This window comes from Ambystoma mexicanum, chromosome 12, assembly GCF_040938575.1.
Source record: "Ambystoma mexicanum isolate Mex_15411 chromosome 12, UKY_AmexF1_1, whole genome shotgun sequence".
NCBI classification, from domain to species: domain Eukaryota; kingdom Metazoa; phylum Chordata; class Amphibia; order Caudata; family Ambystomatidae; genus Ambystoma; species Ambystoma mexicanum.
Genome location: NC_090936.1, coordinates 533,595,342 through 533,667,430, shown reverse-complemented (window position 1 = coordinate 533,667,430; position 72,089 = coordinate 533,595,342). Strand labels below are relative to the sequence as shown.

General features: G+C 43.0%; 1 protein-coding gene across 1 annotated transcript; it reads right to left on the bottom strand.

Annotated features, from left to right (window-relative positions):
- Window positions 1-19,297: 19,297 nt before the first annotated feature.
- On the bottom strand, window positions 19,298-56,888 carry LOC138514540 (olfactory receptor 5G29-like). Its single transcript, XM_069630005.1, has 2 exons — window positions 55,982-56,888; window positions 19,298-19,446 (listed from the first exon to the last, which is right to left on the bottom strand). Exons 1-2 carry the CDS (start codon window positions 56,886-56,888, stop codon window positions 19,298-19,300), a joined length of 1,056 nt encoding a protein of 351 aa, XP_069486106.1.
- Window positions 56,889-72,089: the final 15,201 nt, after the last annotated feature.

Below are 72,089 nucleotides of genomic sequence, written 5' to 3'. Positions count from 1 at the left end.
ACTCCAAATTATGAAAAGGCCTTTGTGTTGTATGTGCATGAACGTGGTGGATGTGCTTTGGCTGTGTTAACACAGGAGCATGGAGGGAAGAATAGGCCGTGCGGCTATTTCTCATCCGCCCTTGATCCTGTTGCATGCGCTTTGCCGAGATGTTTGAGATGTTTGAGAGCTGTTGCTGCTGCTGCTGCGTCTGTAAAACAGAGTGAGGGAATGGTCCTGGGTCATGCGTTAACCCTAATGGTACCTCACTCTGTAGATATTTTATTGAATAGAACTCAAACGCAACACCTCACTTCCGCACGATTAACAAGATATGAATTGATCTTGTTTGCACCCCACATTCAAATTCAGAGGTGTTGTGTATTAAATCCGGCTGAACTTTTACCTGTCCCGCAAGATACTGTTGATGGTGACGAAACGTCACACGATTGCCTTTATGCAACAGAACAAGAGACTAAAGGTAGAATTATTTTGAAAGACACGCCTTTGAATAGCCCCCAAGGAGAGCTATTTTGTGATGGCTCTTGTTTCAAACTTCCGAATGGTGCATCCACGGCTGCTTATGCCGTCACTACTTTAAGCACGATTGTGGAAACCAAAAGAATTATGCCGCAGAAATTATAGCGTTAACACGAGCTTGTGAAATTTCTGAAGGGCTTTGGGGTGGTTCACAACTTCGGTAGACTTTGGAAAGAATGAGGTTTCTTGACCTCACATGGCACGAAAATCCAGCATGGCACTTTAATAGTGTGATTACTTTCAGCACTCACACTCCCTGTTCAGTTAGCTATTATAAAATGTGCAGCACATCAAAAGGTTACAGATAATATAGGAAAAGGGAATGCTTTTGCTGATCAGATAGCTAAACAAACTGCCACTGATTTGAGTTCAGAAATGTATGCTGTAAGAGACACTGTAAATATTTGCAACTTTGGTGAAAGTATCAATTCTGTAAAAGACATTCAAGCAGATGCTACTATAGAGGAAACCAAGAAATAGGTTGAGGGAGCAGGAAGATTGGATGATGATGGGTGTTGGGTGGACAATGTTGAAGGAAAATGGTTACTCCCTGACGCCTACATTACAATGATGGTTATTATGGCTCCTGGTCCGACACATGTCTGCGCGCGTAAATTGACTAAAATGCTACACAGTGTATGGGACAAGGATAAGATTTTCAAAATTGCGGAGCGTTTTGTCCAAGGGTGCATGGTCTGCTTGCAGCACAATGTAGGAAAAGGTACCTCGACTCCTAGAGGAAGTTTTGCTCCACCTTCTGTTCCGTTTGAGGTTATTCACTTTGGTTTTATTGAAATGGAACGTTGCAACAATCTTAAATATGTGTTGGTTGTCATTTGTGCCTTTAGTAAGTGGGTTGAGGCCTTCCCTCTTAGAGATGCAACGGCCAAAACCACGGCAAAAACTCTGTTGAAAGAGTTTTTTCCTAGGTTCGGGCTGCCGAGAGTCATCTGGTCGGATAATGGGCCACACTTTATCGCTGCTGTAATCCTACAAATATGCAAAGGATTACAGATTGATAAGTGGTTCCATTTGACCAGACATGCCCAAAGTGTCGGATTAGTGGAAAGGCATAACGGCATTATAAAGAACAAGCTCGCTAAGATGTGTGCTGGCACCAAGTTAAAATGGCCGGACGCCTTACCAATCGTGTTGCTGTCAATGAGAACAACCCCTCAAACTAAGACTGGGCTCTCTCCCTTTGAGGTGGTGATGGGGAGGCCTGCTAATATTTGGGGTATGCCAAAAAGTAGCTTGTTGCGGGATATAGAGAATGTGCTTCTTTCAGATTACTGTAACCAGTTGACTAAAAATCTGTTTTCAATTTATCACCAGGTGCGAGAGGCATTACCTGTACGTTACGGGGGTCCTGGTCACAGTCTACGACCGGGGGACTGGATCCTCATGAAAGTTTCGAGAGGTCGTCTTGCCTTGCACCTCGGTGGAGGGGTCCCTACCAGGTCCTGCTAGTCACCCAGACTGATGTGCGGGTAGCGGGTCGTAAGAACTGGATCCACGCGACGCACACCAAACGGATCCCGCAGCCCATGCCATATGATACAGAAGACACAGAATCCCTTTCCACTGCTGTAACCAACGTGCCCGAAACAGCAGCAACCGACACGAGAGTATCGGAGACCGTTTCAGAGTTCGCAAGGCCAGACAAAATGGCCATCTTGTCTCCGCACTCTCCAACAGTGGTACTTCCGGATCAATCATTTTTTGATCCAATTTCCATTCACTCGCCACCTCCAGTGGGAATTGATGACATTTTATTATCCGATCCTTCGGCACCGGAAATTGTGAAATATAATTGACGTCCAAGAAAACAGACGTACGGCACGGTTTGACTGTGCGATTGAGGAAATCATTTGAGGGCTTGCCGTTTGGCCCGATTGTACGAAAGGATTCTGTTGGCTAAGGGTTGTGGGAAAGACATTATGGAGACGCGCGACCGGAGTCGCCAGCAAACAAACAATTGGTGTTTTTTCGATTGAAGACTACGATGCCTGCACCCGCTACCGCTCGTACCGAACTTTTAGATAAATATGTGACTAGCAGAGACAATGATCAAGCATGTAATGGGACCCCCAGAGTGTATTGTTGCCTTTTTGTAATAATAACTGGGTTTTTAGTAACTATTGGTTTTGGGTTATGGTATATGGAGGAAGCATATCCGCTAGAGGACTTTTTATCTGTTGAAAATGTATCTGTTTTCCCCACTTCTTCCGTGCAATTGCATACCTTATCGCCTAGAGATTCTTCGTATAGACGGAACTATCAGAATAATACCCTTTTGTTAATAATGAATGCCACTCATGCAATTTTAAATAGGACCAATTGCTGGATCTGCTCACATCTACCGCAACATGGGGATAAGGGGCTAGGTTGGTATATTCATCCTTTACCTTTGACAACTGCTTGTTATGCGTCTCTTAGAGCACTAATCTTTGGCCGATATAATGACAGCATCTCAGGGAACTTTGATGGTACAAATTTGAATAGTTTTGAAAAACATGTTTTGATGCCCCTGAGATGCTTGCTTTTTGCAAATAGGAGTAGCCAAACGTTGCTTCTGTTAGGCCCTCTGATAGATTGTCTCGTCCTTTTCAGTCTTTGATCTCTTTCAAAATGGCTCCTATAGGCAATAAGGATGCCACGCCTCCATCTTATTCTGTTAACCATAGCCCCGATTCAGTATCCTTCTGCATACAGACGAATGGAACACGGTCAATGGGTAATTTTAGAAAATGCGCCAACGTTGTGAATTTGACTAGTGAGAACAGACCTCTGTACGTAGGTGAACCTGTCTATTTTGTTTGCTATAATGTGGCATTTCCATGGTTGCCCAGGGATTGGCAGGGATCCTGTTATTTAGGGATTCTATTACATGGGGTATTTATTGCCAGTACTGCAGAAATCTCGAAGACTCGCCCACGACGGGGCGTGAAAGGAGATACTCCAGTGCAAACTCTAGGAGACATCATGAAATCCTTTGTGCCATTTTTTGGGCAAATTACGAATTCAGAAGATATCAGGGGACTAGCGAGAGTATTGGAGAGAACCATCAACCGGACAACTGACATATCCTATAGTATGACGTTAGAACAGAAAGCGATAAGATTAGTGGCTCTTCAGAACCGGATGGCATTAGATGTCATTCTGGCTGAGCGTGGAGGAGTATGTAAGTTAGTGGGGTCCGCTTGCTGCATTTACGTACCAGACTCCTCTCCAACGATCTTTAGGGCTATCCAAAATCTACATGTTCTTAGTTCAGAAGTGCATGTTCCTGAGGGAAATTGGGAACTTAGTACATGGTTTTGGGACCTCCTACGGTCGTGGGGATGGAAGTTGTTTTCGGCCCTGCTGATTATCTTGGGAAGTTTTCTGTTCCTTTGTTGTTGTATACAGTGTCTCCCTGGTATATGTTCAGTATTAGGGGGGTGTTGCGCGCAAGCAACAAGTGTATTAGGGCATAAAATATATGCCCCAGATAAGGTTTCCTAGGAGCATGTGTTGAAAGAAACTCTAGTGTCTGATCTAATGGCAATAGATATGTCTGACAATGATTCGGGGTGTGTAGACGTTGAAATGTGGAGTTAGTCACAAAGTGATTGAAGGTAGTTTAGCACTTGGCATAGGCCAAAAGGAGGGTTTGTTAGAACTGATATAATATTGTTTCGTCCTCATTGTATACGCTGGCCTATGCCCAGTCGCTTTGCGAGGAAATCCGTATTGCAAGGTTGTGACCTTAAGTGAATCAAGCCTCCATTTTAGGTTAAAGCCGCCATTTTAGTTTATCGTACAAAGTCACCCTCTGGCCTAAAATGGCCGTCTTGTGTTCTCTTGTTCTTGCTTTAACCTCTTCAACCTCTGTAGGAGAGTTAATGTCCAACCTGCCTTCAGGCTACATGTTAGGGTCATGTAGACCTTGTCCTTTGTTGACCTCGGGATCAGGGGATTACTTGAATCAGCGATGTTAACCTACAAGTATACAAGAACAATAACGCTATCTAAATACGACATGTGAAACATCTGTTTGACCTGTATTAAAGCAATGTGTAAAGAGTGTAAAGTTAAACCTAGAGATAATAGTGTTTGTTAGTGAATGTATTAAAAAGTAAACCGCATGCATGAGATATGTAAATTAGGAACGAACCTGGCACGACCCTAGCCCAGTACATGATTAACTTGTAAGAGGCTGGACATCGCTGTAACAAAACTGTATAAATACGCTGATGTCCAGCTAGAAAATCCTGTTCACTGCTCACTTTGAACCCTGCTGGTGGTCTCTGTGATGTACTGACGGCCAAATAGCTATTTGTGTACTTTGTTTTGTAAACTGTACAGAATTGCAATAAAGATTCTGGGAATCTTTACAAGCCTGTGTCGGTGTATTTCTCTTTGCATGGTGTAAAAGCCTTAATATTGTATTTTCTGATTCCACAAGACAACAAGCACACTGGCTGCCTGTAAGCCAGCGTATTTTGTTCAAAACTCTCTCCATCACGCATAAATGCAGAGACATTACCGCATCTCCTTACCTATCTCATCGAGTCATCCTGCCTCCATTTGCAAGACCCACTAGAACTCCATATTCTAACCGACTGCCTGTCCCTAGAATTAAACGTGCGAGAGGAGGGGGCGCCAGCTTCCCATTCATTGCCGCTAGACATTGGAAATCACTGCCTCACTCCATCAGAAGTGACCCTCCCATCTCGCTTTCCGAAAGGCCATCAAAACCAGATTGTTTGTATAAATGGTACACACTACCGATAGGCCTCACCCTCAGCCACCCTATCTAAGACTACCACATCACTCAGACTAGGATCTCCCTAACCTAACAACTGTACTATGTAAGACTGCAGCTCAAAGGTAACCCTGCTACCTGCCTACAGATTCAAAGAATGCAACCTGCCCACATTTAGTAATGAGATAACCTCTCACACTTATACATTTAATGTAAGGCTACTGTAACTAAGCCACTCACCTGAGAAATGTATTGAAGACATTTTGTTGCTGGCTAATTGTAACCCAACCACCCACGGATGTGTTGCAACTAAGACGGAATCTTGTAATAGTGCCTCAATGCCCCTGGGCTGTGTGAGCGCTTTATAAATGCAAATAAATAAATAAATGCATTGTGGCTATATGGCATGGCATCACTTCTGCTGTGGCTCACTTCCCCCTAGGTCATATCTGTTATTGGAGTGCTTGGGATATTTTAATAAATGTACTATTTTAATGAACATATATATAGCTGGCATATATTTTCTTATTGCAAACACATTGTTATGTCACCTTACTCTCATAAGTTATTACAACAGACTACTGATGTTACAGTGACCCAGCACATATGCACCAATTGAAAGACCTATCTGTTGTGAACTTAGTTCGAGAGATGAGGCTCGGTGGGCAATGTGTGTTAGTGAAGAAAGGGGATATGTTGTATCGGACAGGTGATGGGTAAGAAATTTAGTAAAGGAAACATGCAGAAGTGAAAAGGAATAGAAAGAGGTAAATACTAGGGGACAATGAGGAAACAACAGAAGAGAAAGAAAAGGGTCGAAGAAACAAATAAATATATAAAGGTAATGAAAGAAATTTAGAAAACAGGATAGTAGGACAAGCACAATGCACAAGAAAGTAGGAAGAATAGAAGTAAAATAGAATCATACGGTAAAATAAAAGAGCAAAGAAACAAAGCAATTGTGGATATATAAGTAATTGTGCAAAGAGGTGATTGAAACGCTTATATGGTGAAACAATGCAAAAGGGAAATAAAGCATGTAAATCAACGAATGACCCATCAGTCATTTTTACTGTAGCTGCTTATCTTTATAAAGCTTAGCATCGTAGACATTATTTTCAAAATATTAGGATTGTATGGTTTGATTGATCCTACATGACACTATAACATGTTTTGTGTTATGTATTGTTGGTTCATTCATGTGCTTATGCTTGTAAGACATCACAAATACAAGCTACTATCAATCAAAAAGGAAAATGGCAGCAGGCATCTGGAGTTGGAGAGGGACTGGGGCGCATGTACGCACTGGTTTTATAGACATGTATTCCCAGTCATGTCAGCTCTGTGACTGTGTAGATGAGCCTGGCCTGTGACTATGTGACTCTGTGCATGTGTATGGTTTGAGAAATGTTCGCTGAACTGCAACATCTTTGCTGTATTACACACAGTATCCATATATTTCGCTAAAAACTACTATCAACAGAACTAAGAAGCAGCGAATAATGGCAAGATGAAAAACCAGCAACCAATGACCCAACCTCTTCATACTCTCGTCGTCTGCAATGCCATGACTATGTTTGTGAGTATGACTGTTTTTACAATAATATTTTATAATATTTTAAAATAACTATCTGGTGAATAACAAAGCAATAGCCCCAAAACGCCCAACCAAATATCCTCAAACAATGAAAATATAAAGAATCCTTATTATGTATGATGCTGATATATATAATGATGACACTGCAAAGATACATTGGACCTGCAGTGTTGTCCTTCTCTTTCCAGTTCTTGTGGCATCCTTGCCTCACACAAAGGCTACACACTTTTCAAAGAAGAGTACACAAGCAAGGTGGTTTGTTTTCAGCTAAACACCCTCAAACCTGTGAACTGTGCTAGGGAGAGCAACTGCCTTGATTCCACGAGCTTACTGACTCGCTAACAGTTTGTCAAAATGTCATTAATCGAAACACTTAGGGCCCGATTCATGGAATTATTTGCATGCTTCAAAGTGACTTTGCACTGAGGACACAAACCCTGGTTCATGGAACTGTGCAAAGTGTATTTTTGCAGTACAAAGTCAATGCAAGGGGTCATTTTTGCAGTACAAAATGACTTTCGACAGACTTTGCACTGCAAAAATACACTTCGCACAGTTCCATGAATCAGGGTTTGTGTCGCAGTGCAAAGTCACTTTAGTCACTTTTCAGCAGTGCAAAGTCACTTTTCAGCAGTGCAAAGCCACTTTGAACCATGCAACAAAATTCAATGAATCAGGCCCTTCGCACGTCCATGCCTGTAATGGGAAGTTGAGAGATGGCTTCTTGCAAATCAAGCCAAGGCCCATTTTCAACCTAAAAAACAAACAACTGCTCCTTCTGGTGATGCGCAGAAACGATCTGTAGCCCTTCTAACAATTAAAAGGGAAATAAATCACTTTTGTAGCCTCTCCATTGTGTTACTTTGCAAAGACATTGGACTGCAAGGCATAACTGACACCCGGAAGAGCTAATCAAGACACTTGAATTTTCGCTTTTTTCTGTTTACTGCAAATAAATGAAAGGATGAAAGGAAACACAATGATTTTCGTCTATATTTATGTGTAAAAAGCATGTAAAATGGAAAATTGGGAGCCCTAATCATGGCAAATCACAGCTATTCCCTCATATCATAGCAGACTCAATGGCCAGCTAACAGAGGTCCTTTACCTAATCTGACAAAGACAATAAAAAGTTAAATATAATCCTGGAATAAGGAAACTCTATTGCACCTCAAAGCAGCTGAGGAGTCAAACATCCTATAACCAATTGAGTGTCTTGGGGAATGTGGTCCTCCTGTATATCTAACCCTAAAGAGTTCAAGCAAAAATGGCGACAGCCTTTGCACACCTCATCTATCCAAACAGGATTTTCCTGGATCCTCTTCAGAACATTTCCATGTACTCTATATTGTCAGAACATATCCAGTAGGCTCTTTCTCTGCCTCGACCCATGGTGGGCAACTGCACCGGGGGTCTTATTGTTCCGTCCTATGCTGTCATCCTCTGCATGCCATTTATGTCCTTCTACAAAGCACATCTGCCATGCATGCTACAGGCACTGTGCTTTCACGGATAAGTTGAGCAAATACCAACCAATATATAGCCTGTGATTGGGGCAAAAACATGCTGATGGAAATCCTATAGTTTACTAAAATCCATCTTCTTGGGTCAGAGTACTACACACTCTAACTCTCTTCTGAATCTAATTCGCAGCATGAAGATTTACTTCCACTTCCAAACATTTCTTAAAATCTGGCTCTTCCCACCACCTTGAATTTAAGGGATGAATAGCTCAGAGCCAATGCTGGTAGTCACAATTGACACTAAGGACAGTAGCTCCAAATCTACAGCTAAACCCCTGCCATAATGCACACTGGATCTAAACGTGCATTTCCTCCAACCCACAATCCCCAATAGCTCTGCAACTCGGGGCATGGAATCAGTGTGATAACACATGTCGATACAGAACGACATTCATGGTAACTAGAAAACACAGAGGGACATCACTACTAGCATTGTACCTGCATGAATTGAATATACATAACACATGCCCACATATGACACAGTGGAAGAAAGTGCGGCAGCACCACCTGACCATGCCTCTAGATCACGCACATGAATACTAACCTAATGCTCCTACCGAGGATATGCTCCACCACCACCCGCTTTCACGGTTCACCTTCTTGCATGAACTATTCTTTATGACTTGAATACATTTTGCCTGCTCTATATAAGGAATTTAATGCATACAGTCATTTCCTTGACCACCGTTTGTAACTGGACATTTATTTTGACCTGTTTGGGTACTTTGACTGAATTATATATATGCATAATGGAGCAAATGGGGTTGGGAATAGTGTGAGGCATGTAGGTATGGGGGAACTGTCACCATTAAAAAAGGGAAAAAAGGGCCAAACTACCCACAACAGGTCAAACTAAATGCACACTCAAAAACTGTGGTCGAAGACACCGCATAGAACCTGAACTGACACAACCTGCCGCCGCATATTTTTGAAAATATGTGTCAACAAGAATGCAGTGCCATGATCAAGCACAACTCTAGTGCTCACACACCACATCTGACATTCAACACAGATATAGGACATACCACACCTACACAAACGTCGGTCACACACCCAGACCATGGTCTACCATAAATCATGACCATGCAGTCATTCCCACCAACAAGCCCATTGGTCAGAGTAATATCAGGTATGTGCGATAAAAAGTTCAATTTACATAACCTTTTTTATGTTCAATATATGGCTCCTGAAAAAGATCACAAGAATGTATTCATGTTTTTAATACACTGAAATCCAAGACAAGTCAAACTCACATGTGGCATACAGGATATCGCAAAATGCACTGGTCTCTTTTCTGTCTGTGGTATTGCAGCTCCGGGACATAGGCACACTATTTTGATGTAAGTTAAGTGTGGATATTACTGTTTTATGATGGTTGGAAAATACCCTTTGGGATATGATTTCCCGAGGCACGTTGAGAGATCAGGTGGAGAAATAAGCAATGGGTGTCTAATGAGGGAATAGACATTTAGAAAGGGTGCCTTTGTGGATTACAGACAGTTCATTTTCTTGTTCCAAGATTTACACTATCTTCTTGTCTTTCAATAATGAATGTAAATATGATGGAGACTTTAAAATTCATCAACATGTGTGTGATATGCAAACCGCCACCCATGAAAACATTTCTTCACAAGTAGTGACTCGTGCCAGAAAAATCAAAATAAAATCAAGTGGGAACTTTCTTTATATTTCAATACATAACACGTGATCTTCATAAACCACAGTAACTCACCATGAAATGGCGTTGTTTTGGGAAACTTTCAATACTTGCCACTAATCATGGGCAAACCTGTTCACCTATAATCCAAAACACCCACATATTTGACATGTTTTGTGAATCAAGCTATTTCAAACATTATCAATGGATCAGGCAAAATGCTTTGGATTGAGTGTGATTAAATATTATAAATAGAGAATTAATAGTTTGACTTGGGATCAGTCTTGTTAAGCAGATGCAGATGTAGGAGAGAGCTAATGCATCTTAAGACAAGGGAGACATGTTATGGGATTAACAATGTAAAAATGGAAATGGGTACAAACCCTATAGAGTGCGCTATGATCACTAACTTAGTTGGAAATGGCTGGCTGCGTCACCAATTCTAAGTTAGGTCCACCCATAAGGACCTAAAGAAAATGCATAACATGAAATTAAGAATTGGCATGTTGTGCACTGCCTTTCAACTTTGATTGGTCTATTGAACTTGTAAACTAATATATCTAAAAATTGAAATAAGGGCAAAATTGCATCAGTAGTAGGTTTATTTGGCCAAACTGTCAGCCGACACGTATTTCGACCAGAGTTGTTTTCAAGGCAGATTGTCCAAGCTATGTGTTATTGGCCGAATACGGAATTGTGGGGACTTGTAATTAGAGAGGATGTATTCGTTTACAAACAGTTTTAAATGTTTCTACTAAATCGGTTTTCACCAACGGCAGTTTCAATTTAAGGCGCGCCTGGACAAATATTGAATACAATATTTCAGTTGTAGGATATGTGGTGATCCTTAACTCGGTTCAATTGGTAGGAAAGTAAGCATCATATTGCCTGATTTTAACTGAAAAGGTAGTCATGGGTTAAATCCCACTGTTTGTAGAGGAATACATCCTCTCTAATTAAAAGTCCACACAAGTCCACACACAAGTCCACACAAGTCTGTATTCGGCCAATACCACATATATGCAGAGGTAATGAATTACAACCAGAAATGTACCACACAACCAGTTCCAAAAGAACACGAAATTGAGAGTTGAAACCAGTCTTTTACAAGGCAGAGCGTGTGCAGTCAAGTGCCTTGAAAATAAATGCTCATTGTTCATAATAAGCACGCACAGGAATAGGATAGTGTAATGTTACATTTCTCTTATTGATCTGCAAGAAGAAATCATGAGCAGGAATTCAGCTTAAAGTTTGCCAAAAACCAGGGGGCGTGAGTTGAACTAGAAGGAGATGAATGGGTGCTAGAAGGTACTGGAATGTGCTTGAATGATCCGACACGTTGACAAGGAAGTGCCAGACATTGTCTGCACTCAAGCCACCCCCTTCGAAGTGCCAGGAACGTTCACACCAAAATATGTGACGTATGAAGAACAGGTAAACCAGCAGAGAGTCGCAGTGGGGCTCTGCCCAGTGCCTATCGGAAGAACAGCACCTTTTGAAGTACCGACACCCAAGCAAACCTGGACAGTAAGGTACCCACTGAGAAATCCATATCCACAGACACGACAAAGAAGCGGTTGTCAGAATGGAATACCGGAAGAAACCAAGAAGATACTAAAAGAAGACGACTGATGATGTCATGATAAATCAGACGGCCGCACATATAGAGCATATAAGGACCTAAGAATGTTGACAAAAGGATGAAATGCCATGGTAAGTGACATCATGGGCCTAAGGTGAAACAGTTGATTTCAAGATGAAGAATCCTATGCCAGATGCACGATGAAGACATTAAGTCAGTTTATATGTGTACATACGCAAGAAACCGCAAGAACCAAAGAAATAATGGAGATTGCTATGCTTAGTAGAAGTATAAAGTAGATTGGGCAGGCCCAAACTATACATATATCTACCTCAAAAGCACTTTATAGATGAGTGAAAAATCCACTACGCACATGAGCAGAATTGAATAGAGGTTACTAAAAGTTTCAAGAGGGAAAGGTCGCAGCAACAAATCAAGAAGTAAATACGGAGAGAAACCCTGCTGAAGGTAACCCTGCAAAGAGGCTCAGATCGTAGGATGCTGGAATAGGCTGGCGGTGGCTACAACTAGAGATAAGAATAACAAGAGTCTCCTGTTCAGCAGGGTCGAGATAAGCGCAGATGGTATACGACTGACAGAATTAAATCAAATACACAGAACTGCATGAAGAAGAGGCCGATTTCACGGTGTCCTAGTCACGTGGCAAGGTGGCAGAAAGGGATGAGACTTTCACACCTACGCATGGAGCCTCGTCGTACCCATCCTCCTTAAACTTTCTCGGACCAAGAGGCAGACTCAAGGCCAAACGACAAAACAATAATGGACACACAGCCACTGAGGTGATGTATGGGTGTACCATAAATTGAAAGAAAGATGGGGTGCAGGCTTACTCCCTGCACCTGGCCAATTATTCTGCATCTGCTAAGCGCAAGTGGAAAGAATGTGTGGGATCCATGCCAACCCAATCATAGTGGACCATGTAAGCTAGGGTCCTATAGATAGTAGAGCCAATGGGATGTCGTACTTTTAGTGATGTCTACAGTAGCCAGTTCGAAGGAAGGGCTTAGTTGCCCCACCTGACATTATTACCCAATCCCCTCTCCCTGTTACCATATACAGATATAGTACTTATGTTAAAGTTACCTTCCTATAACCAATCAAGTTGCATGTTAGGTTTTTAAGATTACACGTCAATGATGATGAGTTTTTGGTAGGAAGGTTGTGGTTTTTTTAAAATTAATTGGAGTTTAAGTGAGAAGAAAGATCGAGCGGTTGCTGATGTTCATTGAACTGCCCGTTTTTGTACTTGTCATTAAACAGACTCCCTTTGCCAAACTATGGAGTTGTCATTATTATTTGATGCGAGAGTACGAATCTGCGTCCCCATCTATCTCAAGGGTGCTACCGCTCATCTTAAAGGGCTGTTTGGAGACCCCCAGTCTTATGGGCCGGCTGGGGTCCATCCAGTTCACTGTGATAAAGTTGGAAGTGACTTCATGAAAGGGGAAGGGTGATAACAACTGACATCACCAAATAGGAGGGAATAGATGTTCAGAATCCATATGCAATATACTAGAAAGTGCTGGATTGTGGGGAGGAGATATAGTTGGCTGTGAGAGGCTAGGAGGGACTTTTTGCTGGGTTTTTGACTGAGTTTGTGGATTGTCTTTGGCTGGCTGAAGCTTGAAACCTGGGCTGGGCTTTCAAAAAACTCTGACTTCTAGCAAGACCTGGTGTTTTTGTCTGCCGAATTTCAAAAGAAATCTGATGCTTCACAGGAAAAAAGAGTCCCAATGGCCTTGAAGGGGGTTGAGCGATGAACTTATGCCACTTCTGTTTGCTGGTTTTGTTCTGTTGGCCGCGAGGACCTGGAGGAGGATGTTTCCCAAGAGTCCGACGAGATGAAGATGTCTTGAAGATGTTAGCCTTCCGTGCGACCTGTGGAGCTGGTAAGGATGGCGATGAATCATGCCTTGGATGATGTTGAACCCGATGAGTGCTGCTGAGCAGGTAAGGATGGCGATGATTCTTGCATTGGGTAAGTTCAGAGCTAATGGATGCTGCAGAGCAGGTTAGGATGGCAATGGTTCTTGCCTTGGATAAGTACAGAGCCGATGGATGCTGAAGAGCAGGTAAGGATGGCGATGGTTCTTGCCTTGGTTAAGTTCAGAGCCAATGGATGATGCAGAGCAGTTAAGGGCAGGATCAGATGAGCGTCACGCTGCAAGGCAGAATAACGCGAAGCGCGTGCCCTTGGTCGGGCGTGGTTTAAATAGCAAGGCAGTATCCCAGGTGTCTTTGGGGCAGACCCCACCCTGAAGGCTAGACCGCAGAATGCAGTTCTCCAGTATTCCGCATGGGGGCGGCCATGCTTGTCCTCTGTTCATAGAAACCCTGTCCCAGCAAGCGTCTCCTATGCCAACAACGCCAGGACTGGCTCCAAGGCATCCGAGGGGATCCGAATAAGGTCCTTAGGGCCCCGTGAGCTGTCGGTGAGGATAAGGTCGTGACAGCACTCCCCTCTAAGGTCTCCCTCAAGGTGGTTCTCTGGCTGGGTCCTGGCTTGGAGGGAAACATCCGATGGAAACGCTGGAGCAAGCGAGGGGCATGAACATACTCACTAGGTTCCCACGTCCTATCCTGAGGTCCATATCCCTTCCAATCTACTAGGTAGCAGAGTCTCGATCTCACCCACTTGGAGTCCAGAATGTCCTTTACCTCATACTCCGGTTCCCCCTGAATGACAACTGGTTCAGGGGGAGCAGTTACACGGGTCCCTGGCCTAAATGGTTTCAGGAGCGATCCATGGAACACTGGGTGTATCCTCATATAGTCGGGTAGAGTCAGTTTCACAGCTGCTGGATTAATGATGGCCTCCACCGGGTATGGTCCCAAGAACCGGGGACGAAATGTTCGTGTTCCTTTGATTGGTACATGCTTGGAAGCAAGCCACACTAAATTTCCCACTTGATAAGTAGGGGCTTCGGAGCGACGTTGATCCGTGCATCTTTTCTGGCGTGCCTTAGCTTGTTGTAGGTGCTGCTGAGCTTTCGCAAAGGCTTGAGTGATGGTGGTGTGTAGAGTCTCGACTGCAGGCATTTCCAGGGTTGTAGGGATGTCTAGTTCGGAAGTGCGCGGATGTCATCCATAGATCGTGAAGAATGGCGTTTGCCCTGTGCTGCTATTATGTAGAGAATTATTATATGCGTACTCGGCGATCCATGGAAGTCCTTCCAGTCCCTTTCACCTTGGTGCAGCATGCAGCGTAAGTATTGTTCGAGAGTTTGATTTGTTCTCTCCGTTTGGCCGTTGGTCTGTGGGTGACGGCTAGTGGACAACCGGATGTCTATCTGGGCCAAAGAGCAGCACTTCCTCCAGAAGCTAGTCACAAACCGGGACCCCCAACCTGATATTAGGACTGACGGGGATCCGTGTAGGTGTACTATGTGTTGCAGGAAGACTTTGGCGAGGCCAGAAGCAGTCGGAAGACCCTTGAAGGGGAAGAAATGGGCCATCTTAGAAAATAAGTCCGCAATCACCAGGATGGTATTGAAGCCCTGACATGGAGGGAGGTCGGTGATAAAATCGAGTGGCAACGTGTGCCATGGGGCTGGGGGAATGTCCAATGGCTGGAGGAGCCCGGGAGGGCTCTGCTTGCTAGACTTGTTTTTGGCGCAGACACCACACGAAGACACAAACTCAGTTACATCCTTGCGCCAAGTCGGCCACCAGTAGTTCCGTTGTATCTTTGCTAAGGTTTTGGCGATTCCTGGATGGACCTCTATGAGGGAGCCATGGTACTCAGGGATGAACTGTCCTTGTAATTCCTTCACGGGAACGAATAGCCGATTTCGGTAGGACGGCAGTTGGTTCTTGACGCTATGGTGCTCACCCCTGGAGGCCCACTATTGTAGCTGCTCCTGGGTGAAGACTTGTTGAGTTTCGTGTAGTAGTTCGCTCTGGGTCATGGTGGTAGTAATACCTAATACCCTATTCTCCGGTATGATGGCCACCGGGTCTGGCGGCGTGTGTGCCATGTCATCTGTACCCATGCGGGAGAGAGCGTCTGCCTTGCCGTTTTTGACCCCGGGTCGGTACGTGATCACAAAGTCATATTCAGCGAAGAAAAGGGCCAAGCGTAGCTGCTGAGATGATTGGGCCTTCGCGCCTTTCAGGTACTGGAGGTTCCTGTGGTCAGTAATTACAGTGACGGTGTGCCTGGCCCCCAGCAGATAGTGTCGCCAGACCTTTAAGGCTGCCTTAATGGCCAATAACTCCTTATCGGTGATGGCGTAGTTGAGCTCTGCAGGCGTGAACTTCCGTGACTAAAAGGCTGCTGGGTGCAATTGGCCTGTGAAAGGGTCTTTTTGGGACAAAACCGCTCCCATGGCCAGGCTGGATGCATCAGTTTCCACAACGTAGGGAAGGTCTGGACGCAGATGTCGCAAAATGGGGGAGGGGGTGAACCTGGTGTTAAGTTCTTGAAAGGCCTTTTCCACTTCTTCGGTCCAGTTAAAGGTCTTGTTGCATTTTCTGAGCAACGAAGTAATTGGGTGCACAATTTGGCAGAAACCCGGGATGAAGCGGCGGTAGAAATGTGCAAACCCCAACATGCTTTGGACTCCATTAATCGAAGTGGGGGCTGGCCAATTGAGGACTGCATCCACTTTATGAGCGTCCATTCGTATGCCTTGGGGGGAAAGGACAAAACCGAGGAATTCCAACTCGGTAACATGGAACAAGCATTTCTTGAGTTTCACGTACAGATGGTGTTTGCGAAGTTTAGCCAGGACCGCCCGCACATGCTTAATGTGTTCTTGTTCAGACGTTGAGTACACCAGAATGTCGTTAATGTATATAAGAGCACAGACGTTGATAAATTCTCAGAGGACGTCGTTCATAAAGTACTGGAACGCAGCAGGGGCGTTGCATAGGCCGAACGGCATTACTTGATACTCAAACAGGCCGTATTTGGTACGCAAGGCCCTCTTCCAGTCGTCCCCTTCTTTGATGCGCACCAGGTGGTACGCCCCTCTCAGGTCCAGTTTGGTGTAGATTTTGGCCTCCTTGACCTGGTCCAGTAATTCCGGAATCAAGGGTAGTGGATAGCGTTTTTTGATGGTCACCTGGTTTAAAGCACGATAGTCTATGCACGTTCTTAAGTCACCTTCTTTTTGGAACAAAGAATAACGGCGCCGCGGCCGATGACTTGGACGGACGGATGAACCCATTGGCCAGGTACTGCTTCAGGTACGCCTTCAGGTGCTGATTTTCGGGCTCTGTGAGCACGTAAATGCCTCCACATGGAATCTGGGCTCCAGGTAGCAGGTCGATTTGACAGTCGTAAGGTCTGTGGGGAGGCAACTTGTTTGCCTGCTCCTTCTGAAAAACATCTTGGAAATCTTGGTAATGAACTGGCAGGGTTGCTGCCCCTCCAAGGGCATGGGCTGATCCCTCCCACACTGGGGAACTTGCGAGCTTTGTTTTCCGCCCTTTCGGGTACCAAGTATGCGTACAGCTGTGGGCAAAAACCAGTTTGCGCGTTCGCCAGTTGATTTGAGGGTTATGGGCAACCAGCGATGGCATTCCCAGGATCAGCCGGAATTGGGGAGCTTTGATCAGGTCAAATACTATAGTTTTGCCATGTCCATCTTCGCACAGGAGGGTAAGTTCAGTGGTGCACTCTGACACAGGACCCGTAGCGATTTCGGTACCATCAACTGTGGTTACGGTTTCTGCAGTTGGCTTGGAGCACAGGACTAGGCCCATCTTTGCTGCAAGGTCTTGATCGATATAGTTCCCCACCGCTCCTCTTTCGAGGTAGGCTTCCCACGAATGCATATTCAACGACTGTTGGTGTGGAATTAAAATCACTGGTAGCGCAAAATGGGAGGCCTGAAGCTGGATTTCTTTGCTCAACAATTGGATCCCTACAATTGCCGGGCTTGGTCGTTTCCTGATTCTTCTTCGGCGTTTTCCTTGTCCGTGGCACCGACGGTTCGTCTGGGGATTTTGACTGGGCATTCCTTTAAGAAATGGCCTGCTTTCCCACAATACAGGCACAACTGCATCCCTCTCCTTTTGTCTCGTTCGGCTTTGGTTAACGGGGGCCTGACCCCTCCTATCTGCATGGGTTTAATGATTCCGTCGGAGCCCCGCGGAGCATGATCCTTGGGGTGTACGAATAGGGGGCGCAAGTCCAATTTTCCCCGGTCACTCTTCCTATCTTGTAGTCGACGATCCAACTGGACTACCAAACCAATGAACTCGGCACAATCCCGGGGTGGGTCCACCACTTGGGCTAAGAAGTCCTTTAACTCCCCACGAAGACCCCGGTGGAATAATGTAGTCCATTTATCCTCAGGCCAATTTGCCTCAACCACCAGTCGATTGAACATCGCTATGTAGGTCAGCAGATCCTGGTTCCCTTGACGAAGAGACAGAGTTCGTTATCTAGGGCCTGCCCATGGTGGCGTCGGGCAAAATGTGTTTCCAGCTCCTGCTGAAATCCATCAAAGTCTTGAACCAGAGGGTCATTTTGGCTGATAAATGGGACTGACCAGTCAGCGCAACTCCCGCTAAGGTAGGATAACACAAAGACCACACGTGCCTGATCTGTAGGGAAGGCCCCAGGCCTGCACAGAAAGTGGAGGAGACATTGGTTCATGAAGGTGGCGTATCGCCGGGGATCTCCCGCAAACCATTCCGGAGGAGCCAGTGGCACAGCCCCAGGGAGGTTAATCTGAACCGGATTGCTTGTGGTAGCCGGGGTGGACTGGCGAACTCCAGGCAATGGGGCTTGTCCTGCTTGTGACTGAAGAAGTTGCCTCCCGAGATCCTCCGTCCTCTCCTTGGCAACAATCAACTCCATTCGTAATGCGTTGGTTTCCTTCCGCGCAGAATGAACCTCTGCGTGCAACTGCCCCAACAACTGGGCTAACTGGTCGGTTTCCGAAGTTTCCATGGTAGACGCCCAGGTGGATGATTTAGTTAGGGCTTTGCGTTCTGTAACGCTCACCTTGTTGGTCCACCGGGGCACCTCTCGAATAGCTGGCATGCTCTCAAGAACCCTTTGCCTGTCCTGGGACCTGGATAGTCAAAGGACGACTCTGGAAGACAGGAGGGGAAGATAAGCTTCGGTCCTTTCTTTGCAACCCACCTCCCGGGATCCCCTTGCAGATCCCCTGGGAATGTCTCTCACCTGGTTCTCTATAAAGGTGCGCTCTCCGTCCTGCCGCGCTGGGCAGGGGCACGTCGAAGGGTGGCATCGTTCCGCCGAGTTTCTTCACTGATGAGGGCCGGAGTTCAGACCGGCTGCAACTCCTTCTTTCAGGTAAGTCTTTCTGTCGAAAGAAATGTCTTTTAAATGCAAGCAAGTCCGTAGTTGAATTTGCAATATTGTCTTTCTTGTTGCAGGTGGCGAGTGCTGTGGTAGAAGTCGAAGGCCTGTTAAGACAGGTAAGAAGAACGCCAAGTGGCCCTGGGAGCGTCCTAGCAAATGGCTAACCAGTGATTTTGGTTTTGTTCTGTTGGCCGCGAGGACCTGGAGGAGGATGTTTCCCAAGATGAAGATGTCTTGAAGATGTTAGCCTTCCGGGCGACCTGTGGAGCTGGTAAGGATGGTGATGAATCGTGCTTCGGATGATGTTGAACCCGATGAGTGCTGCTGAGCAGGTAAGGATGGCGATGGTTCTTGCCTTGGGTAAGTTCAGAGCCGATGGATGCGGCAGAGCAGGTAAGGATGGCGATGGTTCTTGCCTTCGATAAGTTCAGAACTGATGGATGCTGCAGAGCAGGTAAGGATGGTGATGGTTCTTGCCTTGGATAAGTTCAGAGCCGATGGATGCTGCAGAGCAGCTAAGGGCAGGATCAGATGAGCGTCACGCTGCAAGGCAGAATAACGCGAAGCGCGTGCCCTTGGTCGGGCGTGGTTTAAATAGCAAGGCAGTATCCCAGGTGTCTTTGGGGCAGGCCCCACCCTGAAGGCTAGACCGAGGAATGCAGTTCTCCAGTATTCCGCATGGGGGCAGCCATGCTTGTCCTCTGTTCATAGAAAACCCATCCCAGCAAGCGTCTCCTATGCCAACAACGCCAGGACTGGCTCCAAGGCATCCAAGGGGATCGAATAAGGTCCTTAGGGCCCTGTGAGCCATCGGTGGGGATAAGGTTGTGACAGAAAGCTGGGCTGGCTCGTTCGATGTGCTGCTCTAAGCACAATCGAGAGACTGTAAGCTGACAATATCTTTGAGTAGCTGGGAGTGCGGCAGAGTTCAGAGTAGTGCAGTGTCCTGGCATTCTTTCAGCTGAGAGGAGGGGCTGCTGCAGAGTGGAGCCCAAGTTGCAAACATACCAGATGGGCTGGGCTTGTCAGAGTCACAAGTGAAGTAGAGTGAGTTTTAATACGGACAAAAATAGCTGGGACTCTCTTGCAGGGTAATCTGGCAAGGTGTCAAAATGACCCAAAAGGCATAACTCCCTTTATTTCTAAGGTATCCAGGGATAAAGGCAATTGAATTAACCAGAATTTTTTTTGGGTGGTTGTTCTGCTATGCAGGAGAGTCCATAATATCTGATCCCATACTAACCCAACCTTAGCTAAGAGCAGGGGGGTAAATGGAAATTGAAGCTATATCTATATTGCATTTGCTTTCATAACCAAAGTGTCAGCTAGGGTGACTTGGGTTAAAGGGAAATCCCTTATGTTTGAAGTGTTGCAATGATTCACAAAGAACAGTATATATTCGTTTTCCATCAAATGCAAAGTGTATTTCCTGTTCTTTCGCATATGTTCATTGCAAATGTATCACTAATGTTTCTATGCGTATCACTATATCAAATGAGATAGTTTGATTGTTTATATGTTTTCTCTGATAAATGAATATAAAGGTCCCTGAGGGCATAATTGTGAACGCATGTCGTGGTGTTCCTTGTCACTGTTTTTTATTGTTCAGCCAGTCCAATTTTAGTGTTATAAGAACATGGTGTGTGCCTGGCACAGCAAACATCCTGCTGGTGTATAGGCAAAGAGCCTGTAATATAGCAAAACTGTGGCAATAGAAAGGCGTCAGGAATTTATCTAGCAGGTTGTAACTGAATTTTCTCCAGGTTTAAGGCATCACTAAATCACAATTATGCCATAAAAGTATAATATTTATCTCAAGCAATCTTCCACTTTAAGTTCACAACTGGCGCAATTATGGCATGCATAATTATCACGCATTGCTAGTCCCCCAATATCCTTGTGGATTCCTGTGGACTTCAAGAATAGGGACTAACTTCGCTTTACTCCCACACACAGTCTGGCAGTAATTCTAGTTGTGTGAGTGGAAGAAATGAAAAGCAAGTTGGGTGGCAATTCTAAAGAAATTATTGACAAACAGGTAATGAGGCTCAATTTTTATTATTCCATTGATGACAGAAATGTCATAATGTAAGGGGCCCATTCCTCGCTGGCAGTGCTTGGTATACTGTGGATGGAAGTGTAGAGGAGGAGCCAAGTACCCCCCCTCAACCACTTGTCTATATTGCCTATATGTTGGGAGTATGAAAACCGCACAGTACCTTTAAGAATACCAATACCCAAGAGAATCCTAGAAGCAAGATTCCCATTGAGGAAACCATATCTGCAGACGAGGAAGTATGATAGTCATTTAAATGAGATTCCTAAAGAAACAGCAAATAAATGATAAAAACGAATGGTGACGTCACACTGAGTCGAGTTGACATACATAGAGGATGCAGAGATATAAGAGAATAAAGATATTCTATAAGGCATCAAGAAAGTATCGAGGATAAGTGACATCTTGGGATCAAGGTGAAGAAGCTTATGCCAAAGAAACAATGAAGATATCAAGTCTTTTTACACGTGTACAGATGCAAGAAATGCAAGCAGACAAAGTAATCATGAAGCTAGCTTTACAGTGAATAGATTGCGGCAAGCACCAATATATACCTATATGTAAGATGATCAAGTGGAGAATGGATGTTTCTACTATGCATTAATGCAGTGCAGTGTGTCACAGTTAAAAAGCAGCTTGAATTAACAAAGTGAATCTCGGAAAGGCTAGGTTGGATGAGTCAAAAAAAGCAAAGGTCTTCTCAAACCAGAGCAAACTGACATTGGATACAAATCGTGTGAAAGAACAGAACTCCTGTTCAGAAGGCATGAGTCAGAGGTCTATTAGAAAATAGTATTTTAAATGCACGAAAGTCTCAATTTCATGGTCTACAGTCACGTGGAAGGATGAAGTTGGATGAACGAGATGGTCACACCTTCGCATGAGGGCAGAGCGTGCCTTCACTCTCTGAATTTCTCAGAGCTAAGAACACTCTCAAGGACAAGCTTCAAAGCCTAATTGACAGTAGACCAGTGAGGTGATGATGGATTAATATGCTAATTGGTGGGAAGCTATGGTTAAGGAGAGCTCACCAGCACCTGGACGGCTAGCCTGCATGCTGCTAGACATAGATGGAAAAGTACTGACGGAGGTTAGAAGCCAACCAATTCTAGAGGACTGCGTAATTAAGGGTCCTATAGTTTGTGTAACCAATGGGACACCGTACATATTGTGATGTTCATAGTGGTCATTTTTAGGGATGGGCTTAGTTGCCCCACCTGATGTTAAGCAACCAATCACCTTCACTCATTATCCCATACTAATATAGAACATATACTTACATGATTCAATGAGAGCCTATCACCCATACTCATAGGTTTTTTTAGTTTGCCACATAGGGTGATGTTAGTGATACACAGGTTAACATCACTGATGATGAGATTTTAGTATATAGCTCAGTTTTTTATGCAATGCTTTGAGTAACAGGATCAAGCGAGTTTGTTGATGTTCGTTGTACTACCTGTTTTAGACAATTGATATTTAAACAGTTATCCTTTTGCCAAACTACCTGAGTCGTTTTGATTATTGATGTATGAATAAAATCTGCATCCCCATCCATCTTCAGGGTATTGCTACTCATTTTAAAGGGCTGGGTTATCCAGTTCCGAAACTACATATATTTACAGTAGGAATAGGTGTATATAATTATGTGGATTTCTGCTATTAGAGCATCATATGACAGTGTCACAAATTGCACATTGCAACTATGAGCTATCACAGACCAACGCCTGGTTGATTCATTTGATTCCAGTCTGGAATAGCTCCTTTAAGTGCAACCAAAGTGCAAACCAAGTGCTTTCTCAGCTCAACTTTTCCCTCCCTTTTCAATTGAACACAGTATGGCAACTAAACTCATTGCAAATCTGGAGAGCCAAACCACCAATATATGGTTACTGTCCCTCCAAATATGAGCATAGTCACTGCACCTGCTCTTTTCCCACCATCTTGTCTAATGCCCAGTTGGTCACCTACTAGAAAGTAGAGTCGTTATAGAGCATGTGCCCCTCCAACGTATGGTATTCAGCTCCCCTGACTGATGGTCACCTGGGGATACAGACAGGTTATACCAACATGATGCACCCTTCAGTCCTTACATGTCTGGCTAAATAGCTGCACACTTTCAGGGCTACCACAAACAATAATAATAATAAAGCATTAGTGATTTTTGGTGGGGTTACTGTCAGACCAAGGCCCTGTTGCTGGATGGGGCCACTACTACGGTATGAAGAAAGAGTTAAGGTGTGCTTGGGCAGGCATACCTTGTTAGGGGTCTGAGGGATGATTGGGCCAGCATGTCCCACTACTAGCAGGTGTACACTCTTATGAATATGAAGATATCGCCAAATTGAATTCACTACCACTGCAGAGTGCCTTGAAAGAGCACTGTTCTCAAGAAATAATGCTACTATTTGGGCTGGACAGACCTGGATTTTATTTCATGTGTCTGTGCAATTCCATAGCTCTAATGGAACAACACTAGCCCCACTTTGTTGGTGTCTTGCATAAGTTTCATATCACATTGCCTTCCTGCCCCTAACAGTCTTCCATTCAAGCAAACTAAATAAATGCTAGGCCTGTAATGAGCTGGGCAGTGCCTGGACTCTGAGATGGAATGTCCAATTCCTAACTAAACTTGACACAAGTTGTTTTCACCAGCCTTGCTCTCTCTGCAACAGCAGGCACATGTGGAGAGGGCTTAATCTCTCCCTTTTCCTTAGACATCTGCTGAGGACCACCCTTGTTTCTTCTACAGTTTCCTCTTTTGTCTCCTCCAGAACTACCTACCACACCCTGTTCCACATTACCACAATCTCATCCCCAATTCAAAAATTGACTAAGGCAATACCCAGAAATTACTCGAGTGTATCCATAACAATACCCTCCTCCATTATTAAGCCACCTGTTTCCACTGAGTCCTTCCCAGACATATTGCATGTGGCCCTGCCTTTAATACCTCCCCTCTGCCGTCCTGCGAAGTGGCAAACCCTCCATTGTCATCCCTGCTTCCTTTGCTCTATGTAGGCTGCATCCCAAGGAATCTCCGACATCAGGTAATACTTGCTGTGGTTCTTCTACCCTTGTGGCAGTGGAAGAACCTGCTTTGTCAGCCCTACTGCTTCTCCTCTTTTTGAGATGCCCCGTGACAGGCAATAACTGTTGTGGGTCTGGCATCTACCCCCTCAAGAATAACATGCACACAATGTTCCTCAAATACCAGGCAACTGACATTCTCATTCCCCTCTTCCTTCTCCACCTCTTCCTCCAAAATCAAAGCCCAGTCCTGCTCCATCATTTAAATTACAAGTACAAAAAAAGACTAACACTAGACAAACACAACAAAGACAAGTGACTGATTATAGCACACAAACGGATTCTAATGGGATTCTGGGACACAGAAAGAAAGGTGACTAAATCTCGGGAAGGATTCTCCGGTTTTCACACAAATGAGAAGGCTCACAAATAAGAAGGAACACAAAATGTAACTGTTTTTGAGACACATTTTTTATTTAATTTTCTATTTTGTTGCGTTAACAGCAATCTGAGAATAAACAATAGGGAGAAGTGTCAAACGGGCTAGTAGAACACACACAAAGCCAAATATGAGTAGGAATACAAACGTGAAATTGATCTTTTTGCCTTTTTAACCTTTTAGGGGCGACACAAATGGAACACGTAAAAGGGGAATGAACAGGGCAGACTGTTGTTGGTGTTTTATGTTTTCATTTGTATGAAGAAAAGCAAGGGTAAAATGGTGTGATGACAAAAGGGGTGCCAATAAACATGCAAACAGATACACGGTGGCAAATATTGAAAACAAATGTTAAATCTCATAATCTAGCAAACAATATCATCAAACATCTCCAACGTCCACCAAAATGCCTTCTAAGCAGACGTTGTGGCATTGCCCCATTTTCCCATGCACTAACAGCCAAACAAAACCTACAAAAAGAATGTGAAAGCGAGCTTGTTCTTTTAAAGGGTCCCTAAACCGCTGTAAGCACTTCCAATAATACTTTGAGGTTCTTTGATTCTGATTGGCCAGTGAACCCCACATGACCCCCAGGATGGGTATGGGCACCATTATTGGCTATCAATGAGTCTGATGGGATCCAATCGAAGACTGGATACAGAGGATAGGACTCAAATTAAGCAATGAGCCACTCTGAGTTGAGGCTCGCCCAGCCTTACTGTGCACTTTGTGTGGTTATACTTGTGTACAAGGGAAACTAATCTGTTAGTCTCAACTCTGGTCATGAAGTGAGTACTATATTTGTGTAAGAATCACCGTGCCCCATTATAAAGCTGCTCCATATAGCCCACCCTCCCTATTGAATGGCATTTGCCTCAATTCAAAAACATGGTCCAGGAGGGGGGTTTCCGCGCTCTTTTGCAGCAAGTCTCAATGTTCCCTTTAGACTCCTGATTTTAAAATCACTTGAACACGGCAGGGCATGAGTGAAGTCTGGCGCAGTTGGCATTGCTAAAGGCAATGTGCAAAATGTCATTGGGCTTGGTCTAGTAGTTTCCAGTATTCTTGATCTGGCTCTTTTCCTGAGAAAGGTGATTGCACTCCATTGTGCAATAAGACAGTTCATACTGCACATTGTTTGGTGCATGTTTGGTGCATGGTGCCAGTTTCCATTCATACGTGTTAGTTAGAACAAGTTATGTCAGGTTTAAGTACATTGAAGCAGCCATAAGGTGGCAAGTACAGGTAGTGTCATCGAGGTTTGTAAATTTGGCCAATATTTTGTGGCCGCCTCGACACCAAGACCCTTTATATTGTCTAATGGCCTCTGGCTGATTTATTTATTTATTCCTATCACTAATAGACAACATCTTGCTTACCTTTATTTCAAAATTCTGTTGTTGCACAATTATGCCCATGGAATGAGGGTTTACGGGCACGTCTACTCTTGTGTTTTTGTACCTTTATGAAACCTGATATGACTTATTCTTCTTCCATAGGATTTGCCTTCTGATGTGTGACGTCAACAAAACAAAGTGGGTTGCCCGGGTTAAGATCTTGCTGGAGCCCAGGGAAGACTTCAAGGACATCCTTTTTACAGTTTAGACTACTCTTGCCCTCAAAAGGTTTAACTAAATGGCATTCAAGAGGAATTTAATTACTCAAGGCTTTTACGTCTTTCATTCACGCCACAAGTGTTGTGGAGGAGTGGTGCTGTGTGGGGTAAGGCTTTATTTGTAGAGATCTGAACCTTCCTTCCACAGATTCAAAAACATGGCCAAAGCCTGGCTAACAGCCCAAGACCCATCATCTACAAGCCAACCCCCCCCCATGCGCTAGCCACTTGCCTCAACTCTTGTACATAGGTTATGACTTTCTGCTCACCCTGTAACTGCATTATGTATATATTAAACTGCTATTTAAACTGTAATTGTATTGCTCCGTCTACCTTATCATGTTGTAACTAAAATATGCGTCCAGATGCCCTAGGGCCTGGTGCGCTATATCAATAAAATAAATACAAATACAAATACAAATACACATTGCTTGCATTAGGCAAATACTTTATGTTGTCACAGATGGCACAGAACCCACTCCGAGTTCCACAGACGGTTTCATGATTTTTCACTGATTTATTTGTGGGACTCAGGGCTGTCACTCTCTGTTTCTTCTCCCATGGGATGCCCTCTCTAGCCCATATGTCTGTAACTCTGGGTTACTACTACCAAACGGTAACTCCTAATGTGCTAGCAATGGGTTCCCTAAATGCAGGCTCAATGACTCATTCAGGGACTTCCTAATTTTTCCTACTCTCTCCATGGGTTCATTTTCTAATGAAAAGTGGGAACAGTACCTGCAGTTGCTGTGTAGAAATCGTCTGTGCCACTTACACCTAATCTTACTTTCCCCTTCTACTCTGCATGTCCCTTCTCCTCTAAATCCTCCCACTGGTCTGCTTTCCCGCTGATGCTTCACTTCTCTTTTCTCCTGCCTCTACCTTTTGATGTCATTTCTCCCCTTACTCCTTCTCCTTCCCACTATCACTATCACCTACTACTCCACCCATGATACTACTACTATTGCTACTCCTACCACCATTATTCTCCTCCAAACCACTACTACTCTACTCCAACCACTACTACTCTACTCTAACCACTACTACTCTCTTCCCACTACTACTCCCCTCCCACCACTACTACTCTGCTTCAACTATTTCTGCTCTCCTCCAACCATTACGGCTCTCCTACCACCTCTACTGCCTCTTGCTCCTACTACCCTTCACCCAACACAACTACTCTCCTCCCACCATACTACTTAAACACCCAGTGGCGCGTTCTCATGGTCTCACCTTACTATACCCTCACTACATGCTTGTCCCACATTGCGGAACCACTAACACTCTTAAACCAATTCTTCACCTTCTCCAACAATATCTTCCATTATCCACCATGCCTTCATCCCTCCTGCTGGTCTCTTGGCCATCATCCACCTCCACTGATGACCTCACCCAGTAAACCCAAAACTTCCTGTTTCCTCTCTTCCCTTAAATAACACTCCCTCTTATGAATTGGTTCTCTTTACCAAGCCAATCTGATTTGCTCTCCCTGCCCTGGCATGTGTATGTGCAGAGGGAATATTTCAAGAGGGGCTTAAGTCCTGGCCACTGGTTCCATGGGCACTTGCTGCATGATTGCAGCATATAGAGTCTGTGGTAATTGCTCATACTATTGGTGAGCATGTCCCCAATGCTGGGTTCCATGTGATATTTTCGCTGCAAAAATATCGCGATGCAAAAATATCGCCATTTTTTTGCAGCGAAAATAACACATGGACCCTACGGGGACACCCCCGCAACCCCTGCATCATTTTTTTATGTGCGGGGGACACCCCCGCAACCCCCGCACCTAATATTTTCGCCACCAAAAATATCACCTATGGCCGTTCCCGACAACCATATGTACGACGATATTTTTGCTGGCGAAAATATTACCTGATACCCAATGCTGTTGGTAGGTTTATTTTTTTGTCCCTGGTGGTTTAGTAGACGTACGCAGGAGCCCCCGCTGGTGTGTCCAACCGGAACCTTGATTTCTCTGTGATTGATGCATACGCTCATAGCTTCCTGGGCACAGGAGAAAATAGGGCTGGCTTTACTTAGTTTGTCCTTAGTACTAATGTTGGCTCTGAGTCATCTTCACCCCTCTCCCCACAGGAACAAGAATGTACCCTTCTTCCTGACAAGGTCAAGTGTTTGCCTTTGTCACATGGGTCTACCCTTTCTTCTGATCCATCCTTTTCTAGGTCCTGCCCCTGTGGTCTATCTGCCTTTGAGCAACAAAAGAGGATATGCAAATTTGCTTGCTTGGTGCCTGCTCTATGTTCCACTGAGAATGAATACGGCTGCAGTGCTAAGAGCCATCTTAAAAATCATTGGTTGGTGTCCTTGTTCCTAGCCATCCATAATAAGGGGGCATGGCCCGTGACTAGCCTGAACGTTTTTCCTGTTAAGTAATAACAGAGGCTTTACACATCCCACTTGTTCACCAGGGCGTACAGCTCCATTATCAGGTAGTTCATTTCACTGGGTTGTAGTTTCCGACTGATGTACGTTATAGGTTTATCCTCTCCATTTTCTTTCTGAGATAAAATGGCTGCTAACCCTAAACTGAGTTTACCCTAAGATAGTGGATGCATCTGTTGCAGGATAGTCTCCTTCTTGAAATTTGGCTGATGACAACGGTAAGGCGAGAGTCCCCGGTATCTTTTGTTTTTTGTACCACATTGTTTATTTTCCTTTCAGGCACGGATTACGTTTCATATCATGGCGCATGACTGGCCACCACTCACTCTGCACTCATGCACATTTTTTGCGTTCTTTAATATTTTAACTGTTTTTCTTTCAGTTTATTTTGCTTTCCTTGTAATCAGTGCTCTCAGCGGTCTTAGGGGGTGGCTGGCCTCTTAAAAAGGGCTCAGAGGCTTGCACTCCGACTGCTGTCCTATTTTTATTTCTCTCTCCCATACACTGCTGCATGGCAGTCGGTCTTCCCTGTTTACTGGCTGAAAAAGGGGAGTGGACACCTTGGAGTTCTTAGTTACATTCTTACAGGATCTCAGTTGATACACACAGTAAGGCGAGAGCCCCCTGTGTCTTTTGTTTTTTGTACCACATGGTTTATTTTTCTTTCAAGCACGCATTTCATTCCCTGCCATGGCTCATGACTGGGCACCACTCATTCGGCACTCACGCTAATTTTTAGCATTCTTAAATATTTGAACTGTTTTTCTTTCAGTTTATTTATCTTTCCTTGTAATCGGTGCTCTCACTGGTCCCAGAGGGTGCTTGGCCTCTTAAAAGGGCTCAGAGACTCGCGCTCAGACTGTTGTCCTATTTCTATTTCTCACTCCCATACACTGCTTCTAGGCAGTCTGTCTTCCCTGTTTACTGGCTGCACAAGAGGAGTGGCCTAGTTAATAGTTATGTGTGTATTTAATGCACAGCCTCACCAACAGCGCAGTGGTCATGCGCAGCAGGAGCGATACCGCTGTGCAGAAGTTGCGCCTAAGGTAAGAGCGTTTGGACCCGTCCGGGCTGATAATGGGTTCAGAAGGCTGTGCTTGGCGCCGCTAGTCCAATATTCGTTTTCTCCCATTTTAGCGCTAGCTCCTTCTATCACAGCATTTCCTCTGAATTTTAATGTACATGACCGGGCTAATGCACTCTCATGTACTAGCACGAGTCCTGTATGGAAAGCTTATTTGCTTAATTCTCGTTCTCTTGTAGCCCATGTTGATTATGTGCACGTTTTTTTTGAGTGACTGTTGTCCTGATATACTTTTAATCACTGAAACTTGGCTTTGTGATACATCTGCTCCTGTGCTCTCCCATTTGCTTCTGGCGGTCTACAAAATTATCCATCAGGACAGAGTGGCTCCTCATCCGGGTGGAGGGATTGTGGTTATTTTTAAAGACTCTCTGAATGTCTCTCTTATCCCTTTAGCCCATGACTTAGCCATGGAAGCTTTTCTGGTGCCAGTATCTGCCTCCTATTCTGTCAATTATTTGCTAGTTTGGCAACCCCCGGGCTCCTTTACTAGATTTCTGGACCTTTTTGTGGAACTGGTTGCTTCTTTCCAGGTGAAATCCTGCAATCTGGTATTGTTACGTGTTAGGCAGAACCTGTGCAGTTCCCTTAGGGAGTACTGCAAAAAGTTTAAGACTACAGGAGTTAGCAGTAAACCCAATTGGTAGCAGTCTGCACCACCCAGATTTACCTGGTAGCTGTGGCTGAGCAGTCAGACTTCTCTCAAGACGAGTTAGGCAGTATATGGAGTATACAAGATAGGGCAATTTACACAGTACGACAAGCAGACACGGATCAGAGCTTGGGTGTAAAGATATATAATTATTTATTTAAAAACACATCTATGAAAAACACACTGGCACTAATATGGGAAACAACTTCAATCACAGTTACTATAAGTATATATCAATCCCATAACAATATTTCGACAAGTCTAGGTTCAAAGACACCACTTATTTGCAGACAGAGGTGAGTGCTTAAGTACTCTAGTATTTGTTAGAGAGGGAGAGAAAAAGGCAGGGTATGAAACCAACTCAGTACCAATACTTTTACGAAGCAAATGCAAGGCAAGCAAGGCAGGGTCTACTGTAGATCACAAAGTTCGGAGGCCAGGCCCACTCGGAGAGAGGCAAGGCGGTATGTCCCAAAAGTATCACAGTGGAAATGTACTTCAAGTCTTTGTAGCAAAATGTCACAGAAAGGTTGGACCAGTTTTAGAACAAAAGTTAAGAAGGTCTGGAGGCGGCCCAGTGGAAAGGTAAGGATTTAAGACACCTCACGCTAACCGTCACAAGGGAAGCCAGGCGGACACAGTACCTTGAGAGTGAAGAGACAGCTCTGGCGGGGGCAGTTGTTCCTGGTGGTGGATGCAAGTCGGGGCTTTGCCAGAAGAAGAGATGATCTCGTCGTAGAGGAAAGTTGGAGATTGTTGCACCACCAGGGAAGAGACCAGCCGCGGAGTGCTCAGTCACAAGGCACCACCTTTTGGTCGCGGTACAGTGGTTAGTGGCTATCCGGTTGCCGGGGTGCTCAGCACGAGCAATTCAACCACTAGACGTCCTGGAAGCGAAGAAAAGGCAAGGGACTGGTTGTTCCCACCAGTCAAAGGGAAGAAGACTCTCCAGCAGGGAGATCTCCTCTGTCGTTGGGAAGTGGTGAGTCGGTTCAGCAGGGCTCCACCGGAGGTGTCGTCGTTGCAGGTCGGCTCAGCTTTACCCTCGTCGGATTCTTAGGTCCTGTGGCGACTTCTGAAGGTCCAGTCCCAAAAGCCCTGCTTTTATGCAGAAAACCCCCATTCATTCAGCCTAGCTGTCAATCAAACATGCTAAGTGGTGAGCGGGGCGGCTCACCACTTGGGCCAATCACACCAGAGTGCGACTTGAGTTGGCAAGGCAACTCAGTCCAGGGTGCCTAAACCCCCTCCCACACGCCCTGTGGTACCCAGACAGAATGGCACCACTCTGGAGGGCTTCTGTGCAGAAGCCGGCCAAAAGTGGAACAAAGGGCTCAACCTTTGGTTTGGAGTTACAGAGGCGAACACATACGCCATTTTAAAAACCGAGTTCTGGCAGAAAATACCAACCGGTGAATTTATTTTAATTAAATAAACCGGCGGTATGTTAGAGACTAATGTGAAAAAAGTATTGGCCTCGAACAATGGGAAAATCCCATAGGAATATATTTGCGGTCGAATATAAAAAGTAGTATCCACTGCCACCAGCCAAAACTCGACGAGGGGGGACGGGACAGTGCCCCCTCGAATAACAGACCCAGGGGTAATCAAATTACCCCTACCAGTACGTCCACAATAGGATGGTCTGTACTGGTTCTGTTAGTAAATTTAGGTCTAGTAAAGCCAATGGTGACTTTACATGCCCTGGGAGACAGTAGTCAGTCCCAGGGTATGGAGTCTATGGTGGGGGTCACCTAGGACACCCCAGTGTTACGGCACAGAGGGTGCTGTGTAACACACATAGCAAAACACATGAGACCCTACAGAGTAAAAGACCCCATAGAACACATTAACATTCAAAGAAATACCACAAATCATGTCCAAGAGTGGGAGAAAAAGAGTCTCACTCTTGGCAGGATGAAAAAAACAAACTCCAGAAATCCAGCAAAGCTGCTGGGGGACTCACTAGGTTAGGAAATTCAGCCTAAACAGAGTATTCTCCCTAACATTAGGGGATTTGAATATTAGATTTAACCCCCCTCTTTCCCCGGTGTTGTATCATTTCTTTGAAGCAATTGCTAATTTAGGTCTTACCCAATGTGTCCAGGAGCCCATCCACCAGCAAGGGGGCATCCTGAACTTAATTTTCTCTGCGGACCCTTGCTTCTCAGTTTTACCTGTAAGCCAGGTTTTGTGGTCTGACCACTGTCTAGTCTGCCCACTGTCTGGTCCCCTTTTTAGTTCCTTGTCCACCTCTGGCGACTGTATCCTGCTTAGCATTCGCCCTGAGGAGAAACTGGCGAGGGTGGACGTGGCACACATGATGTCATTGGTTAAGGCAAAGTGCCCCATAGGTTCATCTTTTAAACAAACCAAGTGGCACCACTTAAACATACCCAGGTGGGTCGTCGCCCCTCTCAGCCGTGGCTTTCTGAAGAACCTAAGAACGCTCCTTTGGTGCTAAAGCAAGCTTAACGCAAGTGGCGTTCATTTTATACTGCTAGTGCAAAAACAATCTTTGGAACACGGTCTTGGAATGATCACACAGTGATTCAGACAGCAAAGTGGAATTCGTTTACACTCAAGGTTGAAACTGCTTTAAATCGTTCTACGGAGCTATTTGCAGTAGTCACAACATCTTCCTCTACTGCACGGTTTATGCTGGTAGCAGCCCTGTCTCAGCTACTCTGTGACGCGTTAGCAAACTCTTGTCACAATAAGATCGTGGACATAAGCCATCACATCCACCTGGGTCAATCGACCATCACTTCGGCTTCAGGTAAACTGGACCACAGGGCAGCCACTAGCTGGTCAGCTTTTCCAGTGTTGTCGGATGAAGGTGTGTCTGCGGCCATATGCAAGTTGTAATCTGCGGCCCCTTCCAATCCTGTCCCACTGAGTGTCCTTAAGGACATTCTGCCGGGTATGATCTTCTGGGTTACGCAAGATGTAAATCTATCCTGTCAGTCAGGATGTATTCCGCAGCGAGAGCTTAAACAGGCCATTGTGGTTCCTCTTCTGCATGCTTCTGTTCTTATGAACCTCTGACCTATTTCTCTGCTTTCTTTTTGCATGAAACTTTTAGAGTCTCTGGTAGCTCCACCTTTTTCTTCCTTTTTGCAATCTCTGTCTTTGCTTGACCCCTTTCAGTCTGGTTTCCATCCCTGGAGAGGGACCAAGATTGTCCTGGCATCTGTGGTGGATGATTTGGCCAGGCTGGTTGATGGGGGAGAAGTGGGATACCGTGATATTGCTTGCTTTGTCAGCGGCCTTCGACACTGTCGACCACTCTATACTTCTGTCCCGCCTGTCCTCTGCCGGCATTTCAGATCCTGTCATGGCTTGCTTTACCTCCCTTTTGACTGAGAGGAGCCAATCAATGTCTTTACCTCCTTTTCTTCCTTCTCCTCGCCTGCTCTCTTGTGGGGTTATTTAACATCTATGTTCAGCCCCTGGTTGACCTCATCCACTCCCACGGCTGCAGGTGTTATTCTTAAGTGGACGACACTCAGATCCTGGTCTGTTTGGATCTCGACCAGGGTGAGGTGTCGTCCCATCTGTGTGAGTGCCTGGAGGCCTTGAGGGGCTGGTTGTGTGACAATTTGTGGTGGGCGCTTCTTCGGATCTGGACTCTTGGTCCTCTTCTTTCTGACCAGCCTCACTGGGGGATTTCCTATTCCAATGACGGTAATGAGAAATCTTGGTGTCTATCTCTCTTCTTCTCTTTCTATAGCCCCTCATGTGAGCACAGTATGTAAGACAGGTCACTTCTTGCCGAAGGTTCTACGCAAGGTTTTGCCTTTCCTGACTGCTCACCTACATTCAGCAGTAGTTGCCTCACTTGTCATCAGCAGCTTAGAGTATTGCAATGCTCTGTACTTAGCCCAGCCCATCGGTCTGATTCATCACCCCCAGGTATTGCAGAACCTTGCGGCACAGTTGGCTACTGCCACCCGCTATGTTTCTCGCATTAGCCCAGTTTTGAGATTCCTTCACTGGCTTCTAGTGAAAAAGAGGATAGTTTTCAAATCTCTGTGCCTGGTCCATCGAGCCTACTACCAGGAGGAGCTGCTTTTTTGCAGGAGACATTTCTGCCTTATACGCCAGGTAGAGTGCTCTGTTCCAGTAATGAGTTTCTGTTCGTGGTCCCTAGATTTCATCTCCACAGGGTGGAGGGGCAGGCTTTCTCAGTGGCTGCAAGCAAGCTTTGGAATGACTTACCAGCTTGTATGAGGCATACTAGGAATCACTTACAGTTCTGCTGTCAGTTTAAAACCTTGCTATACTAAGATCGCATTGGCTATTGTTTTTATGTGTGTCTTTTCACACCAAAATGTCTTTTGGGTGGACGTGTCTGCTATAAATGCATGTAACATAACATGACATAACAGAACAGGATTCTTACACAGGGCCTCCTTCAGTTGCTCACAGGCCGTTTTTTGGTTGTTTGCCCGAGACTATGATATTTGGCAGGTCCTTTTTTAACCTATTCGTTAGTGGTCTGGTGAGTCCAAAAAACCGGTTATGAACTGTCATTGGGAACACGCATTAGACCTAAGAAGGCTTGAATGTCTTTCTTCATGACAGGTCGGTTCACCTGCTGGAATTATTCCACCTTGACAACCTGTGGCAGTACCTTGCTATTTCCCACTTGGAATCCCTGGCACCTTCTCATCCATAAGCTGGGATGAGAAGGTGAGTTTTTCAGGGTTGGGTGCATACAGCTGTTAGATGGTGGAGGTGATACTTCCAGCTGGAGCAATAGATAACAATATAATCCAAATAGGTCACAGCAAAATTCCCTGCAAGGTGCCAGGACATGATCCATTAATCTTTAGAAAGTGGCTGGTGCCCCATGTAGCACACATCGTAGCACTAGGAATTTGGAGTGCATAAAGCTGTCTTGGGCTTGGCGCCCTCATCAAGTGGTACCTGCCAATAGCCTTTGGTAAGGTCTAGTGCAGAAATATGCCTGGCCGGGCCTAGCCCCTCCAGCTGGTTCTTCAATCATTGGCACTGAATATGCATCAAGCTGGAAGATTTTGTTTAGTAATGGAAAGTTGATGCAGACCCTCCAGCTTTGGTTGGGCTTTGGTACCAGCACTACAGGGGAAGAGAAACTGCTATGTGATTTCTCTATTATCCCCAGGTCAAGAATCTTCTTTATTTCTTCCTTTATGATCTTCTTCCTGACCATGAAGATCTGGTAAGACTATAGGCTGATGACTTTTCCTGGTGGTGTGATAACCCCCTGCACTTACATCAGCTTCAGGGAAAAGACACTTGTGAACCTCTTTATCCCCTGTGCTGAGCACTGCATTAATAGCAACCTCTTAGTAACCTTGAATGTTGAGCCTAGTATTAATGGCAACCTCTTGGTTGTGGTCTCTGGCAGGTTTTATTGGTGTATAACACCAGGAGTTGGGGGTTGGCATTGTCCTTACAAGCTTTGAGCTTATTGATGTGGTGCAGCTGGGAGGGATTTCTTTGGTCACCTTTCTGTACCTTCTATGTTAGGGGAGAAGTTCTCAGTGACCACATAGAGTCCATGCCACCGTGCCAGGAGCTTGTTTTGCGTAGTTGGTAAGATTTTATTTGAGTTGACTTGATTTGAGGAATTTATATCACAGCCAATGCGGACCAAACCAAATCATATAATGGTGCAGATGGCATAAAAGAACCGATAGAAGTTGCATGACTAAATTGAATACTACCCTCAGAACTAAACAGGATTCATAATAGGCACAGAAATAAACTTAGTATATAAACAGAAATGTTTTTAAGGTCTTGTGAAACTGATAACGTGAATTAAGAGTCCAAATCTCTCTAGGATTGCTATTCCAAAGCATTGGACCAAAAACTGAAAATCTTCTGTCCCCCCTTGATACAAAAGTAGACAGAAGGACAGTCACCCTTGAGGTATTCCGTCAAAAATGTGGACGGCCTCTGGAAATCAGGTTGTGTAGTCATAATAACTAGAATGTATTTGTTCCATGATTTTGAGGGTTCAAGTATTCCGAATACATTGATGTGGAACAGTACTTCAATGATAGCAGGGGTTACATAAGGGCCCTGGGTACAGCATCCAGTGAAGTCTTGTGAAAGATGGGACAGCACGCACAGAATTCTTTCTCCTCAGCGTTCACTCCCGGCCAGTAGAATTGTGCTAAAGGTATCTTCTGAGTCTTCTCCAGGTCCAAGTGTCCAGCAGTCAGGTTGGAGTGTGCAAGTATCACCACTGCCATTCTGAATTGGGCCTACACAAGTAACTGTTGATAATTTATGCCATCCCCTTAGGGATTACCACTGATTTATTACAGCAACCCTCCTCTCTCAATGAAATTGGGTACTTTCAGTCTTTTACTCTCATCCTCTGATACCACGAACCTGCTCGCCTGGTACAAGAAAGGATCTGTTTTGTGAGCTGTAGCAAATCCCACAGGCATGTGGTTGGAGACACCAGCTGGAGCGTTTTGTTGTTTGCATTATGACTTGGTGGCAATGGTACAAAGGATGAATATGCATCTGAAAACAACCAATGTCGGTTGGGATAAACAAAGGTGCTGATCTCTCTCTGAGTCAGCTGCATTATGACATCAGGATCAAAGGTGTAATGGATGAAGATGCATCTGGGAAATAGCAATGTCTGTCATCTCCCAAAACGCCACCTCTTTTCGCTCAGTGGTGTTCAGCATCTCTAATTCTTAGTCAGGAGGAATTGGTCCTGTGAGCGTAGACATCTAGAGGACTGATAATGACTGGTCTTATCCTTCAGATAATCTGGTGCCAAGTTGTTCAGGCACTTAAACACAAGACATTCCACCTTAAACTTAATGCGATCCTCGACCACCAGCCAGTGGAGTGATCGCCGAGAGAAAGATACTTGGGAAGTGTTGCTCAAACCACAAACCAATCTGACTGCTGCATTCTGGGCCTTCTGAAGCCTATAAAGTTCTTTTTTTGAATGCCTATCAATAGACACAGGTGGTTATTAGTGAGGGCTCCCACCACCAGAGCGTGATCTTCTTCTGGAATGTAAGCAAGGACCTGATGAAGGAGTCTCAATGAGCGAATAATTGCTTTTACCTTGGCTCCAACCTGGCTTTCACAGCCCAAGTTTTCCTGCCAGATGCAGCCAAGGCTTTTTACTTTAGTTGCAAATTTAATTTCTACTCCGGAAGAGGTTAGGGATTGGCTGTTATTTAAAAGCAATGAGTAGGTGTTCAGGTCCAAATAGAATAAACTCTGTTTTTGCAGGGTTCAATTGGAACTGATTAGAGGCCATCCACAGACTGATCTCCTGAAGGCATTTACTAATCCTAGCAAAGGTTTCTTCAACGTTACCAATTGTGATGAAGATCTGAGTGTCATCTGCATAGGATTGATAACTCATTCCATGACGTCTCAGAATTTCCATCAAGGGTCGAAGATACAAATTAAAGAGAAGCAGCGATAGAGAGGGCCCCAGCGGAACGCCACATCCCATATTAATTGGATCTGCGGTAAAGCCTCCATCCAATTAATCACATTGTCGGTGATTCTCCAAGAAGGAGCTGAACCACATAATAGCATGCTCCGATACCCTGCCAAACGACCTCAGCCAATCCAGAAGCATAACATGATTGACTGTATCGAAGGCAGCTGACAGATCCAATATTACCAGAAGTCAGAGTTTACCCTGGTCAGCCACCTCCAACAGTTTGTCATGGACTGCCAACAAAGCTGTCTCTGTACCAAACTTTGGACGAAACCCTGACTGAAAAGGATCTAAAAGTGACACTTCTGCCACAAAATCCTGCACTTGTTGAGTAACCACTTTTTCCAGAACCTTTCCAGGCCAAGGGAGGACAGCGATAGGTCAATAGTTCTGGAGGACCAAGGGGTCCAGATTAGATTTTTTTTAATAATGGTGTTAATATAGTATGTTTCAGTGTCAGGGGCACTGACCCATGGTCTAGAGATTTATTAACAAAAGTGGTAATGAACTGAGATATTTCCTCAACCTTACGCTTTACTGCCACTGCAGGCAATGGAAACAATGAGTCATTGGTGGGTTTCACGGCTTTAACCAATGCACATATATTGTTCTCAGATAGAGGATGAAAATCAATCTGTTTGGGGGGCTGCAGACCTCTAAGTTGTTCCTGTCCACCAGGAGATCGATTACTGCTCTGTTCCAGAGGGATGAAGGATGGAATAAAAAAAACCTTAGCAATGATGCTACTCTTAATAGATTCGATTTTCTCATCAAAAAAGCTATTGAAGGCATTAGCTTGTGCCAATGATGGTATAATGGAAGAATCCTTACTCATGGGATGATGGAACTTTGATATATTTGAGAAGAGTTCTCTCAATTGATTGTTTGCCACCGTAATTTCATTATGAACGCGTTTTCTTTTGGCTTTGAAAATTGCCTTTTTATAGTTGATTAATGGCCTTTTGGCTTTATTGATATTTTTTTCAGATTGATGTTTTTTTTGCCATTGATGTCCGGTAGAAATAACTAATCTGCATAAAGGTATCAGATTCTGTGTGAACCAAGGTTTTGAGAACCATTACTTGGTCTCCCAAATGTACGTAGTTGGGCCTTGTTATTGTAGGCAGCTTATTGACGGCTTTGGACCGCTTTCATACGTGTCCATCCAAGGCATCTGACTGTCTCGATATACTGCCAGGTATTTTTGGATCAGGAGATGGTCACTGATTTGCTGGCTATTGGGACCTTCACATTCTTCCCTCAAAATGTCTAGGACATCCTTTGGGTTTTGCCCGTACACAAACTCAAATGGGATAATCCAGTGGGGGATTGTGGGGTCTTCAGGACAGAAAACAATGCACAATGTATTAGCTCATTCCAGTTTATTCGGGTCTCCATAACTACCTTCCTTATAATCTGCTTCAGAGTGTGGTTGAACCTCTCAATGAGTATGTCCATCTGTGGTCGGTATACAGAGCCAGGCAAGGTCCGGATCTGCATGAGAGCTTTAATTTCGTCCGTTAACCTGGACATGAAACTGCTTTCATAGTCTGTCACTATTTCTGCTGGGAAACCCACTCAGGTGAAGAATGGGAACAGGACTTTAGAATGACCCTTGAGGTATTCCGTCAAAAATGTGGACGGCCTCTGGAAATCAGGTTGTGTAGTCATAATAACTAGAATGTACTTGTTCCATGATTTTGAGGGTTCAAGTATTCCGAATACATTGATGTGGAACAGTACTTCAATGATAGCAGGGGTTACATAAGGGCCCTGGGTACAGCATCCAGTGAAGTCTTGTGAAAGATGGGACAGCATGCACAGAATTCTTTCTCCTCGGCGTTCACCCCGGCCAGTAGAATTGTGCTAAAGGTATCTTCTGAGTCTTCTCCAGGTCCAAGTGTCCAGCAGTCGGGTTGGAGTGTGCAAATATCACCACTGCCATTCTGAATTGGGCCTACACAAGTAACTGTTGATAATTTATGCCATCCCTTTAGGGATTAACACTGATTTATTACAGCAACCCTCCTCTCTCAATGAAATTGGGTACTTTCAGTCTTTTACTCTCATCCTCTGATACCACGAACCTGCTCGCCTGGTACAAGAAAGGATCTGTTTTGTGAGCTGTAGCAAATCCCACAGACATGTGGTTGGAGACACCAGCTGGAGCGTTTTGTTGTTTGCATTATGACTTTGTGGCAATGGTACAAAGGATGAATATGCATCTGAAAACAACCAATGTCGGTTGGGATAAACAAAGGTGCTGATCTCTCTCTGAGTCAGCTGCATTATGACATCAGGATCAAAGGTGTAATGGATGAAGATGCATCTGGGAAATAGCAATCTCTGTCATCTCCCAAAACGCCACCTCTTTTCGCTCAGTGGTGTTCAGCATCTCTAATTCTTCAATGCCTGGTATCAAATCTTTTCGCACATCAGTTCAACCACCACTTGCCCCTGCTTCAGAATGAACGGCAGACATCCCAGGTTCAGCAGGAGAACCTTGATCTCCCCTCTAAAGTCTTGGTCATGCTTGGACATACTCGTCAGCATTATCACTCTCAACATCTTGGGGTTGTGAGCAAACTCTGTATCAGGGTCTAACAGGATCCCATTCTAACACCATGTATCACAGATGGCACAGAAACCACTCCAAGTCTCATATCCAGTTAAAGGGTTTTTATTGACTTGGCAGGAGGTGAAAGCTACGGCATCTTAACAATGTTAAATCAACTCAGATTCTTGCCTCTGTGAAAATGTGATGGCTGGAAACTGTGATGAGGTCCCATGCCTCTTTATTTGGTTTACTGGTAGTGTGAAGGAGTGTGAAGAAGGTGGCTTGGTACCTACCTGAGATAGTAGATAATGAACCTGGGAATTTTATGTAAAGGATTACTTGTGACCGTCACATGGTCCACATCTATTAACAGGGGAACCGTGAAATGCCATTAATTAGGGGTAGGGTTGTTTCAGGGGTCATCAGGGAAGCAGATGAGATATGGGAAAACAGGCTCTACCCAACTCAGAAAACAGGGTTTTAGCTTCCATTGAAGCTTGGTATTCTGCTTATGCTGTCCTTTAAGAAAGGAAAGTCCAGCTTCCCAAGTGCACAGAAGCATATTAGCCCAACCAGTGTTGAGCATTGAAATACAGAGACTGGCTAAAATCAGGCTGATACTGTTTTCTCAAGAAAAAAGAAACCACATCAAAGACATACAGGCGGTTTCCTACAGGTGCAGAAACTCATGATGTTTACAATGTTGCCAATATATTTACTCACAGCATTCTCAGATGTGAATGATACAATTTTACAAAAGCACTGTCTCCTAGCATCATTCACCCGACCAAATGAAACACAATTATAAGTCCCAGAAACCTAGGCTTTTTATGCACAGACAGCAGCTTCCGAAGCACGTTTTACACATGCCCTAAACTTCTTCACCCACACTGAACAGATAGAGAAGTTGTGCCCAGTTCAAACAGTGTTTTCCATGTCCAGGGAGAGGCACAAAGACATTCAAGATGGTGAACCAGCTTCTTAAATGCTTGGTCCCGCTTCTAACTGCCAAAGCCAGTACATCTGACTCTACCAACCCTAACAAATCACATCACCCTCCTAATTTGCAAGATTTCACAGGTAACCCAACCCAGTGGGGAGGAAACAGCGTTCTACAAAAGTACACAGCCTCACTTTTGCAGGCAGAGAATTTGGAGAATGAAGCATTTCAGAGAAGTCTGATGGAAGGAGCAGGATGATGTAGATCAGGTGCAGGAATTGGAGAGAGAAGCTGGGGGAGATCAGAAAAGAGAGTCTGAAAGAACAGGTAAAGAGACCAACTTATTTAGCTGAAGAGAGGATGAAATCCCACAGAAGGAAACCCTAGGGTAGCAGACAGCCGCCCCTTCAACTTGCTCAGCTTCCAAGGTCCACACCCTGGGCTATGTGAAGTGCCACATTACATGACAAGTCCCTGGTATATTAATGGGATAAAGGAGACAGAGAACCCTGCTCAAAAGAGACTGTCTCAGGGAGCAACCTGAGACGACACTCAGCAGACCTGTAGGCACAAGGCATAAAAGAAAAGTAGATGAAGGATTGCTGAGATGCTCCTTTAATATTATCACTTGTCTAGCCATTGACTGCGCCTGGGAAAAGGCAAGAGCTAGACTTTTGGAGAACCAGAGACTTTTGAGCAAATACTTTCTTTTTTTGCCACATTATTGTTTTACTAGGAGGTCAACCCTGGAATTATTTGAGAATTGGTAAAGAGACATTGTGAACTGAGTTATTTGCAGAATTTAAATAGCAATCAATCAGACCAATCCTGACTAGGGGTTACCAAAATTCATCATCGAGTAAGTATTCAGCCGAATTCCAGAAATAAAAGTGATATTCTGCTTCGGCCCAATACTTAATTAGTTTTGCACTCAAAGTGGAATTTCAGTACATGGCGCTGCCTGCATTCTTTCTGCTTCTTCCGGGCGGTGTCCCGTCCCAAGCCCTTGTGATGCTGTTAAGATAAATACCCGCCTCCCAGCGGCAGGCAGATTATATGAGACCCTTAATGACTGCTTAACATTCATTTCTTCTAGCAGAGCTTTTACAGTGGGAGAGATTTATCGTTAGTGACAATTGCATACTTTTAAATGCAAACCTACATGAGAAGCTATTACTCAGGTTTTACATGTCTACATTTCCTTCTATTTATACTTTCAGATTAGGTACTGTGGTGGCTCAGAAGAAAGACAAAGACTCTAACTTTCCATATCACTGGTATTGCTTTATTAACTGAAAAACAAGTGCTGATATTTCCCAATACCTAAGGTTTTCACAACCTAACCAAACTAACTAAGGCGCTTTTGAGTCATCAGTGAGAGCCCAAAATCAGGATCCATCCGCTGTCCAAACTAACCTCTTCTAACACTACCACTATTCTAAGAACAAAAGCCAGGCCAATGACTCCCTTCTCATGTGAGCTGGCTCTGCACGAATTTCCGTTGAATTAAGTAGAGTTCTTAATGAATACTTTTATCAAGTGACACAGTTCTGCTACTCGGTTCTTTAAGGTTATGAGTGTCTCTTTCTTTTCTTTACTCTTTCGTCCCTTCTGACTTTTTTCTTTTCTTACTCCACTTATATTTCTACTTTTCCTTTCATAGGATAACTGTCCAACACTTAGAACTTACCTCTTGACTTCCTGAGTTCCTAATCTTTACTTCACAGTCTTTGGTTTCCCATTTGGCTTTGGCCCTTGCGTTCTATTGGAGTCTGTTCTTTCCAATTATCCCTCTCACAGTATCTCCTGTTTGGTAATCTCTCAAGGTTGTGCCCTTGCTCCCCTGGATTATCATTCCACATTAGTGTCTTACATTGACTGGGAGGAGTATGAGTGTTCCAGTAAAGATTATCTTCCTTTAATACTTGCTCTAGACTAATTCTCCTTCTCTTCATGCAATCTCAGCATCTGATTTGGACTGGTACAAGTCTGAGCATGCCAGTAATGATTCTCCATCTTTTTACTGAATTCAAGTATCTTAACTTGATTGGGATGAGTATGAGCGTACCACTAATCATTCTCTTTATCTCTACTCAATGCGAGTACCTTCTCTTGGCTCGGACTAGTAAGATCATGCTAGTAATCATTCTCTTCAGTGCCCCTCCCGGGTCTCCCATTTTCCCTGTTACCTCCTTTATTCAAGGACAACACCACTGGGACTTTCGACGACTCGGGACATTCTTCTTCAATAGTTAGGTTTGCCTCTTGCGCTTTCACCCACAGTCTCGGTGGGTTTATGATATGATATGATATGGCATTTATAACGCGCCTATACACAAGTGTGTTGATTCACTTGTTTGTGTGACCTCCTGTTATTCAACAGAGGTATCAGCATTGTTCACTGACCTCTTGGTCAAGCTCTGCACAACTTCGGTCACACAACCACTTAACTCTAGGTCCAGATGCCTCACTTTCCCATCGGCTGCTCTATTCATTGGTCACCAACTCCACATGTCAGAGACCTCAGCTGTATTTTTCCTTTGCATAGGATGCCGCATCGGCAGCTTTTTTTCAGGACACATCAGAACGCAAGTTTGTAATTCACTGGTTCTCTCACTCTTTTTCCAGTCTTTGCCTACTTCCTTTATTACGTTTCCTGGGTCTTCCCCAGTGTAACGTCAGAGTCCTTTCTCTCTGTTTGTTTCCTAATCTGTATTCCTCCATAGGTCCCTACCCTCGTCTCCGTGTCAGGAGGTTTTTCCCCTAAGAGGAATAAACAGAGTATCTTGATGGCAATAACAGATTTTGGTATGTTCATTATTATTATTATTATTATTATTATTATTATTATTATTATGGCCTTCATTGAGTGTCCGGACCTAGCTTTGAGAAGCAATGGAGCTCTTTATAGAGTTATACAACAATACAGATACATAACTGGGCACTTTACAGAGGTATACAACAGTATACAGCCCACCCCACCTCTTCATCTCTACCCATGTTCTGGTTCAACACCCCAATATATTCTCATGCCCCTCCTCCACCTCACCCCTTCCTCACCCCCTCCTACCCTCATCCCTCCCCTCTACCTTCTCTCTCTGCGGTGTTCGGCCACCCGTTCCAAAGATTATGGATACACTGGCCGAACCAACAGGATTGCGACCCGCATCCTGGCGGCACTAGCATTCCCTATTCGGCACCCTACACTTTTGCTGCATCCTGTCATCCCCCAGCATTACTTGCCTCCCTGGGCAACCTCGTCGGCTCTCCTCCTCCTCTCCCACATCCCCTCCCCTCGCCTTCTCCCCTTTGCGAGTCTGAAACTTTGAAAAGAGTTAATGAACATGAAGAAGTTCCCATTGAACATAGTTGCTTCCATAAAACTTGCGACCTCCAATCATCCCTTAAAATACAAACTAGCGTTCCCCCAAGGAATGGATAACTTTCAACAGTCAGCTTGACCCCACTCATCTGGGCTTCTTGCGGTGTGGGGGGTGTTACATTTCTGGATTTTCCTGGCCCCTTGAATTTTGCACCGTCCAAAGTCCATCTTCGGCCCCTGACTTCTCTTCCTGATGAGGGCCCTTCCCTGCCTCGCCCCCACGGCTATCTTGTTGGGGTCCCATTAGGTCCTCCAGGGCCCTTTTGAAGTCCTCCTCTGACACAAGTTGTAACCTCTCTCCTTCCTATTCAAAATTAAGTGCAAAGGGGAATCCCCACCTGTATCTCATCCCTTTCATCTAAAGCCACACTTCTTCTGCCTCAAAAGGGTCTGGGCTGAGAGATCCTGATATATAGACACTTTAGAGTCTTCATATTCGCTGTCTCCCAAGCGTCGTACCTTCTCCAGAATTTCTGCCTTGTCGCAGTAATAATGCAGACTTGCCAGGACATAATGGGGCCCCCTGTTTCCGCCACCCTGTCCAAGGCCACATGCTCATCTTCCTTAGATCCCAAGACCATCCCTATAATTTCCTGATTTTTTCATTTCAGTCCAGCCGGGGATTCCCCCTCCTTCTCTTGTAAGCAAAAAAAAAAAAGAGGTTATTGCGTCGCTCTCTATTTTCAATGTCATCTACTTTGAGTCGTAGTTCCTACTCCCTCCTCTCAACTTCTTGGAAACGTAACCCCATCTGTGATTCAAGCAACGTTGAGGAGATGTGGTTTGCCTCCAACCCTTCCATCCGTTCTTCTCACATTACCACCTTCACTGATAAATCCACCACTTTCACCCCAATGTCCATTTACATTCCACAAATTTCCTCCAGAATCACTTGGATATCACTTTTGATGGTGCCAATCTCTGCAGTGCAGGGGTGAGGTCCTGCACCCCCTTGTCCTTCACCATTTCTCCACCATCAGGATATTGGAACTGTGAGACTGTAACCTTCCAGCTCATCCACTTGGTCTAACCCCAACGTTGTGCCACTCTTTGGCCTCTTTCTGTTCGCACCTCCACTGGGCACCGCCTTCACTGCCACACCACTCTCATATTCCTCTGTGGTGCTTATGGTCCACTCCGGTCAGCATGACTACTTTAACCTCCACTTCTCCATCTGTGGTAGGTCTCTGAATGTGCACCCCCGAACGGGGCTCCGTCACATAGCCCCCTCACACCAATAAACTGCCTGCCTGCGCCGCTGGCCTATCAGCTATTCCCCTGGCAGGCGTGCACTCCCTAGGCTTCCACTCCACCAATGCCACTGGGGACCCAGTTTGCACCTCCCCACTTGCCACTCTTTTGAACTTGTGGTTTCTCTCAGGGCCTTTGCACCTCAGGATAGTCACTAGCCTTGTGGGACCCCTCACCATGGGCCTGCAGCAGTCCTCTACTGGCTCCCCTACCTCACAGATCACGAGGGGAGATGCCTCCTGCAGGCACCTTGTGCCTCCTTGCACTATGCCACAGGATCTCCTGCGGCATAGGTTAGCTCTCCAGGTATTCACTTGGGGCCCTCTCTTAACTCCAGCATGCTGCCAAAGTCCTACCTTGTGGCCTCTGAGGAGATGACCTCCTTCCTCCTGCCTTGCGTTACACCTCCAACCCTGGGCAGCCCTCCAGGTCAGGCCATGTCAGCCTGCCTTGGGGGTTACACTTCTAGGTGCCCCACTCCTTCTCTGTGTCCCCGTCAAGCAATGTTGGATCCCGGGCTGTCCCATGATGCTCAAACTCGCCTCCAGCAGCTCCACCATCGCAGCTCGAGTCTGCCTCTACTCAGAGCACCCACGGGGATGTCTTTCATTTGCCGTCCCTCTTGACTGTGCCCCACAGTGTCTGAGCACTGCTGGGGCCCCGGGTTACTCCCCAGCCCGACCTTGCTCCGCTGTTGGTCTCACCAGGCACAGCTGCTCGCGCCCCGTATGCTGGCTGCGTGGCCTGTCACACAGCAGGAATCCCGCAACGCCAGGCCTTGCACTGTGGGGTCTGGCTCTTCTCTGTACGGGCACCAGAACCACCTCTCACTGACCCTGCCGATGCAGTAATACATCCACTGCCCAGGGACCCTGTCACTACTGTACCCCCTGGTGTCCTCCAAAACCCTTTTTAACAGAATGCGAAATACACATTTTGAATCGGCCTCAACTATATGCATCCGACCAAGCCAAGGTAGCCTTTTTGCTGTTTAATTTAGATACAATTGTATTAGCCTGGGCTGCACCTTATATGAATGAAATCACCCTCTATTGGCAGACTACCCAGGGATCCTAGAGGCATTCCAGCTCATATTTGGTAGATAAGGAGAAAACCAAGTGATAAGGAATGAGCTGCTGGATGTGCGACCAGGCAATATGGACCTACTCACCTACATAGCACATTTCAAAAGACTCGTTACGCAGACCTGATGGCCTGAAGATGCCCAGATTACAATATTCTACAGAGGTATAAAGGAGGAGATCAAAGATGCCCTGTCCTAGAACCCCCCGCCCCCAGCTCTTGTCAGACTATCTAGCTTTAGTTATAGGGGTTGATCAACTCTTACAACACAGGAAAGGAGAAAGAAGAAGATTTGACACGCCCAGATAATTTTACAAATCAGAAAGAAATCCTGTTACTATGATGAATCCTTCCAGTTCTTCGGAAACTGAACCTATGCAGTTAGGCAGTCTTCAGGGTCATGTTTGATCTGAAGAAAGGGAAAGAAGACAACGGTTACAGCTTTGTTTTTATTGTGGGGACACAAAACATAATTGAACTCGTCTTAAGTCCTGTGCGGGAAACGCCCAGACTCACCGACAATAGGGAATAAGAGAGCATGTCTAAATGGCAATTCTCATCGAGATTTCAGTCCCATATTGCCTAATCAAACATCCCATCTTTATAGTAAGGTGTATCTATTGGAAACAATTCAAAAATGGAAAGAAGTGGTGGCCTTGATAGACTGTGATGCTACAGGTAACTTTATCGACATAGTGTTTGCTCATTACAAACACTTCCATCTGATACCTACGGACAAGGTTGAAACCATTATGTCTGTCGACCGGTCTCTGTTAATTTCAGGTACTCTAATCTTAAAGACCCAGGATTTATCCTTGATCTGTGCTAGGTAACATCATGAGACCATTGCCTTCGATGCTATTGCAGCACTCCACTTTCAAATCACATTGGGGATGCCTTGGCTAAGGTACCGTAATCCAGCTATCAATTGGAGAGACAAAAAAGTTACTTTTCCAGGAGATCAATGTCCTCCATCTTGTTCTAAGGGCTATCAACAATCAAAACCTAAAGAAGAAGAAGCAATGTCCAGATCTTCAAAATCACCAAAAGTGGTATTACTTGTGCAAGGGGTGCTTCCCGCAGAATACCATGATACCTCAAAGTCTTTGATCCTAAAGAGTCAGAAAAACTAACTCCCCATCGGGATTATGATTGTCACATCAAACTCCTTTCTGGTGCTGTGATTCCTTATGGACATACGCATGCATTATCTATTAAAGAAAATGTTATTTTCAAGCACTACATAGAAGATAATCTCAGAAAACCATTCATTCGTCATTCAACCTCTCCTGCTGGATCACCAATCTTTTTCATACCTGAAAAGGATGAAACGGTACTCTGCCCACGCATTGATTACTGACAGCTCAACGTCATCACGGTAAAGAACAGATTTCCTCTGCCCCTAATACAGGTATTGCTAGACCAAGCACAGTCTAGCCACATCTACACAAAACTAGATTTACGATGAGCATAAAACTTGATAAGGATGGCACCAGGTGATGAATGGAAGACAACTTTTCGGACACAGTGCGGGCATCACAAATACCTTGTCATGCCCTTTCGGTTTTTGTAACACCCTGGCCGTGTTCCAGTATTTCCTAAATGACATTTTCAGTGAATTTCTACATACATATGTAATCATTTACTTAGATGACCTCCTAATCTTTTTTTCATCTCTGGACAAACATGTTCTGGATGTTAAGGAAGTCCTTCATCGTCTCAGAAAACATAGCCTTTATGCCAAGTCATCAAAGTGTTCTTTTCATCAAGATTGCACAACTTATTTGGGCTACTTACTTACACCCCAAGGCATTGAAATGGACCCGAAAAAGATCTCAGCCATTATGGATTCCCTGGCTTTGCTAATTTCTATAGATGTTTTATTGATAACTACTCTAAGATCCTACTAACCTTAACACGTATTCTAAAAAAAGGGGCAAAATACTTACACAATCAAAACACTACAAAAGCCTTTACGGAATTGAAAATCAAGTTCACGAATGCCCCTGTTTTAAGACTACCGGTTCCCTCTATTCCCTACATCGTTGAGACAGAGGCATCCAACTATGCTTTGGGAGCTCTAGGAACAGAAAGATCCGCTAACCAACCAGCTCCACCCGCTCTCTTACCATTCTCGCACCTTTGCTACATCTGAAAAGAATGATGCCTATTCAAGAAGGAACTGTTAGAGATCAAAGAAGCCTTCGTAACATGGAGACATCTACTAGTTGGTGCCAGACATCCCATTACTGTCATGACAGATCAAACAAATCCAGGTTTCTTGAAAACCGCTAAATCAGTAAACCCGCAACAAAATTATTGGATACATTTTTTCTCACAATTTAATTTTGTGGTCACTTTTAAACCTTGTTCTCTTGACACAAGAGCGGATGCATTGTCCATAGCATATCAAGGAGATGTTCATGAAATCGATGGAGTGCCTTTCCTCACTCTGGAAAAACGAATCATGTCCCTTTACTCCCTTCTCCTGCCTTATGAAGACATCCTACAAAAAAACAACATGGAAAGTAGAAAGGAAGAATTTCTCCCAAACTCTGTAAATCGTGAAGAAATTCAAGGATTAATGTCTCACAAAAACAAACTATGGTTACCCACAAGAGAAACCCAACTGACCATGTTGCAATGGTGTCATGATGCCCAAGGAGCTGGACACTTTGGAAACTTTAAGACATTACAAAAGATCACTTGCTATGCAGTATCCAGTAATATGGTCACTGTAAAATTGACGTTTTTACAAAATATTGCGACAAAAAGGCCATGGTGTGACACAGTAAAAGTGTTTCCATTATAAAACACAAGAGGAGCAGGGCTTAGGGGGTGTCTCCCGCTTCCCTTGAGTGGTATAATGGGTCCAGGGATTGCAATGGTGTCCCCCGCATACATTACATGGATTGCAGGGGCCACGCCATGGCCTTTTTGCTGCAATTATTTTGCAATTATTTTTTAAACAGCCATTTTCACTGCAACTTCATTACATGGAACCTGCTATGCTTGGTGGGACACATTAACAAAAGATGTTAAGGATAATGTACACAGTTGTTTTATATGTGCATGAGCTAAATCCAACAAAGACCCATGGAATTATTGTGCCCCTTACCAGTCCCAGATCTTCCTTTGCAAACCTGCTCCATGGATTTTATCACAGATCTACCCAAGGATAAGGGCAATAGAGTGATATTAACCGTTCTAGACTCTTTCACTAAAATGGGGCATTTCATAGCTGTATGTTTCCTACATAACATCTATAGACTTCATGGGCTCCCTTTTAAAATAATCACAGAGCAGGGTTCTCAATTAATTTCTTCTTCTGGAAGAAAGTGAGTGGGTTGATGGGCATACGTTTGGATTTTACCTCTGCTTACCACCCTCAAAGTGATGGGCAAACTGAGAGAGCCAAGCAGACCATTGGACAATATTTAGGTTGTTTTCTCACCAAACAATAGCATGGATGGGTGGATCGATTACCCTCAGATGAATTTGCATACAACAATTCCTTCCTTACCTCCATCAAAATCACAAACTTACCTTACATTTATCATCTGGTCAACATTCCTGGTCACTTCCCTTATGTAATCTTGATCAAAGTCCGGTATCCGCTGCTAAAGAATATGTAGAAGCCCTTCATTCTGGGTTTACAGCAGCTTAAGAATGTCTGAGCAAAGCTCAAAAACAGGCCCAATTTTATGCTAACAGCAAAAGATAACTGTCTCAATTTATATAATCATAGACAAAGTGTTGCTACGTATACCAGCATTTGGAAAGAAACTAAAACCTAAGTATATTGGTCCATTTAAGATTAATCAAGTGAACAATCCTTTGGCTATGAAACACACTCTGCCAGACACTTACAAAATACACCCTGTCTTCCATGTATCCTTGTTAAAACCTGTTTCACGTTCCTCAATCTATCCCTGGAACAGAACCTCCACCCTTCAGCTGTAGTTCCACAGGAGGAGTATGAGATTGAGTCAGTGTTAGATGCCTGCAAGTATAGAAGAAAACTGCAGTATTTGGTACATTGAAAGGGGTATGGAAAGGAAGACCCTTCTTGAGTATCTAAAGAAGACATGAATGCCCTTCGCTTAATCATTCATTTCCATGACAAATACCCTGTAAAACCATGTCCTGATACCAGGGTGAGGTCTCCTGGAGGGGGGCGTACTGTTAGAATCCTGTGTATGGCATGTCCACACTATTATGTGGACACATATAAATTACTCCCCTCGAGACGTGTGGTTGCTCAGCATAGGTATGCGGTCACAGCAAGGCCGCCCACGGCTTGCAGAGCATGTCAGATTGCTCATAGCAACCAGTAACGCTTCCTGATGCAACTCCATTCAGTCCTGGTACATTCACGTTGCCCATGATGTTGTGTTACACAGAAATATGAACAAGCCGAAAGGAAGCTTCAGCGTTCGCACAACGGTGCAATTCCCGTTTCGAACCTTGAGTCTCGTTTGTTCCTGACGAGCTTAATGCAGCTATGTATTAGGTATTTAGATTCAAATTTAAGATTCACTGGATGATTCTCTATGAGAGTACTTCTCGTTCTGTCATTGCTGCCAAGGGCTTTTCCTATATGTTTTGCATCCTTCTTTTTGGGATATTTTTAATGTTTGGACAAACACCCCTGGACCTATTACCACAGGCTCCTTGTCAGCAGTTTAGGTACACTGCTGGAAAACATTAACTGTAGGTAAGCCTTATCTATGTTACCAGACTGCCACTGTGTATGTGCATAGCCTATACCTGTATTTACGGACGGCATCTTTAGTGTTCCTCTTCTACAGTTCCTGTATTCCTTATATGAAGTCACAGTTAGGAGGAGTGTCTATTAGCACTCCCGCCAGGGGTAAAGAAGCCCACTGTATTGTCTGAATTCAGTCAGTGGACCTTTTTCTCCCTGATTTGAAGCATATTTTCCCCATGCTCCTGAGAGATTTTCACAACCTTTGTGTCCAAGTCTGGTGAGCATATAATTTATGTCCATAGTTTTTGATGTGACCGTCTTAAGGCAAGACAAGATGTAAGTCATTCAGCATTATGCAAGACATCTTAAAGGGGCATGTCTTCATAGTTAGAACATACATAAATACATTTATTTTCACTCCAGACACCCAATACTCTGGGGTCACTGAAATGGAACCTACTCTTCATAAGCCCTGAAAAAGACTGAGGGACCAATGTGGTTCAACCCTATGGAACACCCTTCTGCTATACCTTTGCAGGGTTACCCAACTGCAGGCATCGAGGGCCGATCCATGTCGGATTTTCAGAATATGCCTCATTAATATTCATGAGATAAATGTGCATACAATGATATGAAATGTTTGCACTTTTTTGCTCATGGGCATTAATGAGGGCTATCCTGAAACCTGTCAGGTTTCTGGTACTCGTGGCCCAGAGTTGGACAACCCTGCCTTAGGGTGAAGGTAGACGTCGTTAAGTTCTAGAGAGGTTTAAATGCTTACATCTGGTGTGTCACACAAGGCCTTGATTGCTATATCAGCCCTGGAACAGAGCTCACTCAACCCTTGATTGTTTCCTGATTTTCATACAGCTACTGCTTGTCTTTGCCTAAAACCAATCCTTAACCCCTGACCCCATCCGTTCCATGCAATGCCAATCCTTAGGTGTTCACAGGACCTTTTACAGAGATTCTTCAGGAATGATGAAACTTGCACGCGGAATGGGACACGCAGCAGAAACTATAACCTGCCATAGAATCTGGACATGATTGTAAAACTGCAACGATTGCTCTGTGTTACAAGTCCTGCCTGCTTGTGACCCCATCGTTGGAGCTCTTGGCCATCTTTGAGATAGCATATGGCACTTGAAAAAAATACAAAATATACATAAGCACAAGCATACATATATAAAGAATTGTATTTAATTTGTTTGTTTATTTATCATATTGCCATTGCATCATAGATACAAACAAAAAAATAGCAGAGCATAAAATCATCTTTATGAATACATATAATATAAACAATAAATGAATAGGCAGCCTATACAATAATTCATTTTAAAAGCAATCCCATCAAATCATTAAGACTAGACATATCAATCAGCACCTTCATATTGCTGTTTTCAAAAATGTGAATCGCCTCAGCCAAGCTCTAAAGAGATACTTGGCTACTAAGGAAGTAACTGTCAAGTCATCAGTTAGAACACAAAGGAGCATTGCTTCCACAGATGATGTCATACCTTTGGACACGAATGGGCTTTTCATGTACTGACTCCTTAGGTTTAGATAGAGAGGACAAATTAGAAAAAAGTGAGTTTCACTTTCTCTTACATCCCTACAGTAGGAACAATTATCCAATAATCCCTACAATGAAGCTGTACTGCCATGGGAAGGATGCCAAACGTAAACTTCATAAGAAGAAGCCTCGAAAATGTGGGATTCAACATGTTCAAGTATTTCTCATAACCAAACTTTAGTTTTCTATTCAACTGGAGGGTGAGAGGTGCAGTGCTTTGCATTTTAGAAGCTAACAATTCATCTTCTCTCTAAAGATAGCTAGTCTTGATTATATCCCTAGTGGACACATCAATCGACTCGGGGTACTGCCAGAACAGCAACCTAGACTAAGCAAACAATTCCTAATATGCATGAACTATACATTTTCTTCCCTCTTGTGACAAAAGGTCTCTGGCAGCATCTCTGTATTTTGCTAGACAGGGCGAACTCCACAGTCTAACCCAAAACAGAACAGTAAAATCAGTGCCAATTGGCTCAGACTCTGGATTCTAAATTCTAGCAAATGCAGAGTTGTTGGAGTAGACAGAGGAAGCCTGTGATATTTTTCCAAAAACCATTCTCTGAAACAACCAGCTGCTTCAAATCCATTTGGCCCTGTAATTTGGCCCCATAGAGGGCACCTTGGTGGGTCTGTCGCTTGTAATCTTCTATTTAGTCTTTCACGCACCCCTTCCATAATCTCTAGAAAACCTAGCAATTGCCCCACTATACCTTGTTAGAATGGTTCCATGTGTTACTATCCCTGCAAAAATATTGCCATACAAGAATGGCACCGTATTTTTGCGGCAATATTAACCCATTGAACCTACGGGGGACACCCCTGCCACCTCTATATTATTTTAAAGAGAGCGGGGGACACCCCCGCAACCCCTGCTCCCATTTACCCCAAAAATCATCCCCACTAATAATATCGCCTATGGCCATTCCCGACGAGCATATACATGGCAATATTATTGGTGGGGATAATATTACCTGATACCGTTCGAACCAGGTTGGCTTTGTCCACTTTGTCATGCAAAGTACATTTTGAGATTACTCGGAACCCAAGGTAGTCATGTGAACTAACCTGTTCAATTTTCTCACCATTCAGGAAGATATTGACGCAGGGTCTGTTCTTCCTTTTCTTTGAGACTACCATCATCTTAGTCTTAGTTGTGTTAACCTCCAGCCAATTGTCTTCACATAACTCTTCAAAAATAGAGAATTGCTTAATCAAATGTCTCAGTGTCAGAGAGACCAATGCTCTATGGTACGCAAACATCAATGTAGGGAATTTATCACTGCCTAGTGATGGTGCATCTGTTAGAGTAGAAAGTACGTCATTTATCACCAGGTTTATAACGAGGCAAACAATTTGGGAGCCAGAATGCAACCCTGGTGCACCTCTCTTAAAATTGGGAACTTCTTTGATGTTTCACCACCTACGCCGCATCATACTGATGCATCATTCCCACTGTATAATAGTTGGGTTGCCAATATGATGGAGTCAGGCAATTGTAATTGAGCCAGACACGCCCATCGTCTAGATGCAAGGGACACAGTCAAATCTGGTTCATCTCAAAGAGGTACATTTTTATGAGAACTGCATATATTTCAATGAGACGTTGCAACCTGAAACACTGAATGATTGTGCTTACCCCATGGTAAAAACCTGTCTGGACATCGCTAATTGGTCTATGTTCGATACACCACTCTTCCAAGTGGGAAAGCACAACTTTGGCGAACAGCTTGCCTCCAGAATCCAACAAAGATATCGGGTGATAATTGGCTGGGTGTTCTCTTCCCCCTTTTTTGTATATCGGGACTATCTCGGCCCTTGCCATGGTTTTAGTATAAAGTTAGCTGATGTAATAGCATTAAAAAGCTTTGTCAAGTAGGAGCCCAAATACAAGGGTACGATTTATATAGGTCCATAAGGTCCTTGTCAGGACCTGGGGCCTTGTTCACTTTTTGAGAAATGATCGCTCTCCATAGAATCGCTCTGCATACTTCATTAACTTAGGAAACCAAAGGGTCATGTGCTGGTCTCACTTGTGACAGGGAGTACCTGTATTGAATAGGATTGAAAAATGTATTGCTGTACAAGATTTGGAAGTGGGTCATCCATGTCTCTTGCGGGATGTTACCATTTTGGGTAAATCTTCTCATGACTTTTTCCAGTACTAATCAGGTGCCAGATCGTTTAACTATCTTTCCTGTCAATGGCATCAAACAGTTTGCCCCAGGTTGCTAACCTATATTCCCGTTCTTTCGTCACTAGGATGGTTTTATAATTTCTTCTTCCAGAACAAGATCACCACTATCAAGTGTAGTGGTGGCTTTCGCACGGCATATTAAGGTATCCTTCGCTATCCTGCATTCGTATTTCAAAAAATGCATGTGTTTACATTCACTTTCAACCAAGAAAGAAAGAAATAGCTTTTTCCTTACTGCCAAGACATTCCAAAACCCCTAAACATCTCCACGCTGCAAGAATGATATCTTTGCAAATATTGAACATATCCAACGCAGAACAACCCACTTCCCAAGAAAAAGCACGAAGCATGTGGTGGTGAATTGAATACACATCTAAGTACGGCTTTCCAAAGTCATTGCCTGACAGAAAACGTGTGATCTGTGTGTTTATTAGTCTCAAAGACCTTTTGGGATGTCAGGGTCAGCCCATGATACAATGAAACATATCATGGCGTTGCAGCGATGGTCAACTAGTTGCAGATGCTTTCTGCCCAGCCATTCCACCACAAGAATGCCATCTCAGTGCACGATCTCTCTATTTACATTTTTTTGCATACATTTTCTCCAACTTCTCGTCACTTCCTGGTTCCTAAGGCTGTAAATCACGGGGTTCAGCATTGCATTCACCACTGAATAGAACAAGGACAATACCTTGTTTTGAGTCATAGAGCTAGATGCTGGCTGTACATACATAACAAAAACAGTCCCAAAGTATAAAGAAACAGCAATAACATGGGAGGCACAGGTAGAAAATGCCTTGTATCTTCCTTGCACAGATTGGATTCTAAGAATAGTTCTGACGATGGAATAGTAAGAAGCGATGACGAAACCAAATGATCCCATGCCAAGAACAGAAGCAAATGCAGACATCACAACCTGGTTGATGTAGGTTTCAGAGCAGGACAGCTTCAGCAGGGGTGGGATGTCACAGAAGAAGTGGTCAATCACATTTGACCTACAGAACGACAGACTAAATGTAAGTGTTATTTGTACTGTAGCATTCAGGAAGCCTAGAGCATATGCAGCAAATACAAGATGAATGCACGCTCTTTGATTAATTATTACCAAATACAGCAGTGGATTGCAAATGGCCACGTACCGATCATAGGCCATCACTGCCAAGAGAAGACACTCAGTAGTGCCAAACACAGAGAAACAGAAGAGCTGAGTAGCACAGCTAGAAAGATATATTGCCCTGTTACCAGAGAAAAAGTTAGCCAGCATTTTCGGAGTGACTGAAGTGGAAGAACAGATATTCAGAAAGGACAAATTAATGAGAAAAAAATACATAGGGGTATGGAGGCGATAATCAGTCCACACCAAAGAAGAAATGCCAATATTACCCAGCAAGGTAAGCATGTAAACCACTGTAAAGGCCAAAGAGAGCAGGACTTGCAACTCAACAACATCAGTAAACCCGAGAAGAATGAACTCAGATACTGAGGTCTGATTCGGCCCTTCCATTAATCATTTTAGCTACTCATTAAATATTTAGAACATTATGTCTCTGGTTGTTAGGTTCTGATTGATGTATGGTGAAATAAGTACATTCTTCATTGTTTGTCAATACTGCCATTCCATTCATGCTCTAAAACATTTTATTAAACGTTGCACAGGAAGGCAAGGGTCACCAAAGTAAAAATAAAACAGCATCCCTGCAAAAGAGAGAAACGAAGCAAATCATTAATAACAAGTGACAATACAAGTGCTAATAGACTACCCAAACACTTTGGGAAAATAACTGTATAGTGCAATTTAAAATGCTCTCGTGATTTGGGGTGGACAGAGCCTTTAGGCCACATGCAGAACTGCAGAATCACAGACTTTCCACTACACCAGAAACAGAAGAAAATGTGCAGCATTGTTTACTTTTACTTTCCAGATAGAAATAACACAGGCAAATACGAATGGAACCTCTTGTTTTATGAAACATCAGCATGCCATACATGTTGCAGAACTCTGAGGAGCCTGTGTGATGAATCTTTGGATGTCGTCCCTTCTCCCCTAGAGGGAGCCCCTTCCCGTGAATCCAGGGAGGTGAGGCCACTTTGTGATATTCCCCAGGGGGTGGTACTCAGCGGGTGGATCTCATGGGAGGGATTCCCCTTCTGAGACTAGGGATGACTGTCCAGGAAGAACGCGGTATGCCCAAAGCATATCCCACCTCCCCAATCCTCCTGCACTACACAGAGTACCATAATCCCACACACTTCCATGTACCTCTGTAGGGTAGATGACCTGACGTTCCTAGAAAGTACTGGGACGAGGAAGAGTAGGGACTACCTATGTGAGTCATATGCAGAAACTGGGACAAAGAGGAAAACAGGTAACCCAGTTGAAAATGAGAACCTCAATACTGAGACGAGGAAGAGGCACAGAGCAATGCAGAGTGCCCAGCTGAACCAACATGAGCGGCCTAGACAATGTGGAACAAGCCAGTTCAAGTCGACGATAAAAAGGGAATAATGACTTCACAAGTTGTCAGACCCATTCTGGAGGGACAGGGAAATTTGAATTGAGCTGAAGGATCAGAGAAGCTGGGAGTGCAGAGGCCGAGACACGTGCCCACCAGCAGAGGCATCCCCAGTATCTCTGCCGTGGTTGGACCAAAGAGGGAGGCATAGACCAAGGCAGCCAACCAACTTGGAGGGCAGGCATGCCGGGAGAACTGGAAACGTGCAGCCCAGGAGCAGAAGAATGTAGTGAGGATGCCATAGCCCATAGAGAGACCGCGAGAAGCCTGAGCAGGGAGGAGAAGCCCATAAACAACCAGAGGTCACCAGTAAGAACCCTGAAAAAGGTATGGGCAGCTGGGATTGTTGGTGGGACCCCCAAATGGCAGAAGAGTCACAAAAAACTAATCTGGAACCCACACTGATTAACAAATTTCCTCCAAAGGCATCTTCCTAGCCACAGTACCTGGAAGGATAGTGAACCAGGTCTGCAGCTTCAAGAGAGGAGAACCTCATGGGTCTGGGAACCACACCTTTGTATTGAGAGTAATGAAATTACCTTCAAAGTCACAGTACCTGGCAGGGTAGTGAACCAGGTGGGCTGTGAACATTGTGAGAAGCCAAGAAAGGCCAGGGGCAGGGAGTAATTCCCCCTAGTGTCTGTGAACATTGTGATAAAGGCCAAGGGGTGGGAGTCATTCTCTTGGCAAAGACCAGCACCCTTTTAGTTCTCCTATGGAACTGGTTAAAACTCTAGACCCAGTGGGGATTATCCCGAGAATCGGGCGTAGGGGCACAAATCCCTTCATTGCCCATGCCAATAAAATATACAAGGCCACCCAATGATTTCCCTTATTTTATGACACAATGGGCCTCATCACGAGTTTGGCGGTAACCCTTAAATCCGGCAGTCGCGCTTTTACCACCGGATTTAAGGGTCTGCCAAATCAGGGCTTCGGCGGATTTCTCCCCAGCTCTGAGTTGGGGGGAAATCTGCTGAAAATTCATGCTATTACCGCCGGCGGGAAATCCACCGGCGGTAAGAGCGCGAAAATTCCCCATTGAGCCCAATGGGGAATGGGGCATTCCCGAATGGGCTCAGTGGGGAATGGGGAATTCCATTACTGCCAAACCCGTGATCCAGCAGTAATAGCGCCGGGGGTTTGGCGGTAGGGCTATTATGGCCGGCGGTAATACCGCCGGCATTACCGACCAACTCGTGATGAGGCCCAATGTATCTTACACTTCATGAATCGACCTCAGCTGTATAATCCTGGCACCACTAATGTAGGGTTTTTACTCATGAATATAGCTGGTCCTGCCCTTACCTGGGCCTCTGAATGGATTAACAACCACAACCCCATACTAGATGACTATGATCAATTTCTTATTGCGTTTTGTCAAATGTTTGAGGACGAATCTGTGAACGGTCAGGCAAAATGAGTTAATGGACATAAAACAGGGTTCAAGGGAACTTATAGCTTGCATCGCCCAGTTCAAATATATTGTCGCAGAAACAGCATGGACTGAAGATGTTCAGGCTACCATCTATTATAGGGGGCTCAAAGAAGATATCAAGGATGCAGTATCACCAATACTACCTGCCCTTGCCACTTTAACAGAACTGATAGATGTGGCCCCGCACATCGAACAAAGACAGGGAGAAAGACAAGTGGAATGGAAATGTTTTGAACTCCGACGTCCCCCAAGTTGCAATCCAGCAGGTATTTCCTCTGGTATTGGAAAATGAGGGGATTAAGGAGCACACCTAAATGTCATAAGAATTTTATGCTTATTAGTTTTAAGGTTTAGATAATTTTTTTGTTATTTAGAGGTGCACGGGAGGAACTAAGGCCTTGGCAGAAAGCCCAATATACACAAGAAAAGGAAAAAGAGGAACCAAATATGGATCCCTCCCGTCCCATGCACACTATCCAGAAACCACAAACAATGTGTAAAGTAAACTTCAGAGTATATGTCAAAGATGGTTAATTGAGGCATGATTAAACAATTCTTTTCTTTAAATGTTGTAGAAATTATTTCTTACACAGAGTTTGTAAAAGAAAAACAGTTTTAATTTGAGATAGCATTCAATGTAAAAGATAGACAAAGCGCATGTTCAATGTACATAGTATTGGCGGCTTAACGTGTTGTTTCTAGACAGTCATTGAAGTTAGGATATATGTGAATGCAGAAACATGAAAAGAAAACAGAAACAGAAAAAATACTTTAGATGCCGTCATTTCCCCATCCATCATATAAGTCAAGACAATATTCTTTTTTTTAAAAAAAAAACACAAGATCCAAAGTGTGCTTCCTTGACAAAATAAATCACAATTCTCCACCTCATAACACTACAATGTGGATAAATCCCAAACCTCTAGGTTTATTAACAAAGGTAAGTTTCAACTAGAATTAAACTACTATGGGTAACAAAAGGGTTAATCCATAGTATGGTGAACTCATCTTAGTCCAGACCAGTAAAGAATTCCAATGAATTTATCACATCTAGGCGAATACCTGATTCTTAATTGAAAACACCCCCAGAGATCTTACTGGACATGCTCAGTTATAGGCTCACCCGTATTTATAATATGCTGAAAACACAAGGTCAGCAGTATAGCTAAATCCGTAGATTCAAAAGGTTACATACCCCAGGGGTCTTTTCTTACAACTATCAAATACAATTGGTATCACCCTATAGCACCTATGGCATTAATCCCGTATTTATATTATCTCTATATATTTTAGGTTCAGAGACGCTAAAGAACTCCCCAAAGAATACCAAGCCTTCCAGGATGTTTTCGATCCAAAAGAAGCAGATGCCCTACCGTCCCATTGGTTGTATGACTGTAGGATTAATTTGATACCAGGTGCTGTCATCCCATATGGTAGGACCTATGCTTTAACGGCCCAAGAGACTATTGTTCTGAAAGAGTATATCAAAGACAACCTTGCCAAGGGGTTTATCTGACATTCCTCGCCCCCCGCTGGGGCACCTATCTTTTTTATTCCAAAAAAGGACTGTTCAGAATAACATCCTTGTATCGATTTCAGACAGATGAATGACATTACGGTTAAGAGCTGATACACTCTTACTCTAATACAATCCTTGATAGATCAAGTACAAGAGGCCAATAATTATTCCAAACTTGATCTAAGAGGGGCTTACAACCTGATCCGTGTTTTTCCAGGTAATGAATGGAAAACCATATTCCAAACAAGAGAGGGGCATTACGAATTGCTTGTTATGCCTTTCGAATTGTGTAATGCACCTGCTGCATTCTAACACTTCGTTAACAAGATCTTCCGTCCTTACCTTAATCAAAACGTAGTAGTCTACCTAGATGATATTCTGAATTCTTGAATTCATTGACTCTCCATGTTCTTCATGTAAAAACAATACTGAACCTATTACGACAACATAACCTTTATTCCAAATAGTCTAAATGTTCCTTACACCAGATGACAATTGCCTTCCTAGGCTATATTTTGTCTCCAGATGGGGTTAGTATGGATCCCCAAAAAGTAAAAGCAGTGCAGAAATGCCCTCCATCAAAAAAGTCAAAGAACTCCAAAGGTTTCTGGGTTTTGCCAACTATTAACGCTTCATATCAACGCTTTATATCACATTATTCACAAATGACGCATGTCTTGACAGCTTTATTGAAGGAAAACATCTCATACCAATGGACTTCAGCTGCCAAAAAGGCCTTCCAATCCTTAAAAGAGTCCTTCGCCACTGCCCCGATTCTCCAATGACCTAGATTAGATACCCCTTTTACAATGGAAACTGATGCCTCTAATGTAGTACTAGGTGCAGTGTTATCCCAACGGCCTACACCAGATGAACCTAGGCACCCGGTGTCCTTTTTCTCCAGGAAACTCACCACAGCAGAAATGAATTACACCATCTTTGCTAAAGAACTCCTCACCATCCGCGATTCCTTCAAAGAGTGGAGACAGTATCTGGAAGGAGCACCTTTTCCTTTTACCACCCTAACCGAGCATCAGAATTTAGGATATCTAACAAGGGCTCGAAGTACCAACCAAAGGCAATCACAATGGGTACACTTCTTCAGCAAGATTGAATTCATGATCACCTATAAAACCGGGTCCGAGAACACCAAAGCCGATGCCTTGTCGCGAAGATATGACACAGATGAGTTGCCTGAAGAAGGTATGCCCTTCATCCTACCAGAGAAAATAGCGATGACAAGATCACCTTCAGTGGATGAGTACCTACGCGAAGTTCGAGAATCTTACTCTACAGAGATGATTCACAATTTCCTGCATGACAACCAACACTACGCTATCGATGGCCTATTATTTCATGGACAAGCATTATGGATTCCACAGGATAAACAACAAAAACAAGTAATGGAGTGGTGTCATGACCATCCAATCGCAGGACATTATGGTCAATGAAAAACCCTAGATCTAGTCAGAAGACATACTTGGTGGATTAGTCAAGGCGAGATGTCAAAACCTACATCAAAAGATGTGATGTGTGTGTTTGTGCCAAAACTCTCAGACAAGCCCTGACAGGACTTCTATTACCATTACCAATCTGCTCCTACCCATGGCATACTGTCAGTATGGATTCTGTTACCGACTTACCCATCACCAAAGAAGGATACAATACCATTCTCAAGATGGTTGACTCTTTTACCAAGATGGGACATTTCGAACCCTTGAAAAAGATACCCACTGGTGCCGGAATGGCTCAAATATTCCTTATCACTGTCATTCGCCTACACGGATTACCAGCACACATCATCTCAGACAGGGGACCCCAATTCGTATCACGTTTTTGGAAAAGACTACAAAAATATCTGGGAATTGAAGCTCATCTATCCACAGCATATCACTCTCAGAGTGATGGATAGATGAAAAGGGTACATCAAAACTTTGAACAAAACTTTAGTTGTTACTGCATGCACTGTGAAACCGATTGGATCAATTGTATACCTCTGGCAGAATTTGCATATAGCAATACCCTGTACACTGCCACAGGAATCTCACCGTTCTATGGAAATACCGGAAGACATCCCAAGATGATGCCTATCATGCCAGTCCCCCCTTCCTTCATTCCCACTGCAGGTGAGTGGTTTGCAACCCTCCAACAAGAACTACAAACAATCATGCATCATCTACTCATCAGTAAAGATAATGCCAAAAGATTTGCTGATGTACTTTGAAAAAAGGAACCTTTATACCGAACCAGAGATCAAGTATGGTTGTGTATGAAAAATCTCATACTGCCAGGCACACCTGAAAATGTAAGCCCAAATACATAGACCCTTATACTATCAGTCAAGTCATCAATCCTGTGGCAATGAAATTGATTCTCCCTCGAAACATGCATATACATCCTGTCTTTCATGTTGCACCAATAGCTTTCTATGGGCCCACTAACCATGGTCTTTGGCCATGACCAGTGACCACAGCCGTCAGGCTTGGTCACTGTACACATGGCACAAATATGTTTCTTTGGTGGCCATGGCCACTAATTACATCACACATTACAACACTGATGACATCTCTGATGGCATCATTGATGACGTCACTAATGGCATCACTAATATTAGTGGTTTGATTAATTACAACTCTATTTTTATTACATAACATCATGCACTTATTTCATACTTACACAATACTTACACAGTACACTGCTGTTCAAATAAATGACTGACTAAATAGCCAAGACTAACTAAAGCACCTACCTAGGTTGTACTAATACCATGCTGTCCCGTCTCCTTCTTTTTTGTCCTTGTCTAGTTGTAATGTGCCCTGATGCCTGTGGGCTGCGGCCCTATAGAAATAAATAAATAAAAATAAATAAAATTGTATTCTGACCTTGATTCTTAAAATGTAGTGTACAGTGCACAATTGTAGGTGCATGCAAAGATTGTTACAATGAAGAGTAGTATGTAAGCATTATTTTGGAAGTTAATCTGTAATACAAATTAATAATTTAATTTCAAAAGAAATGACTAAAAATATTAGTAATACAATTGCCATGTCTATAATTAAATATTTACTTTCTAATCTTAATTTTCTCTATAAATATTATTAACTAATTCATTTTTGTATATTAACCACACTTTGAATTCTTAGATTCCATATTATTACAATGCACACTGGCACTGTAATTTAGAAAATAATGTTTTCATGTAATGTTATTACAGAAGGAAAATTGTACATCTAAATAGGCACATATACTATTTTCATTAAACTATTACACATGTTTCTACTTCTATCTATTCTTCTTATTTTTACTACTACATATACTTATTGCATTATGTTTGAAATGCCTGAAATAGATATACCTGAATCAAGTACTTTGCCTGCTATTAAGTATGTAATTACTTACTAATACATGAAATTCAAACCATTTGTACGTTACATATTTTTATTTTAAATTGTATAAGTTGATAAGTACTAGAAATGAATTCTGCGCACAGACTCATATGATACTTCTGTATCAGTGTGTGTTCCATGTTGTGAAGTATAATAAAATAAAATAGGTATCAAAAGAGGTGAACAAAGATATTCTAACTTGTATGATCAATAATGTCATATATGATATAATTACTGATCTCATCAGTGATGTCTATTATGAAGCTATTAGTAACACCATCAATGATCATCAGTGATGCCATGTGTGATGTAATTAGTGATGTCACCAGAGATGTTATCTTTGTGGGTATACGCGGTGCATAGTTAAAGTGCACTTGCTTGAAGTGTGAGTGCTGAATTTAAGATCTGATCACCTTAACTCTATCTTAACTAGTGTGTTTTCACTGAATTTCAAAGGTTTTGTTATACAATAGTTTCCTCAGGGCCTTTGACTATGACCTCTATACATGTTGCACCAATAGTTTTTTTGGGCCCACTAACCATGGGCAGTAGCCATGGCCGAACATGTTGCATAGTTTTTTGAGGTCTCACTAGCAATGGCTTTTGGAAGTGGCCACTGAACATGTTGTACAAATAGTTTTCTTTTGGGCCCATTAGCCAAGGCCTATAGCCTTGGCCAGTTGTCACAGCTGAACATGTTGCATAGTTTCTTGAGGTCTCTCTAGCTATGGGGTTTGGGCGTGGCCTCTGTACCTGTTGCACAAATAGCTTTCTTTTGGCCCCATTAGCCATGGCCACTGGCCATGTCAAACCATTCATTGTCACCAAGCAGCCCTACCCCCTGCCAAGTAGATGTAGGAACAGCAGATGTTAAACCTTTTGTTTCTAACTTCTTATTTCTGCGATAATTTCAGAGTAATCATTTTCAATAACAGAAATTCCTCTAATAGAGTGGCGGTTTGATGAATCCTGCAATAATGGGAAAATGGCTGAGAATTAAGAAGTCTTCCAGGCCCTCACAGGCACTGAACATGTGTCCTCCTTCTTTTTTCCAGGTCCCCTCAGCCCACTCAATTGCTTTTCTCCCTCCCTAGCCCTCTCCCATTATCCCCTATCACTCATTGCTTTGTGCGATGCACCTTTGTTTCGGAGAATTTCTTGCAGTATTGCTGCAGTAATCTCGAATGATTGCTGAAGTCTTCCCCAGGTAAAATGAACATTTTCTACCCATAACTAGCTCCCCAACCCAACCCCAAATCCCCATCTTCACATGGTATCTTCTTCGTCACTCCCGACCGTTAGCCTGGTGTTATTGCTATTCCTATTGCTTTAGTATTTATATAGTACCTACAGCCAGGTCATCGAAGCACTGTCATTCAAAATAATCAGTGTTCCCCTGGGAGTGACTACATAAACAGAAGACTTTTGAGTCTCTTTCTGAAGTTGAGAGCTTTATTAGACTCTGTAAGTTCATGGGGAGTTCATTACAAAGTTTTATGGCATCCCTTTTCCTCCTTCAAATCGAGTTTTGAGTTCTTTCATTTGCAACATCTCCAGGTAATGTCACAGGAATCACTTGCATCAAGCAACAAATAAATGGCAGGTTTTCATTTCTGAAAAGCCTTGCAGACTTCCTGCAAAGGCCCGAGGCCAATATGAATACCGCTTTCAAGTAGCAGGGGCTCTCCCATGTCTCTGTCGAATATTTTTTTAAATACTGGATGGATTTACCCCAAACCAGTCAAGGAAATTAAGTCAATTCTCTGTGTGCAAATTGTTTATTTGGTCCAGATCTGAAAAGTTGTTTTCACGTTATGACTGTTCAAAAACGCCACTTTTCTCTTCGGGATTGTAATTTATATTTTGTGTTACTATGATGCCATTAATATTGTAAATTGTTAGTTGGACTATTTTTAAGAGGAATGGTGGTGCCTAATCTTTTATATGATGCCAGAGTTATAAATTGTTTACATTCTATATTTTTATACTGTTTTCGCATTTATACCAAATTAAAGTTGTATTAACTGCTGACTGGTATATATATATATATATATATATATATATATATATATATATATATGTGTATACATATACATATATATATATTCAGTGAAAAAAACTTTGTTAAAAGGACTTTATGGTTAAGTAGCACTACTAAAAACCTATGAAATTCAGTGAAAAAACTTTGTTAAAGAGACGTTATGGTTCCAACTAAAACCGAAAAACCCTTGAAATTCGCCAGTTATGGTAAGCTAAGCAACCATAACTGGTGCCACCACCGTGCACTGCTAAGACTAACACCCAGGACATCAAAGATGACATCACAAATGTCATTGATGACAAACAGCCTTATTAACATTGCGCCTTGCTTTTTCCATTTGTGGACCAAATGAAGAAGAATGAAGCCACATTTGTCTTTGCGCAATCTGTGAAAATATTACTTGAGAATTAGGAAACATGTCCATGACTTTCCCATGTCCTTCTTTCATAGCAAATTGCAAAGAAATTCCAGACACATGTCCTAAACTGTTCCCTCCACAATGAATTACAATTATGTCTCTGCACAGAGAGGTAGCAAGTCCAACCACTTCATTCCACGTACTCCATGCCAGTGTACTTCCACATGTGGAAATCCAAGATCTACAGCTACTCCACAGCTTTCTGCATGCACCTTCAACCAATGTATCCACAAATCTCCCAAAATCCAAACAATCTGTTTTCTGAAACACACAGCCATAGCTATCTGTTGTTCTCTCAGCAATAAGAGTATCTGAGAAACTCTCTCCTGGCACAACACACCCACTAAACTTTCCCGACCAATCCCTTTCAGTGCTCATTCTCATTTGCATGCCTTCTGAACCCAAAAATCCCCGGATGTAACTCCCGATGTCCGCGAACTACCGCCATGTCCGCTGACATATCGTAACATGAACAGCCCTTCTACCATTTCCACCTCACTCTCTGTGCCATTCCCTCATTGGATGTAGCTAAGAAATCACATGACCATGCACCAATCACATTCAAGATCTCTACATCTAACTGCATCATCATAGATCAGCACTGCAAATGTACTGTGAATCTCTCTGAGTACAAGTGTCACATCATTGGCAAGCACCATCTACAAGAAATACTGTACAAGTCTCCAAGATTTCTACTTGCAGCTCATGAACACAAACACATTTTCAAACTGACTTTTAGCTTGTGTAATCTGTAAAATTAATCTACTGTCTTTTTTCCAATTTCCTAAAATCAACTATCACTTATAAACCTTTATAATATTTACTTTCTTTATACACACACTATCAAATCATGTTAAACTAACATTTTTTAAATAAAATGTATAGACTACATATATTCAAACAAAATTGCATGCATGCACACTCTATGTTCAAATATCCAAAAATAATACTTATACAATTAAATGTATTTATTTATTTATTTATTGGATTACTTTAATTTAAGCATGACATTAAGGCACTATTACCTAGAACAGTTTAGTTACAGAAATAGTGGTATTCAGTGGTACATTATGAATTTCACAAGACATACTAAAGATATTTTGTTTGTTACAGTTACTCATTGCAATACAATTTGTTCATTAAGAACATATCATATGTATTGAACTGGTGCAATGTATCTTATGTGAATAAGATAGTTTTAATGGTTTTAAGGAAGGTGCTGAGGATTTCAATTAAAAAAAATCAATATCTAAATTAAAAAAAATGCTATATACAAACAAAATTACTAATTTGTTTCTTTTACAGTTGCAGTGAAGACCATTCTCCTGAAAAGAAGCAGCCGAATTTGAAGAAAAAAGAAGAACTAAGAATTAACCTGTTCATTTTAGAAAAAAAGTAAGTAGAATATCACCATAATATTTGTATTATTACTCAAACATACTGTAAAGTTAATTCATGCTATTTCTGTGCCTAAAAATAGAGATTGTGCACCATTCTGTCCAAAAATCCCCATGTCTTAAACAGCGATTTACAGCCAGAATGGCACACAAATTCCTACTTTTGGACACACAAATTACCCAACTCAATCGCTAGAATTTTCATATCATAGAAAAAACACCTGTTTTAATTGTATACATTAGATTTACTATTTGTACTTCTCCACACCACTAGCTTATTTGTTTCAGTCATCTGAACCTGAGTTTAGTAACATATTAATTGAAGAATACACATCCCTACTAGTTGTAGTTCCCAATGCACAATCAGACACCATTACATATATCATCTTACTAAAACACTCATGCACACAGCACACATACATTGCAGAACACCCCAACCCATACCTTTTTTTTTTTCAACAGACCCTAAAGAATGCCTACCAAAAGTCAAGTCCGTAGAAAGCAACGCAGAAGTAGAGCAAATGAAAATAAGTGTCCAACATAAGCATCCATCTCTAGCAGAATTTGTAAAAAAAGTTGAAACAAAACAGCTAATACAGTCATTTAGTGAAACACAAGACGTTTCAAGTACAAAAACTTTGCCTCCTCTATCAAAATGTAAAACAAACCAAAAAACAATTAACAGAAAATGAGCTATCACTACAGATAAAACTGTTTCTTTAAATTTTAATATAGTGCCAAGTAAGCATACCAAGAAAAGTATTTTAGCCAAAATGTTCCGTCACAAAGTCCTTCAAAATCTTATAAAAACAGGGGAGAAATCAGGTTCAATGCTTAAAACCTATCGTAGGAAATTAATTTTAGTGCAATTCTTCTCAAAAGAAAGTTATTTATTTTAGTGTTAAACAAAATGAAACCACTAACAAAACTAATAACTAAATTAGAAAAAAGACTTCCCAATAAACAAAATGTCAACAGAAAGAACTTCTTAAGTATCTGCGGAGGTGAATGGAGTCACACTACAAGCACAGAACCATACTTTAATGAAGAAGCGTACAAAAAAAATCAAACAAATACAATTGCCATACATAGCAGTGGTCGAGGTTATGAAAAAGTTAATAATGCCATAATGCAACAAGAAGTACTCCTTACAAAAATATGCCCTGAAAACTTAGAATTACCCCTCCATTCAACTGAATCAGAACATCTAGTGTACAAATGGCCATGCACGTCAATATGTAACATTCCCAAACAATTTTTCAAGTCTTTACGCCAATTCCTCAATCAATATGTAAAAAGCAAAGACAAAATCAAAATTAAACTACTGCAAAATATGGATACCTGTCCAGTGCGCAAATACACAGGACTACAAGGACATTCATTGGCCTGCATTACAGGACCTACTTGTAAAACCACCTTCCATGATATCAAAAGAATATCAACACATCATTTAACTAGAAGAAATCTAGTCTATAAACTGTACTATGCTAAAAGTCCTGCTTCACCACTAGCAAATTTAAATAACATTCTTCTACATTGTACAGCGAAAGACCTACTTCAAGAAATTGACTATATCCAGAAAAAATATTTTGGAAGTGAAAGCCATTTACAGAATGAAATAGCTTTAAACCAAATTAGCAACAATTCTACACATGGCAACCTTCTGTTAAACACATACAAAAAAGAAATAATAAAATTTAAAAGTACATCAGCTGAAGTACCAAACCATGTATGTGTATAGTCCCGCAGAATTTTTATAAAAGTAACACAAAAACTGTAGACCTATCATATAAAATAGAAGACAATGAAGATTCTAAGTGGTTTGAATTAGCTCTCTACCTTGTAGCAGAAAACAAATACAAAATAAGTGACCCCTTAATACTTTGCAGTTACTGCACTACAAAACTTGACAACAACCAAACTTCTTCACGTGCTATCACAAATAATTTGGAATTATACCCACTACCAAAACCCCTACAACAACTTAATTTATATGAGAGCATCATAATTCAAACAGTAGACCCATTTCAAGCAATAATACGCCTTCAACTAAAAACAGCAAAATTACCTCCCTCTGAATTGGTAAAAGGCATTCGTGGAAAAGTAGTTTGTTTACCATTAGATCTAAAAGAAAATGTGCATATTCGAGGAGTGCAACGTCCAATGCAGCAACCTTTAATTATCTTAGTAAATGGAGTACCTACAAATGACAAAAAAATATGGCAACAGCTGGTAGATTTACATAAAGTTAGACAAGCCTTACAATATCTTAAAGAGAATAATGAATATTACAAAGAAATTAATATTGAAGAAAACTTGAAAGATACAACTGAAATAATTCAAGAACTACAAGAAGCTGGTCAATTTCAGCTACTAGATCCTGCTACAATATCAAATACTTTAGACCATTATACAATTCATCCTTTGCACTCTAATGACACCATAGAAGATGCACTGGAAACATACCAAATGCATCAAACAAAAGGATCACCAATCAGAATATGGGAAAAAAGTATAGAAGCACGTGCTTTTCCTCTACTCTTTCCTACTGGCAAAGGAGGAAGGTATGATGATAGACCTATTCAAATATCAGCTTCAGAATACCGCTCATTACGGATGTATTCTGAATATCCCAGATTTAGACAAAATGTGGAATACATATTCCACCTACTCTTTGAAAGTGTATTAGCAACTTTATGTTACGGAGTTGCACACATATTAAAATCAGGATCACACTTTCAAAATATGACAGCTACACAATTATTACAAAAAGTGCAACAAAAGGATGAGGTTTTACAATCAGATATTACAAATCTATTAGCAAATATGTGTGGTACTAAAGAGTACTGGTTTCAACGTCATGGAGATGTACGTTGTATGATCAGAAACCTTGGCCCACCAACTTATTTGTAATAAAACTATTCTTGGAGAAGTGCAACACTTCTTTTGGAGAAAAGAATACCAAGCCGGAGGAGCACCACATATCCTCATGCTTTTATGGATTAAAGATGCTCCTAAATTTGGTCAGGACAATGATGCCACTGTTTTACAGTTTATTGAAAAATATGTCACTTGTGAAATTCCATCAGCATTCACAAATAGTGATCTTCATGCACAAATTTTACAATTTCAAAGACATAAATGTGGCAAATATCATTGTCGCAAATACAAAAACAAAGGGAAATACTACACCAAATGCCGATTTGGTTTCCCTAGACCAGTTACAAATACAGGTCAAGTGAACAACCTCATAGACATAGTGTTAAAGGTAAGCCACCTAAAGATAGATATTACATACAAAGAAAAGAAGAAGAAAAATATATCAATGATTATAATGCAATCATTGCCCACTTATGGAATGCAAACATAGATGTGCAGAACATTGCAGACAATTCTACTTTATTTGCACGATATGTCACAGCATACTTAAGCAAAGCAGAAAAGACATAGCTCCAAGACCTCTGGAATGACCTGTCATCAGATAAAACAGTGTCTCAGAAATTATACAGTTTGGGCATAAAAATGCTCTACCATAGAGAATGTGGATCATATGAAGCAGCTGATTGTTTAACTGGTACGGCATTGTATGGTAAATCTGAAAATATAGTATAGCTAAGTCTTGTCCAGCTAAATCTAGAAAAAGAGTTCTAAAAACATATGAAGATATAGAAACAATAGCCAAACATGATCCCAACAGCCAAGGAATTTTAAAAACATATTTATTGGACACATACTACCCAAAAAGAAGTAATACTTTGGAAACCATGTGTCTATATCACATAGCCCAAAACTACACATACAAAAATAATATAAAACCTGATGAAAAAAGGTAAATACAGAGTGACAAACTGTGAAGGCAGCTTAGTTAAACTCACTAAACCAAATTTAATTAATCATATCAAATTGTCATTGAAGACTCCTCAACATAAAGAAGTATATTACATGTCCCTGCTACAACTCTTTAAACCATGGAGAAAAGAAGAAGAAATACTA

Bases quoted from the DNA above. Each gene is read 5' to 3' on its own strand.
- LOC138514540 (XM_069630005.1), bottom strand. From the start codon at position 56,888: ATGGAAGGGCCGAATCAGACCTCAGTATCTGAGTTCATTCTTCTCGGG. The intron at 19,447-55,981 runs GTATGCAAAAAA...TCCTGCCCTTAG, and splicing joins GACGAGAAGTTGGAGAAAAT to CTGCTCTGCAGCATCCATCG.